The 64,943-nt window shown below is 30.2% G+C and overlaps 6 protein-coding genes and 2 long non-coding RNA genes across 15 annotated transcripts; 3 read left to right on the forward strand and 5 right to left on the reverse strand.

The window, feature by feature from the left end:
* Window positions 1–2,950: 2,950 nt before the first annotated feature.
* Window positions 2,951–7,255, reverse strand: LOC140980843 (uncharacterized). Of its 6 annotated transcripts, none has more exons than XM_073446911.1 (3): window positions 6,388–7,255; window positions 4,518–6,333; window positions 2,951–3,653 (listed from the first exon to the last, which is right to left on the reverse strand). In XM_073446911.1, the coding sequence occupies exons 1-3, from the start codon at window positions 6,974–6,976 to the stop codon at window positions 3,644–3,646; spliced, it is 2,415 nt and encodes an 804-aa protein (XP_073303012.1). In that variant the 5' UTR covers window positions 6,977–7,255; the 3' UTR covers window positions 2,951–3,643. The 6 variants fall into 6 exon arrangements, with proteins under 6 accessions (XP_073303012.1, XP_073303011.1, XP_073303010.1 ...); XM_073446910.1 differs by having other exon boundaries at window positions 6,367–7,255; XM_073446909.1 differs by having other exon boundaries at window positions 2,951–3,650; window positions 4,564–7,255.
* Window positions 7,256–21,979: 14,724 nt separating this feature from the next.
* On the reverse strand, window positions 21,980–23,117 carry LOC140980489 (uncharacterized). Its single transcript, XR_012175959.1, has 2 exons — window positions 22,606–23,117; window positions 21,980–22,512 (listed from the first exon to the last, which is right to left on the reverse strand). It is a non-coding gene; the product is annotated as an uncharacterized lncRNA (long non-coding RNA).
* Window positions 23,118–27,518: 4,401 nt separating this feature from the next.
* LOC140980808 (methylsterol monooxygenase 1-1-like) lies at window positions 27,519–31,460 on the reverse strand (the record flags this gene model as incomplete). The annotated part of the gene is made up of 5 exons (XM_073446859.1): window positions 27,519–27,933; window positions 28,068–28,100; window positions 28,203–28,350; window positions 30,537–30,859; window positions 31,161–31,460. Coding segments are annotated over 5 exons (885 nt in total), but the record flags the coding sequence as incomplete, so codon positions are not given.
* Window positions 28,358–30,034, forward strand: LOC140981769 (uncharacterized). Its single transcript, XR_012176133.1, has 2 exons — window positions 28,358–28,870; window positions 28,927–30,034. It is a non-coding gene; the product is annotated as an uncharacterized lncRNA (long non-coding RNA).
* Window positions 31,461–39,273: 7,813 nt separating the features above from the next.
* LOC140980274 (uncharacterized protein At4g22758) lies at window positions 39,274–42,355 on the forward strand. Its single transcript, XM_073446007.1, has 3 exons — window positions 39,274–39,732; window positions 39,816–40,014; window positions 42,043–42,355. Exons 1-3 carry the CDS (start codon window positions 39,409–39,411, stop codon window positions 42,312–42,314), a joined length of 795 nt encoding a protein of 264 aa, XP_073302108.1. The 5' UTR covers window positions 39,274–39,408; the 3' UTR covers window positions 42,315–42,355.
* A 3,892-nt stretch (window positions 42,356–46,247) lies between these two features.
* Window positions 46,248–48,842, forward strand: LOC140980236 (protein cornichon homolog 4-like). 3 transcript variants are annotated; one of them, XM_073445962.1, is made up of 5 exons: window positions 46,248–46,527; window positions 47,642–47,823; window positions 48,293–48,415; window positions 48,524–48,614; window positions 48,678–48,842. In XM_073445962.1, exons 1-4 carry the CDS (start codon window positions 46,456–46,458, stop codon window positions 48,564–48,566), a joined length of 420 nt encoding a protein of 139 aa, XP_073302063.1. In that variant the 5' UTR covers window positions 46,248–46,455; the 3' UTR covers window positions 48,567–48,614; window positions 48,678–48,842. The 3 variants fall into 3 exon arrangements, with proteins under 3 accessions (XP_073302063.1, XP_073302064.1, XP_073302062.1); XM_073445963.1 differs by having other exon boundaries at window positions 48,524–48,601; window positions 48,664–48,842; XM_073445961.1 differs by having other exon boundaries at window positions 48,524–48,842.
* Window positions 48,843–49,569: 727 nt separating this feature from the next.
* Window positions 49,570–50,789, reverse strand: LOC140980389 (germin-like protein subfamily 1 member 16). The gene is made up of 2 exons (XM_073446177.1): window positions 50,608–50,789; window positions 49,570–50,403 (listed from the first exon to the last, which is right to left on the reverse strand). The coding sequence occupies exons 1-2, from the start codon at window positions 50,726–50,728 to the stop codon at window positions 49,841–49,843; spliced, it is 684 nt and encodes a 227-aa protein (XP_073302278.1). The 5' UTR covers window positions 50,729–50,789; the 3' UTR covers window positions 49,570–49,840.
* Window positions 50,790–61,493: 10,704 nt separating this feature from the next.
* On the reverse strand, window positions 61,494–62,594 carry LOC140980414 (germin-like protein subfamily 1 member 13). Its single transcript, XM_073446216.1, has 2 exons — window positions 62,422–62,594; window positions 61,494–62,218 (listed from the first exon to the last, which is right to left on the reverse strand). The coding sequence occupies exons 1-2, from the start codon at window positions 62,540–62,542 to the stop codon at window positions 61,656–61,658; spliced, it is 684 nt and encodes a 227-aa protein (XP_073302317.1). The 5' UTR covers window positions 62,543–62,594; the 3' UTR covers window positions 61,494–61,655.
* Between the last annotated feature and the right edge of the window lie 2,349 nt (window positions 62,595–64,943).

The raw sequence follows: 64,943 nt of genomic DNA on the forward strand, positions 1-64,943 counted from the left end.
ATTTTTTTTTTTTTTTTTTTTTAAAAAAAAAAAGAAGAAGAAGAAGAAGAAAAAAAAAGGATAAATTGAATCCTTCAGAAATTAACGTGGGTTCAGCTTGGTGTTTCATGCTTAGTTACGACTTAGCTTTCACCAACAACGAACCAAATCATTTCAACCATACATTCTTTTCACAATTTCGGCATCATATAAATATTTGCACAAAATTAATTACTAATTCAATCTCTTAATCTTCTTGACATTACAAAATTAATTACTAATTCTATCTCTTAATCTTCTTGACATTACCTACAAGGACACAAGTCTCATGCATCGTTTCTCGTTTTCGCTCATCCATTGTTCCCATTGAATGATTAGATATCATCTTTTTTTCAATAAGATCGGTGCATTGATTGGTAAACATTGACATGTTCTAAAATAAAAATCATATCATTGATGTTTCTCATTGTCCAAAAAGAATAGTAGGTATCTTGTGAGACGGTCTGACAGATCTTTATCCATGAGACATGTCAATCATGTCAATATTTACAATAAAAAAAACTCTTGACATAAAAAAGTAATACTTTTTCATAGGTGATTCAAATAGAATATATGTCTCACATAGATTTTTTTGTTAAAAAAATAACATGAATATTATATAACAATGAATTTATGTAATTCTATTACCAAACTTGTATGGTTTTACCAAAAGTTATAGTTGGTAATAACCATGCAACTCCAATATTTTAAAACGTACAATATCTAAAATTTCACGTTTCGATTACTCTGGTAGCAAAAACAATTATTACATTCCAACTATCATATTCACAAATGTGTAGTATATTGATAGGAATTAAGAATTCTGTTGGTGTTATAAGTTTATTGATTTCTTTGGTTGTTAATTATATTTAAATTTTACCTTAAATGTGTATATATTATCTCGAATCATTAAATTCACAAAAAGTACAGAAATAAAAAAGATGTCCTTTTTGACATTCAAACTCGAGTAGGAGGCAAATATGAAGCAAAGAATTTGGTAAAGATAACATAAAGAAAGAAGACCTTTTTTTGTAATAATAATTTGCATGAAAAGAATATTACTGCACTACCTACTAGAGATATGAAATGAAATGATAAATAAAGCAATAAAACACGTGAAACAACAGTATGTAACATCGGCCTTGCACCCCAAATTTAAATAATTCACTAAAGAGTAGGTCTCATGTGAGACTGTCTCACAGATCTTAATCCGTGAGACGGGTCAATCCTACCCATATTCACAATAAAAAGTAATACGCTTAGCATAAAAAGTAATATTTTTTCATGGATGACCCAAATAAGAGATCCGTCTCACAAATACGACCCGTGAGACCGTCTCACACAAGTTTTTGCCTTCACTAAAAGCATACACAAATATATAATAAAATACACTCTATGCCTTTTTTTTACGTATTATTATAATGTAATGATTCGCAGATTAATTAATTCAGGAAATATATAAGAATATTATTATAAAAAAAATTGTAATAAGTTTAGAATTCAAAATTTGATGTATACATTTGGCCACCACGATAAACCCGACGTGGACTCAAATCAATGGATCTTACTTATACTTATCAATTTTTATTTATAATTCAATTGTATTTGATGTGAGTGAGTTCCAAATATTTAATTTTTATGCGTGTGTGGTTAATTAAAATAGAGAAATTAAACATATCATACAAGATTTATTTGGGAGACAACATACTGTTGAATCTTGCCTTGGCAAAATATGTTACAAACATAAATTTTTTTAAAAAAATTATGCCGTGAGACAGATCGAATTGATCCATACTTACACTGAAAAATAATATTTTTGACATAAANAGTTTGTACTAATAATGTGTAGTTGGTATTCTAAAAAAAATTTAAAAAAAGTGTAGTTGGTGAGGGGTCAATGTTAAATAAGTCTCTTTTTATGTTTTGACAAACCTCTTCCTGCCGACAACCATTTTGTCTCTCCACTAAAATAGGTAATTAAAATATGACATAAAGCCAAATTTAAAGGTAACATAATACTCTCTACTGCTATTTTTATTTCGCTTTACTCCAAAAAGTTGGTCACTATTTTTCTTTTTTCATCCAATTTGACATTTTAATTTTACTTATTTTTGTAAAATATAAGTAATATTTTCCAAATTTCATATATTTTAGAGACAACGTTAGCTACTATCGGTATTTTTAGTTACTAATAATATAGTATAGTTTAAATAAGGTGTGAATATTTTAATAGGGGCAAGAGGATGGCTATCGTCTTTTTCCTTAAAAAAAATATTATCATCCGAATTTGTGGGATTTTTGGGTAATTCCTTACACGTATTATATTATAAGATAAATTTGCGACAAGGTTACTTGTTAGACCACAATTTTCACCTAAGTTTACATGAAAACCGTAATAATTGAAAATGTCATATTTCTATGAGGGGTAATATGATGAAATAGTGAGTATATATGGCAATTTACTACCAGGTAAGAAAAGACTTTTACTTTAACTCAAATGATGATCGCTCAATTTCTAATGATTCCATCAATTTGTGCATATTTTAGTGAATACTTGTAGGCTTAAAGTTAACATTTGTGAGTTTATTTCAAAGAATTTCACCCACACAACACAAATGGTATTTGGATTTAAGAATCATTAAACTACTTGGTCGGCCATTATAATGTGATAATAACTTTTTCATACACGACATGATGTGAAACTTCGGGAGCGAAAGTTTGATATCAATTCAATCGACAATACAATTTTAAAAGGAAAAAAGTAGAATGTGAAGATAAAGAAAATTACAAATTTTCATTACGCCGATCCAATTGAAAAATGAGTGATTTGCATTTACCTCGCCTACATTTTATGCACTTGACACTCACCTCTCTTATCGAGTGTAAAAGTTATAATATGCAATGGAGGTAAATGGCAAAAACATAAAATCTAAGAGAAGTTCATGCAAATTACCCATTGAAAAATTATAGCAACTGGTAAATTCCATGGCTCTACAAATTTTCAGAGAATAAATCAAGAAACTTCTGATACAAAAATAGGATCAACATACAAACACAATGAAAACGTGCCGAGAGTACCAATATCACCCCCGGGGTTTGTACATGGCTACCGGGGAGCCAAAAAAGATCGGTTCATAACTGTCATCGATTCATCCATTTCTTGTATTGCGTCCTGCGTGCCCAAAATCAAATGAGTCCTCTAGCAAACTTTTCACAGAAATGATAATCCTCTGACTTTGCGTGAAGAATATCATCACCAACTTTTGAATGTTTAAAGGAGAAGCGACCTGATAAATTATAGTATGATTTGAATTTGAGGGCCATATTGAACTACCGAAATTTGGAAATAGACTTCAACTTTGTTCGTCGTGAGGCTAGACTTTTCAAGAACATGTGATCTGGGGGTAGGGACGAGACAGCACCAGCTTGAATTGCTGCTCCAGCTCTACACATAGGTTGTCTGAGTTCCCAGGTTGTTCATTAAGGTGACAAAGCTCTGGTTTCTCGGTCCACCTTTCGAAATATCCAAACAACCTCAAAGATGTTTTCTTGATCCATTATTGTCTCCTGATTTGATGGACTCCCATCTTCTCATGGAGGTCTTGCCAATTTAACAATGCCCGCGTCATATGCTTCTACCATCAAAAAATAAAAACTAATGTTATGGATCATTCTGCATTTAGAATTGGATGCCAATCAAAATGGAGAGAACCAAGATTATCTAAGAAATATAAATCATCCGCAACAAGTATTCGATCAATCTACCAAAGACATGGATTCGTTCACTTTTTCAAGATTCTATAGTCTGATATATAAGGGATCCGACGAAAAATATTTCATTTTGAGTTCCTACATACATCAGATGATTAATAGCTAACTTTTAGAGGGCAAGGTTTAAGAATAAATTGGCAGTCCAAGGATTGGCAAATATCTAAAGCACCATTCTTGTGAACAAGTAGGTATAATGATCAATGATCATAAAAAAAAATACCTAACCGAGTCGAGCCACCAAAAAAAAAAGTAAATTAGTAAATATTAAATGTTATGCACCCAAAGACCGAGCAGAGAACAGTCGGAGAAGACCTCAAAGTACTAGAGATACACATGACAACTATTTAAAGAGAGACGACGTTCATCAAATAAGAGCTCAAAATACTATAGGGGTGCACACAACAATATAAAGAGATGAACGTTGATCAAATCGTAAACACTTGATTTCATGAACTGATAGAAACTATCTAACTAGTCTAAAATGATTTGGAATAAAATAAGAAAATAAAAGAAGTCTTCTCAATGAGCTTTATCGTTTCATTTCTCTAAAGGAACAATAACGTTAAATGCTCTCACTTTACAACATCAATCATATGTTACAAACAAGCACCCACTCTCTATATCCACAATCATTCTAAATTCCAAAGTATTCCATAGACAAAAAGGGGAGAAATATAAACTGACCTACCAATTGAAATGCAAAAGGAAGAAAACAAAGGAAATCTTACGCAGAGGATGTATCAACAAAAATCTCATTGAGCACATCGTCCTCACCATTTTCCAAGGTAAAAAGGCCGCCAGTTTCCTTATCATCATCATCCGAATTTTCCCGTTTCTCCATCTTCGAATGAGCATATATAAAAACCAGCTTTTGAGCCCTATCCATTCCAACTCTTGAATGGGAATTAGCACTAATCCATCTCATTAAAGGCAAGTTGCATTTAAAACCGCACGAAGTCGCATGAAGGAAAATTAACCTAACTGCTACCTTTCCTAATGACTTGAACTCAGTCAAGTGTGTTTCCCACACAAGCCTGCTGCTTTGGGGGTTGGCAATCTTCATCTTACCAGTATTGGGATCCTTTTGCTTTAATTGCACTGCTTGAGCATAAACAGGATCAAGCCCTTCTGTTCTCCACTTCATAAGCTCCATCAGTGCAATGTGAGCTTCGTCCCTCGATACAAGACGAGTTATAAGTTTATCGACGTCCTTCTCTTGTTCAGGTGTCAAGAATTTAAAGGGTGGTAAGTATTTACCACTAGTGTCCCTGATCAGATAAAGTGGATCAAGAATGAAGGCAGCAGCCCAAGCAGGATGATAATTTTTTTTGAATCTTCTCTCGATTATTTTTTCCACAGGCCCTTCAAGAATGTGAAATTTAGAGCACCAATCCTTCAGTTTTAACCTAAGCTCTTGCCAGAGGGACAGGCATTGTCCAATCCGAGGTTTTTCAGTCTCGATATCTTGAGCCATGGTCTTAACTAATTTCACTAGAGAACGCACAGCTTCTAATTCATTCCAGAAATGTCGATTCCTCATCGTTTCTTCAATCTCTCTGGCAATTGGCTCCTCCATTAAAACCATCTTGTATGATTCATCCAACAACACTAACTCAAGAGCCCGAGCCGAGCTCAATATGTCCTCTACCATTGCCAATACAGGACCAAAATCTGATCTTTCATAACTTCGCAGTGGTACTCTTAACAAACTGGCATGTCTATATTCCTGCAGCTGATACTTCTGAAAACTATGCCGAATCTGAGACTTGTTGTTAACAAAATTTGCCAGTTTCAAGCAATTTTCAGTCACATTCTTGAATAATGGAAGCCCATTACCAAAATCCTTAATCAGTGCGTTCAAACCTTGATATTGACAACAAAGATTCACCATCCATTGATGCTGATTCTCTAAATTCCTCAATGCCTTAAACTTGTCTGAAACTACACCTACACAATGCTGCACGTTGTTCCCACAAATTTCAGTTATAATATCCCACAAAACCTCCTCTGCATATTTTGACACCGTGTAACCACTTGTAAAAACTGCCCGCCTAAACACACTAGTTCCATTAGGAAGATTCACAGCCAAATTTACTAAATTCACCAAACTCTCCTCCCTTGGGTGACTATAATAATCCTTTGACTTCCAGCCATCAGATGCAATCTGAAAGAACATGGCATCGCGAATCTTGGCCTCAGACTCGGCCTTAGCCTCCTCATACTTGGCATCTAATCTAGACCCAGCTAGTTCTTTCCTTGAAACTGCAGGCAATCCTACGTGATTCAGGAATGTCTTGAATTTTGGATGCTCAAGGCTTGAAAATGTAACTGACCCGCAACAATCATAAACCCAATCAACAAGAAGATCAAATGCAGAATCAACCTGTTCCTTGCTCAGAGTCGGTGCACGCGATGCTTTAGGGCTCTTGAGCCGTTTCACGCTGTCTTCCAACATAGCTAAAGCTCCCAAATCCTCTTTCCCACCTGACAAAACCAACTGTTGTTGCTGTTGATGACTGTACAACCCGCCGCCGGTGCCATCCCCTGTGCCGCTGACTCTGCCGCCGGGACTTGCACTAGCGGAGACGATGACAGCACTAGTGCTAGCAATTGGAACAGCAGGTGGGTAAGCTAAATCCATTGTAAATCTTGATGGGTCAACAACAGCCAACGGTGGAATAGTTACTTGGTGCGCGGCACCACCGGAATTCCCACTACCCCCTCCGCCGCCGAGACCGACGCCACGACTACCTCCGGAAGAACTGCGCTTCCTTTGGTTGTGGGACGGCTGGGATGACGACGGAACATTAGGAGTATGCGGCAAGCTAGCAACAGAAACAGAAGAAGACGGAGGCACTGAAGAAATGGGGTTTGGCGACGAAGCAAAATTCGGGCATGTGCCCCTTTTCAAGTGCTCGGACGCAGTTCTCGACGGGTTAGAAGCGGAGAACACGGCGTCGCACAACGAACACCTCAGCTTCACGGCCTTGGGAAAACCCGTATCAGGATTATGCACAAGAATCGGCTCAAGGTGTGCCCAGTACCACGCGCCTTTGCCCTTAATCGCCTTCGTCCGTACAGTCACCAACCCATCATATCTCTTGTGCACCGCCTTCGCAGATAATTCTTCAGACGAGACGGAAGTAGATTCCACTGCGGCGGAGGTTCCTGCGCTCGGTGCTGCCATGGTGAAAGGTACGTTGCAGCACTGTGCAACAAGTCAATGTCCTCTGATTATTCTTGACAAGTCAAAACTTTTGATGTCGAAAGAATTTTATGGTTTTTGAGTTGATGGTAATGGACTGACATGGGTGGTTTCGGGTGCATTCCGGTTGAGAACTTAACGGCGGCGAATCTTTGAGTGAAGTGGCGCCGCCAGGAGAGAGAATGTAGTTAGTGTAGAGAGAGAGAGAGATCAAGGAGTTTTTCGAAGAATATGAATGGAAGACGCGCTTGTCCTCTTCATGAATAGAAGAAGTTTTGGACATCATAGCATTTGAAATTCACGAGTAGAAGAAGTTTTAGACATCGTAAATTTTGCAATATTAATTCATTTTTCTTTTTTTATTTAAACAGAAACCTTTAAAATTATGAAAAAACAATTAATTTACTCTTAAAATTTTTTTTGTATAAATTTAGTTTATTCTCTACGTTCTCCAAATAAAATATAATTTTTATTCAGTTTTATGTATAAAAAAATTCTATATCGTAGATGTTGTATGAAAATATATATCGAATCATTTAAATTTTAATAATACACCTATATTAATTTCAAAACATTTTATATATGATTAAAATGATATTGGAATCATCTTTAGGATTGATAAATATATATTTATAGAAAAATTAAAACAAAGTAAATAACAATTATTATCATTATTAATTATTGATTGCTATTATTTTGCTGAATGAGACATATCTGTACACATAATTTTGATAACTCAATGGTACGTCGGTTGAAAAAGGGTGGTCAGATTACAAAATTTGATAAATGGGAAGTGAGCTGGGATTCCCAAATTAAAGTGCAAATTATAATTAATTTTTAACAATTTACTTATAAAATATAAGCAAAAACTTGTGTGAAACGGTCTCACGGGTCGTATTTTATGATACAGATCTCTTATTTGGGTCATCCATGAAAAAATATTATTTTGTATGCTAAGAATATTACTTTTTATTGTAAATATCGTAGGATTGACCCGTCTGATCTCACAGATAAAGATTCGTGAGATCGTCTTACAAGAGACCTACTCTAAAATATATTATAATTTCAAAATTTTCAACCAAATTAACCCACCAATCAGAACAAGTTCTCTAGGCAATTAATCGTTCCTTTACTTTTTTTTACAATCTCTTTATATGTCCCTAATTTTTTTTTTTATCATTTATTACAAGTGCAATTTTAATAATACTTAATCGGTAGTAAAATAATATTTTAGTGGTGAAATTGAATGATTTTAATATTATACACTTAGACATAATATTTCATAATCATCGAAAATAGTACTTTGGATGTGAAAAGTAATAATTTTCATGCGCTTGGTTGAATCAAGTCGAGTCATAGATCTATTTCACAAAATTGACGCGTGAGACGTTCTCACATGATTTTTTGTGACGTAAAAAAATATAGACATAACACATGTAAACTTAAATTATTATCAACCTATCGCTTATTCCTGCAAATATTTCGTAGCTGCATATCGTAACTCAATTCATAACTAATTACAACAAATACTGTATTTTTTAAAAAATAAAATAAAATAAACTCACGCTATTTGATGGCAAAGTTTTATTTGATACACATTTATTTTAATTCACGGGCTTTTTCTTTTTGTTGGGGTCCTTTTGCTGTTTGTTTTTTCTCCAACATTGAATTTTATTGGAAAACTTGTCAATATATATTAGGTATCTAATGCATGTAGAAATCATAGAATCCAAATAATTAACTAGTATAAATAATATAGCATAAATTTGATTTAAATAAAATGTCACATATTGACTACTAATTATTTTACACAGTATAATTTAATTTAATAAATTAAATTTATCGTCACGTTCCATAATTTTTCATGTGCAATCCAAGACAAATATGCAACCTAGGAAATATGATTGATCTCGCCAGTTTCGTTCGTAATTTTTTTGTAATAATTTTATAGTCCTAGTACAGCTGTGTTGACCAGACAAGAATATAAAAGTGGCCATAAATAATAATAATAATAATACTCCCCTTAAATCTACTTTCCAATCAATACTCAAATATTTAGACCAAACCCTTCAAAAATATTTTTCACCATTTCTTCGTTTAAATCTAGTGTATCGTGGATTATACTTTGAAAAAAATATGTTTAGAAGGTAATTTTTCTAATATTATTTTAATTTTATATACTTATGATAAACATTTGACTGTTTTTTTTTACTTAGATTTACATCTCATCGAATCGCTATCGACATAATTTTGTGACCGGATTCATCGACCAAAAACCTCAGCCATAGAAAAATCTATCCGAATGATCGAATTACTAGTTCGAAATTTTAAATCCATGTCTTCTTAAGATTGGAAAACATTTACATATCAATTGTACAAGTAAATGCAATTTTTCAGCGACTTTTTCTAGTAAGGTTACTTTTTTTGAAAATATCTACTTTTAACTATAAAAGTAGATGTCTTCTTTCCATGTATCTATTAAATTTATCAACATTATAGCATGTTTAATGGTAAGAAGATGTTGGTGTGATGAATTTGATAACTTAATTGCAGGTTGTCATCGGCGATGATAATTTCATCTAATAGTTATGTGAGAGTGAGATGATGTTGAGAATATAATGTTGAAATATTAATTTTTTATGTCATTAAATATATGAGTATTTAAACACAAAATAAAGTCGGATATAACTGAAATTTTTTTAAATTACACGTAATTAAAATTTAAAAGTTCACACATAATTTTAAAAGCATAATTAAAAAAATAACCTATATATATATAACGGTCAAATCATCCCAAGTTCGAAAATATGGACATGTTCTTAGCGTTTGACGATAAATTATTATTATTTATAGCGTGATACACAAATTAATTATTGTTGTGAAAAAGTAAAAATTTACGGTAAAAAGTAAAAATCTCAAACTCTTAAAATTATCACACTACACACTTTATAATATTTTTCTCTCAACTCAATTGTGATTTTCTTCACAAATGAGAGATCTATTTATAGAAAATTTTTACAAATAATCCAAAAATAAAATACATCATTACCTACATCATCACACACTAATTTTCAATATTCAACACCTAATTTTACCTAATTTTCAACATTCAACATTCACATTTTCAACACAAATATTTTTCACATTTTTAAATAATTTTTCAACATTCCCCCTTGTGATGATGATCATAATGATTGTATACATTACGTGTTTTTATACTGCCTCGTTAAAAACCTTACTAGGAAAAACCCATTGGGATAAAAACCATAGTAAGGGAAAAAGAGTGCAGTCACGTAAACTCCCCCTCATGTTGACACGAACAATTCTTCACAAATTTCGTAGATTGCGCATCCCAATATTATATATGTGCTTTCTGAATATTGTCGTAGGAAGTGCCTTTGTGAAGAGATCTGATGAGTTTTCACTTGATTGAATGTGACGAACATCAATACATTTATTCTTCTCAAGCTCCTTGGTGAATGCGAAGAACTTAGGAGGAATATGTTTAGTTCTGTCGCTTTTTATGTATCCTTCTTTCATTTGAGCAACACATGCAGCATTATCTTCATATAGTATCACAGGCTTCTCGTCGAATGATAATCCGCATGAGATTTGGATATGTTGAGTCATTGATTTTAACCACACACATTCACGGCTTGCTTCATGTAGTGCAATAATCTCGGCATGATTTGATGAAGTTGTTACAAGTGTTTGTTTCTGTGAACGCCAAGAAATTGCAGTGCCTCCACGAGTAAATACATATCCAGTTTGAGAACGTGCTTTGTGTGGATCAGATAAGTATCCAGCATCGGCATAACCAATTATACTTGGATTAGCATCTTTTGAATACAAAAGTCCCAAGTCTGTCGTTCCTCGTAGATAACGGAATATATGTTTAATTCCGTTCCAATGTCTCTTTGTTGGATATGTGCTAAATCTTGCCAATAAATTTACGGCAAAAGATATATCAGGCCTTGTACAATTTGTAAGATACATAAGGGCACCGATAGCACTTAGATATGGTACTTCTGGACCAAGAATATCTTCATCATCTTCACATGGACGGAATGGATCCTTTTCTATGTTTAATGATCTAACAACCATTGGAGTACTTAAAGGATTTGATTTGTCCATATTAAAACGTTTAAGGATCTTTTCTGTATAATTTGTCTGGTGAACAAATATTCCACATTCTTTTTGTTCAATTTGTAAACCCAGACAATACTTGGTTTTTCCAAGATCCTTCATTTCAAATTCTTCTTTCAAGTATGACACAACTTCTTGAATTTCCTTATTTGTTCCAATGATGTTTAAATCATCAACATATACAGCAATAATTACGCATCCGGATGTTGTTTTCTTAATGAAAACACAAGGGCATATTGAATTATTTACATATCCCTTTTTCATCAAGTGATCACTTAGCCTATTATACCACATTCTGCCGGATTGCTTCAACCCATATAATGATCTTAGTAATTTCACAGAATAACATTCTCTGGGTTTTGAACTTTGTGCTTCAGGCATCTTAAATCCTTCAGGGATTTTCATATATATATTACTATCAAGTGATCCATATAAGTAGGCTGTAACAACATCCATAAGACGCATTTCTAAATTTTCAGATACTGCCAAGCTAATCAAATACCGAAACGTAATTGCATCCATCACAGGAGAATACGTTTCTTCATAATCAATTCCAGGCCTTTGAGAAAAACCTTGTGCAACAAGTCGAGCTTTATATCTTACTATTTCATTTTTCTCATTTCGCTTTCGAATAAAAACCCATTTGTATCCAACAGGTTTTACACCTTCAGGTGTAAGGACTATAGGTCCAAAAACATTACGTTTATTTAGCGAATCCAATTCAACCTGGATGGCATCTTTCCATTTTATCCAATCCTGCCGATTTTTACATTCACCAAAAGATTTTGGTTCATGATCTTCATTATCATTTATGATGTCGATTGCCACATTATAAGAAAATATATCATCAATTTCTTCTATATCTTTTCGGTTCCATATTTTTCCAGTATTAATATAATTGATAGAGATTTCATGATTCTCGTCAGTTTGTGGTTCTGACAAAACATTTTCATCATCATGTGTTTCTTCAGGAACATCATTCTCTATTTTGTGATCATTATGTGTTTCTTCAGGAACATCATTCTCTATTTTGTGATCATTGTGTTTCTCTATGAATTTTCTTTTTCGAGGATTTTTATCCTTGGAACCAACTGGCCTTCCACGCTTCAGGCGTTTAATGACATCATGACTATCTTCAATTTGTTTCTTCGGAATTTCAATTCGAGCAGGGGCATTTGCAGCATGTATATATGATTTAGTTACCCCTTTTGTGTCTGCAAATGCATCTGGTATTTGATTTGCTATTCTTTGCAAGTGCACAATTTGCTGTACATCTTTTTCACATTGTTTTGTTCTTGGATCCAGATGTAACAATGATGATACATACCATGTAATTTCTTTTTCGGTATGTTTCTGTTCTCCCCCTAACATTGGGAAGATTTCCTCATTAAAATGACAATCAGCAAAACGTGCTGTGAACACGTCGCCTGTCTGTGGTTCAAGATATCGAATGATCGATGGACTATCATAACCAATATAAATTCCAATCTTTCTTTGAGGTCCCATTTTCTTTCGTTGAGGTGGTGCAATAGGCACATACACCATACATCCAAAAATTCTCAGATGAGAAATGTCTGGTTCTTTACCAAATGCAAGCTGCAATGGGGAGTATTTATGATATGCACTTGGTCTGATGCGAATTAATGAAGCAGCATGTAAAATTGCATGTCCCCATATAGAAATAGGGAGCTTTGTTTTCATAATCATTGGTCTAGCAATCATTTGCAGACGTTTAATCAATGATTCAGCCAATCCATTTTGAGTATGTACATGAGCAACAGGATGCTCAACAATGATTCCCATAGACATACAATAATCATTGAAAGTCTGGGAAGTAAATTCACCAGCATTATCAAGTCTAATTTTCTTGATTGTATAATCGGGAAATTGATTCCTCAATTTTATTATTTGAGCAAGTAATCTTGCAAATGCAACATTTCGAGTTGACAATAAACATACATGTGACCATCTGCTGGAGGCATCAATCAATACCATAAAGTATCTGAATGGTCCACATGGTGGATGGATTGGTCCACAAATATCACCCTGAATACGTTCAAGAAACATTGGTGATTCAGTTTGGATTTTGGCTGGTGATGGTCTTATAATAAGTTTTCCAAGAGAACATGCTTTACATTGAAACTTATTATTCTGAAAGATCTTCTGGTCTTTCAATGGATGACCATGTGTATTTTCTATAATTCTTCGCATCATTGTTGAACCAGGATGTCCTAATCGATCATGCCAATTGGTTAATATTGAAGAATTATCAATTACCATGTTTGATTCAATGGGACGTATATGTGTATAATGCAATCCAGTAGGGAGCATTGGTAGTTTTTCAATCACATATTTCTTTCCTGATTTATATGTGGTAAGACACATATATTTCTCATTCCCTTCATTCATTGTTTGAGTATCATACCCATGGGAATATATATCATTAAAACTCAACAAATTTCTTTTCGATTGTGGTGAATATAAAGCATCATTGATCAAAAATTTTGTACCATTAGGTAACAAAAATTGTGCTTTACCACATCCTTTAATCAAGTCTACAGGACCTGATATTGTATTCACCGTTGTTTTTGTTGGTTTTAGTTCCAAGAAATATCTTTTATCTCGGAGGATAGTGTGCGTTGTACCACTATCGGGTATGCAAACTTCAGCTTTGCTCATAGCATTTTCCATATTTGAACTTCAAAAAATATGCAATGAAAAAAAATTAATGACAATACATATTTAAATATAACACATATCATAATTGTACAATAAAACATTATCATATAAATACATGAAAAATAAATTATTGTACATTTATATTCTACCACTATATTGTTCATTTTCAGAGAAATCATTGAGAAAATCTGCAGCATCAATATTGTTCATTTCTATCCCACCAACATATTGATCATTTCCAGAGAAATCATTCATAAAATCAGCAGCATCAAAATGAGTTGAATCACTCAAACGGTCACTTCGCTCAGTGAAGTTGGTCTCCTTTTCTTTCCCCTTTATCGATTCTTTATAAAGTTTGCAAAGATGCTCAGGGGCTCGACAAATACGAGACCAATGTCCTGGAGTACCGCATCTGAAACAAGAACTTTCAAATCTTTTCGAGTGATTTTCATTAACACTCATGTTTTCTTGATGCCTTTTCTGTGGATGGTTTGGGACGTTATTTTGAGATGAGTTATAGAAATAACTATCTCGATTATTTTCAAAACCACGGCCGCGTCCACGACCACGACCACTTCCTCGTCCACGTCCACGTCCACGACCTCGACCTCGACCTCGACCTCGACCAAAACCTTGTCTTTGAATTTGATTTTGGTTTCCAGGTTTAAATTCATTTTTACTTACAGCATTTACTTCTGGAAATGCTGTTGATCCAGTGGGTCGGGACTGATGATTTCTCATTAATAGCTCGTTGTTCTTTTCCGCCACAAGAAGACAGGCGATGAGTTCAGAATATCTCGCAAATCCACGCACTCTATATTGTTGCTGTAGTGTTATATTTGATGCGTGAAACGTGGAAAATGTTTTTTCAAGCATTTCCGATTCTGTAACCTCATGTCCACAAAATTTTAACTGCGAGATTATTCTATACATCGCTGAATTGTAATCACTGACTTTTTTAAAGTCTTGGAATCTTAACATATTCCATTCATCACGGGCGGTCGGAAGTATAACTTCCCTTATATGTTCAAATCTCTCTTTTAATCCTTTCCACAGAGCCATGGGATCTTTTTCGATGAGATATTCACATTTTAAACCTTCATCAAGGTGTCGTCGTAAAAATATTATAGCTTTTGCTTTTTCTTGTGATGAAGATATACCATTTTCTTTAATGGTCTCGCTTAGACCCAATGACTCAAGATGCATTTCTACATCAAGAGTCCATGGCATATAGTTTTTCCCAGTAATATCAAGAGCGATGAATTCGAGCTTTGCCAAGTTTGCCATGGTGGTACTAAAAATTACGATGCATTTTATTAGTTAATGAATATTGCAATACAAAGTAATGGATAAACAACAAGTACAAGTATTCGTAAAAATAAAGAAAACACACGAGGAGGATATTCTCCGATAAATACAAGACTGGTGAGTATGATAACCAAAATAATTAAAAATAACCTCGTGAAAGCCATCTTCTTTTTTTCTTCGAAAATTTGATGAAGAATAATTTTTAGAGAAGAAGAGAAAGTTGGAGTGATTGAATGTATTTGTGAGATTGTATTTATAGAGCAAAAACTAGCCGTTTTGTTACCGTTTATTACCGTTGGTGTATAAGAAAATAAATGTATGTATTTGTATAATTTTATGGTAATAATATGGTGTATATAATATTAGTCATATTTAAATAATTATGTATATCATATCACATTATTATAATTAGGTGTCATAAGTTATTTGCTTTTATACTTGTCGTATCCCTTACCGGGAGTGTGGGATGTCGTCTTAACATCCTCCCAAGATTTATAACAAGTTTTTGAAAAAATTATTTTTATTATTTCTAATAATAACATTATATTATATATTAAATATATAAACAATAAATAAATAACAGTAAAATAAATATTATTACTTTTGTTACCTTTTTCTTCTGTTCGGAGCTTGGAAAAATATGGAGGACTTTTAGAGCTTCGTGCTGATAACGTGTTGTGAAAAAATAAAAATTTACGGTAAAAAGTAAAAATCTCAAACTCTTAAAATTATCACACTACACACTTTATAATATTTTTCTCTCAACTCAATTGTGATTTTCTTCTTACAAATAATCCAAAAATAAAATACATCATTACCTACATCATCACACACTAATTTTCAACATTCAACACCTAATTTTACCTAATTTTCAACATTCAACATTCACATTTTCAACACAAATATTTTTCACATTTTTAAATAATTTTTCAACAATGATTAATTTATACGTTTTAATAGTGTTATTTTGGTTGTGGTTTAGTCTAGTCTAGTCTCAGATTATGATTTTAAGAAAATTCAAGATATTTTATTTGTAAAATAGCCATAAATACTTGTTCCCCAGCAATCACAAGAATTGTGGAGAATTAGTGTACACAAGTTCCCGTTTCTAGAACCAGTCAGTATTTACATTGTCGAATATCAATTAATTACTACTTTAGATGGTATTAATTAATTATATAAGTTAGGTGAAAGGTTTTATTACATCAAGTCACGTGACTTATTTAGCAACTGATTAATTAGTTGATTTATTTCACTTTATTTTATTAACAAAACCTGTCTTATGGAGTCAAGCCATCTATATATGTGTGGGAATAACCTCTGAACTAAAGTATTAACATATGCATGACAACCCATTTCTTGGATTCCAAACGAGTAATCAACAGTTTCCATGTAACTGTGATAGTGAATTGATGCACTAATGTACGATGAGGACTTTGTCTTTTTATCGAACTTTCGAGCATTATGGATATCGTGTTTATGTATAAGAATATCTTTAGGACTCCCCGTGTTATGGGTTCAGAGTGTTAAATGTCCTTTAGTAATTGTATTAAATCATAGAATTTCGTATATATATATAGAATTAGATAATCTTATCCTTCATAATGTTAAATGTCCTTTAGTAATTGTATTAAATCATAGAATTTCGTATATATATATATAGAATTAGATAATCTTATCCAGATATGACAAGTTTTTCACGGGAAAAATACGAAATGAGGACGGGTGTCGCATTTTTTGAGTTCGAGTTCGGGTATTTTTTAAAATTCCCAAAATAATTCGAAGCGGGTATGAGAATGCTATCATTATTCGTCCCGAAAATAATGTTCATTATGTTATTATTAATATACTAATATTAATATTTTTTTGAAAATATAATAATAATTATTATTATTAATATTGACATTATCATTGATGATAATAGAAAATAATAATAAGTTCGGGTTCCTCGAATCCGTCCTCGTTCTGCTAATATTTTTGAAACGGAGATGAAGATTTGATCCTCACAAGTTCTCCATACCTGAAAAAGCGGGGATCGATGCGGAAATGGAATTTAGGGACGGATACGGGCCGGGTATGACAATCTCGCCCTATTGTCATTTTTAATCATCCCTCGTTGAGTTAATTTTTTGTGTTGAGTTAGGTTTGAGTATCAATCTTAACATGATATTAGAGCTCATACTTATCATTATATCTTGGACTGCCCTATTAACTACACAATAATTGTTGTTTGGGGTATTCAAATATGTGAGGAAAACAAGAAGAAAACAAAAATAATGGCTTGTAGAGGCAAGTGTTGAACACTTTTTCCTTAAGAAGAATTTGCCCTCACAATGTGCTAGAGTTTGTGGCAATCTTCTCCCAAGATACAACTACAACACTTGAATAATGAGCACTCAAATATTCAAGTTCTATCACAAAGAAATGAAGGAACTCTCTCTTGTTGAAGAAGGAAAAAGAAGAAGCAAAATGATGTAATGTATGTTTGATTTTCAATAATAAAATATTTAATGTTTTTCAAGTAAAAAGACATGAGCTTTCATTCATAAGGGTGTCCCTTGGCCATTGTAACTGACCACAATCATCAAACAATGCCAAGGAAATGAAAAAATGACTGAAAAATCAGAAGGGACACGAAACAGCACGAAGGGGCGTGTGCAGGCGCCTCTGTGCGCGCGCTGCCGAGGGCAGCGCCTGCCGAGCGCTCTCGGCAGCGCCTGCCGAGATCTCTTCGGCAGGCGCGCGCACATGCGCGCAGCATGAGGGGCAGGCGCGCGCACCCGCACGCACATGCGCGCTTGCTACTGTTCCGATTTTTTTTTCCTGTCGTCCCTTACATGTTCCGACTACTCGTTTGAAGTTCTTTCAAAATTCGATGAACTTGTTTCAAGTTTAATTCAGAACCACCGAACTTAATATTCGTTCATTAAGTTTCGTTTTTCGTTTCGAATTTTTCCAATCAAACACATTGATTTATTTGCTTAATTTTCATTCATTAAGCATCAAAATTTTCCAACAATAATGTCTTACAAACTTCACGCTCTAGTTGTTCATTCTTGTGCGTAATGAGTGTGTTAAATATTTCACATCGGCTGGATTAAGTCATTGAGAGTTGTATATATGAAATTAGACAATACTCTCTCTTTGAGCTAATTTTTGGGGTTAAGTTATATCCAATTATCAATTTTAATGGAGAGCAAACTAATCAAAGTATGATATATCTACACATCCAAGAAGTTTAAGAAAAAATTATCGTATTTGTTAAGCTATTGATGATAAGGTGATAATAATGTTTGAAATAATTATCTCAATTATCTGGTCTTATTTTTTTTAAAAAAATTTAAATAATAAATCTTAGTTCATATTATAATCGAAAATGTTTGAAACTTAAATCAAAACTATATCCAGACATTTTTGTTTTGGTTATGCGTTTAATTAAAATTGGAACAATCGGTTTTGGAAACCGTGGTCATTACTCTCTCTCTCTCTCTCTCTCTCGAGAGTATCTAATTGTACAAATATAATAATGTTTGTAATAATGTTTTTCTTAATATCTTGCTCAAAAACTGGATGTGGCCCCATGAAGTACGATGATTGTTCGACTACATTAAAAAAAAAATTATCTTCTTTATTTGTTTCATTTAATTTCACTTAAGACAAAAAAAAACCTCTATTTCTAAAAAAATTTATTGCAAGTAGATGAATTAAAATTATCTTATTTAATACACACACACACACACACACACACACTATATTTTTAGGCTATTACATAAATACATATATTGTCACTTCGAAATATATTAATGAAATGAAGATTAAATCAAAGTCATGTGGGTGAAGCTTGTAACAATTATTCGAGATTAAGAAACGAATGATATTTCTTTATAAGTAGGAAACATGAAAATAATATATNTATATATATTTCAAAGTTGACAAAAATATTAAAAGTCAAAAAAGATTTTTATCTATTATTAATGAAACAATTGATAAATCATTGTGTATTTTCAAAAGATCAAAATATTCAAACAAAATCATATGATCCAACACTCAAAATGATAATAGTGCAACAAAAGAAAATAAAAAATGAAGACGATGAAGATGAATCATAAAAAAAATATAAGAATATCGAGTTATTAATATCAATAGAAGAGAATTAAAATACAAGTACATGTTTTAAAACATATAGTATATGTTTGGTATAATAAAATTTAACTTGAATGTATATATGCTACTATATTTGTCATATTAACTTTGAAACAAAATAAATCAAAAAATTGATGTAACATTAATTTATTTACATAATTAATTTTTATCAAAACAATCTTCTTCGACGTGCAACATACTTATTTTTCTTATTAACAATAAATTTATGTACATGTTATGTGCATGTATAATTGATTTTTTAAATAAATAATTATTTGTTGTAACTAAGTTAATATTTAGACTACAAACCTTTTTTACTGAAATATTTGTACTTTTTGTTATAAAATTTGAAATTATTGCGTGAATAATGCACGAGACAAATTATCAGTTAAATCCCAATTCCTAAATGCACACCTTGTTGATAAAATTATATATTACTTCATTTTCCATTTTTTTCCTACTTAAATTATAAGAAATCAACGATGATCTTAGACGTGTCTGTCACACAAAATTGATGATTAAAATAACTCATAGGTACTTTCAGCTGGCAATCTCATTATGTTTTTAAAATCATTTTCTAGCAGCCATTTCATTCCTACGTGTAAATGTTTTAAAAATACAAGTCACAAGGCACCACGATTATATTATAATTTTGAAAAAGATCGTGGCAAGTGAAATAGAAGTTTTCATGCACATACATATAAATATACAGTCATACATTGAAAATAATGAGAAATATCATAAATTTATAAGATAAAAAGATATTTATATTGATATCATCGTAGACATATACGAGTTTTATTATATATATATATATATATATAAATAAAGAGGAGTTTTGATATGCTGCACACTTACCGTGCACATTTATGTGAGCATCGATGAGGTGTCACTCACCTATTGGATAGGGGTGGGTACGGTACGGTATACCGTACCGTAAATATCGGTATGGAATTTTTTCATACCGATACCGATATCGGAAATTCGGTATACCGCATATTCGGTATACCGAATTTTTGATATGAAAAAGTTTTTGTCGGTATACCGAACTTAAATTTTTTAAAAAAATAATAAAAAAAATATTTTCGGTATTTCAGTATAAATACCGAAAATAAAATAATTACGTACCGATACCGATACCGAAAATTTCGGTATCGGTATCATACCGATACCGATACCGAAATTTTCGGTATATCAATTTTTTCGGTAATTTCTGTATTTTTTCGGTACGGTATTTCGGTATTTCGATATTTCGGTATATTTTCTCAGCCCTACTATTGGATGTGTAATTTTTCTATATTTCATTACATCTAATAGGTGAGTGACATCTCATCGGTGCTCCATAAGTGTGCAGCATATCAAAAAAACTCTATAAAGAGATATATGTATATAATAATATCGAAGGTGGAAAGAACTTGAAAATGGCAACTTGACTTTTTGTAGACAACGGTTCCTCTTGGTACCCCCTATGCTGTAGGTAGACGTAATGATCCAACATGTACAGAATTAATGCTCCATGGATGACAATAATTGTCCATAATATGCTTAGAAAAAGAAACCTAAAATCTTAAGAAATAATGAGAAATGTAAATTCGCCCTTTTTCTCAACTTTTGAAATTACCTTGACTAAATACAATCTGTGGGTTTACGGATCGGGAATATGATCTAGTATAGTCTTAGTTGTTTAAGTATTTTTAAAATGACAAAAACTTGTGTAAGACGGTCTCACGGGTTGTATTTGTGATACAGATCTCTTATTTGGGTCATCCATGAAAAGTATTAATTTTTATGCTAAGAGTATTACTTTTTATTGTGGATATGAGTAGGGTTGAACGGTTTCACAGATTAAGATCCGTGAGACGGTCTCACATGAGATCCACTCTTTTAAAAATAGAATGTTTGGTTATAAAAACTGTTTAAAAAAATGTTTTTTAGAAGTTAAAATTTTTGGGCTTTTGATTTATGCTTCTATTTCTATTTTAAAAATTTTACTCAAATATCAAAACCGCTTCTGTTTTTTTTTAATATATATAAAATCACTATAAAAACTGAGCTTATTTAAGGGTTTATTTAAAAAAAAAAACTACATCTTTTATATCCAAATTGGCCGTAAAACACCACCTCCCAATAATAAAATTTAATATGTATTTTTTATATTTTCTTTCCTAACATATAACTAAAAGATCCGTTTTTCAAACTTTTATTCATCATATGAAATGAAGAAAAATTAATATTTTCAATTTTAATAAAACAAAGAGATTTGTTTGAGTCATACAGTAAAAAAGTAGAAAACAAACATAAAAATGCACCAAAAATGTTTTAAAAAATATCTACAATTTTTGAAATCACCAAGGGAAACTGATGACGTAATTGATCAAAATCAGTGTCGAATTGAGGTGAGAAACTACTTAAATTTCTACATTAGCTAGCTCATTGTTATGCAAAACTCCCAATAATTATATTTCTTATAATCAATGAGAGTTGAACCGATAATTTTGACTCTGATATCAATTGTATGATCGAGTATTTGCTATTTTGCTAAAAGTTATAGCTAGTGGTAACANCGATGCTAAATGCCAATAATATGTCATAATAATAAACATAGATCACAACGAAGGCATTTAACAATTTATAACAGTCAGCAATTCATAAACACAATCCATGTAACACAGAATGACAATCAAACATAATTTATGTTTTACCGTTGTATGTTACCGAGCTGTAACATACCTAAACCGACTCTAAAATCACAACAAGCTCAACTTTAATCTCCTCGACCTAACAATGATAAAAATAGGTTGAATAATTCACAATTCGCCAATAAAACTAAATTAATCCAACTTATTGATTTTTAATTATCAAAACTTAATTCCCAAATCAATTTCAACAATTCTGAAATTTCAACTAAATAACCGTAATTCTCCAAAATAATCACACGATTAGCTCGATACTAATTCACAAACTCTTCGATTTATACCTCAAAGCTCTCCAACGATCGAACCTACAATATAAACCCAATATATACGTCAATATAATGCATTAAAATCGACAAAGCGAAATTAAATCGAAGCGAGTAAAATTACACTTCGGGGCAGCCTACTTATGCACCGAAAAATCTGGAATTGGATCCAAAAATTACCAAGATCGAAGTATAAACTAGTCGCTAGCGGTCCAATGTTGCTACTCGCCGGAAAAGACACCGGAAAACACTATTCACGACCAAAAACCGAACTGAAAACTAGCTGGAAAATGCAGGAACAGCAAGGTAAGATTTAAGCTTCAATTCCTTGCTCAAAATACTCCAAAGAACCAAGAAAAACCAAGCAATAGCTCACCTGAAATCGAACAAGAAACTTGAACAGGAACAGCCACGAAACAGGGTTCGATTGGGGCTAAAACGAGCATCAAAAGTAGCGATTCATGGTTCAAAACGAAGCTACTGATGTAAGGAAGAAAACCCCTCAAACCGTTCGTGATTTGGACGCCGGACGGAGGAGATATCGCAACTTTCCCGCAGCTGCTACAAGTGTTGCGAAAATGGGGTTGAGGGAAATGGGTTTCTGATTTCTTCCTTTCTCTCTCCACAAGATAAATTGTGTGTATGTATATGTATATTTAGTTACTAAAAAATAGTAACACATGCTCAAAAATCCCGGTTTTGCATTAATCTTGCTCTCGTGTGTTATTTAAACTCTATATGTATTTTATATCGTTAAATTCTCCGATATTCTAAAATACATATTTTTAACACACTTCTTGAATTTATTTGGCATAATTAATTATTTTAATTTACAACTCAATAATTATTCTAATTATGCCATAATTACCGGATAATTAATTACAAGGCCTTACAGGTATGGAATTTTTTCATACCGATACCGATACCGGAAATTCGGTATACCGCATATTCGGTATACCGAATTTTTGATATGAAAAATTTCATACCGGATACCGTACAGACACCGAAAATTTTGTCGGTATACCGAAAATATTATCGGTATACCGAATTTGTCGGTATACCGAACTTAAATTTTTTAAAAAAATAATAAAAAAAATATTTTCGGTATTTCGGTATATATCGAAATACCGAAAATAAAATAATTACGTACCGATACCGATACCGAAAATTTCGGTACGGTACGGTACCGATACCGATACCGAAATTTTCGGTATATCAATTTTTTCGGTAATTTCGGTATTTTTTGGGTACGGTATTTCGGTATTTCGATATTTCGGTATATTTTCTCAGCCCTACTATTGGATGTGTAATTTTTCTATATTTCATTACATCTAATAGGTGAGTGACACCTCATCGGTGCTCCATAAGTGTGCACGATAAGTGTGTAGTATATCAAAAAAACTCTATAAAGAGATATATGTATATAATAATATCGAAGGTGGAAAGAACTTGAAAATGGCAACTTGACTTTTTGTAGACAACGGTTCCTCTTGGTACCCCCTATGCTGTAGGTAGACGTAATGATCCAACATGTACAGAATTAATGCTACATGGATGACAATAATTGTCCATAATATGCTTAGAAAAAGAAACCTAAAATCCTAAGAAATAATGAGAAATGTAAATTCGCCTTTTTTCTCAACTTTTGAAGTTACCTTGACTAAATACAATTCAAGGATTAAAATCTGTGGGTTTACAGATCGAGAATATGATCTAGTATAGTCTTAGTTGTATAAGTATTTTTAAAATGACAAAAACTTGTATGAGACTGTCTCACAGGTCGTATTTGTGAGACGTATCTCTTATTTGGGTCATCCATGAAAAGTATTAATTTTTATGCTAACAATATTTCTTTTTATTATGGATATGGGTAGGGTTGAACCGTCTAACAGATTAAGATCCATGAGACGGTCTAACATGAGACCCACTCTTTTAAAAATAGAATGTTTGGTTATAAAAACTGTTTTAAAAAAATGTTTTTTAGAAGTTAAAATTTTTGGCCTTTTGATTTATGCTTCTATTTCTATTTTAAACGTTTACTCAAATATCAAAACCGCTTCTGTTTTTTTTTTAATATATATAAAATCACTATAAAAACTGAGCTTATTTAAGGGTTTTTTTTAAAAAAAAAAACTACATCTTTTATATCCAAATTGGCCGTAAAACACCACCTCCCAATAATAAAATTTAATATGTATTTTTTATATTTTCTTTCTTAACATATAACTAAAAGATCCGTTTTTCAAACTTTTATTCATCATAAATGAAGAAAAATTAATATTTTGAATTTTAATAAAACAAAGAGATTTGTTTGAGTCATACAGTAAAAAAGTAGAAAACAAACATAAAAATGCACCAAAAATGTTTTAAAAAATATCTACAATTTTTGAAATCACCAAGGGAAACTGATGACATAATTGATCAAAATCATTGTCGAATGGAGGTGAGAAACTACTTAAATTTCTACATTAGCGCATTGTTATTCAAAACTCCCAATAATTACATTTCTTATAATCAATGAGAGTTGAACCGGTGATCTTGACTTTGATATCAATTGTATGACTGAATACTTGCTGTTTTACTAAAAATTATAGCTAGTGGTAACAGTACAACTCAAATATTTTAAATCGTACAACAGCTTAAGCGTCACGGTTAAATCGCTCTCACAACAAAGACAATTATTACAAGTAACAATTTAACATTATAATTTGGGTCTTCATAATAGGCAATGAGGAGTACAAATAATTGTGCAGCTGCAGCGTCGGAAAGCAAAGCCTTTTCAATTATAATAATTCATGCCCATATATTGTACTTATGTACTCAATAGTTACAATAACTATGGCAAATGATTGAAGTTCTAAGTGTAGCGTTTGGGTCTTTTCTAGTAATAATGGAAAACAGGCAATCAATACACATACAAATTGCTTTGATAATAAATGGTATTCAAGAATGAATAAAATTATTGGGCCTAGGGAATGAATTATTCTGGCATGTTGGTGACTTGTGTGCGTGTGTTTTCGGAAATTCATTCTTGGAGTTTTGGCAAATATGCATGATTTTATTGAGCATTTAAAATGAAGTTTGAGTTCGAGTTTTAATAATATATCGATCATAATTTTTTAATAATTCATCGTCAACCATATATAAAAAAAATTGTGAGTCAAGATAATCGATTATTCCTAAGATTCGAGTTTAGGCTACTTCACAAAATTTTGCATCAGAAATCATTACGTCAATTTATAAAATGTTTTACAGAACCAACATTTGTATAAAACTATAGTAATGGTAAATACCATAAATTAATAATTCTCTAAAATTACTAACATAACTCGAAAAATATAGTAAAATATGATTTAATTGTTGTTTGCTTTTTCATGAAATTTAATTATANATTAATTAATTAATATATTTCTAAATTCATAAAATTTAGTGGTCCCAATACTATTAATTTATATAATTATATTTTTGAAAATTATTTTAGGTTGTGCTTATTGATGTATTTCAAATTCATTTGTGCTTTGTTGGAAGGATTTAGATATATGGATTTCAAATCTATGGATTTTAAGTCCGTTTGATCGCTTGGATGAATTTATGCTCAATGAATTTCAAATATTTCTCTTGCTAATCTATCTAGAAGCAATGTTGATTATGATGAATGTGAAATACACTCAAGATAAATATAATTTCACATTCATGAGTCAAATCTCTTCTCAAATCAAATATTTTCATCCAAATCAAATCCTTCCATCGAAGCGCTTTAAGAATGTATGGATGAAAGGATTTGAAATCCGTCTATTTAAATGTATTTCATTGTTTAAATAATTTACACATAAGAAATTCAAATCATCTATTTAATTATATTAGTCACGATGAAAGGGGTACTACAAGAATATTCACATGTTGTCCATTTCAAATTCTTAGAATATTTGAGCCATTTCAAATCTATTGTTATATGTATAGTTATAGTGTAGATAAATAGAATATGAATTTGATTTTTCTTTATTTAAATTATTTAACAATGAAAATAAATTCTAAATTATGGATTTCAAATGACTGAATTCAAATGCAATCTTGCACTTGGAAGTAAAAATTTGATTTAAAGGGTGAGATTTGATTTGGGGAGGATTTGAGATATGTATTTCAAATGACACTTATCTTTTAAGATTATTATGTGCAACAATAAATGTATTTACAACAAGTGATAGTTAAGATTATTATGTGCAACAAGCCTCCACAGCAGTTGATTGAGTGGTTTACAATGTCATGAGTTTTCAAACTTTATCTCCCTATAAACCAAAGGTGCTCATGCATGACAAACAAAAGAAACATAGATCGTGTAACTATATGAAATTTGATTTCGAAGGCATTCTATACAAGCATATGTTAGCTTTTTTCGTATCAACCAAGTGTTTCTTAAATGATGGACATGAAATGCGAAGGATGGAGAAACTTATGCTATGGGTGAGGAAAATATCAGTGAAGGCCTAGAACGGTTTTTGATGTTAAGACTCTCGAGGTTATCCTTTAAAGTTTCAATATTTATTGATGATATGTCATTGAGTGATGAGATGACAAATTCTTGGATCAACAATTCGTAATATCTCGAGAAAATTTAAAGATATGAACAATACTTAAACATCAAAGGCCAGTTAAATTGATATAATTAGCACCACATTATTTGCATGACGAGTATGTGTCCATCATTTGTGTATTATATTTACAAACCAGTTAATTTGAATGAACATGTATCATTTGTACAAGCCAATTAACTTAATTAAATTTTTAAAAAAAATGATGATTTCTTGTGTACCAAATCGACTATAGATAATCGACATAACAATGATGTCAGCACAGATGAAGATTTTGCTTCTATAGCAATGTTTCATTTATTAAATTATAGTTTATTTTGATAAAGTGATGTTTGATATTTTGATTATATATATGTTGTCTATATTTTAAATTTCAATAAATATATTTTTTATTATTTATATACACATTTAATATCTTTACCATTTAAAGTATATCATTTAATATATCATATTATTATTTATATAATATAATAGTATCCCGGTCAAATTGGTTGTACTTCCATTTTAAACTAAACCATTCGATCACTGATCATGTTATGAAAACACTGGATTTGAGATTATGAATAGCAATCATTCATTCAAATTCTAAGACACAATTAACAATTAATGTTTCATATTGATTTTTTTTAAAGCATTTTGATCTTAATTTTAACGGAAACATTGACATATAAATAATCTGCTCTGCTGTCACTTATCTTTAAAACACACATGTTAAGACACTCAACGAAATAATTTTTAAAAAACATGTTCGAATCTATTGAATTTTAAGACAGCGTCCACATAGTATAGCAGCAAAGCATATATAGTAGCACTTCGACTAGAAAAACCGTCGTCCGATTCGACTTGTGCAAACTCAGGCAACAAAGTACCTGGAGTTTTTGTTACAACAGATTGGATTCATTTAGAAGATTTTGTTTGAACACAACTTCCCCCAACACAGTTCATGTCCCTGACAGCAACATTTAGCCTTCCCGCAGAACTAAAACATCTCCAAAACTTTGAGATAAGCATTCACCAAGTTTTTGAACCCACAATCAATCGAGTTTACAACCTTGAGCTGATTGGTTCTGCAAAATTTCGTTCTTCACGCCATTGCTTTTCAGTCCCTCCTGTACCTGCAAGACCAAAAGTAAATTCTCTTCACCAAGATCTACTAGTCATGTGTGCGTCGGATGACTGTCTTGTTTGGTAAAAAAAAAAGCTTTAAGACGCGAAAGGAACACGATTAAAACATGCCATGGTTATTTACCTGCTGGAGGACTTTCTTTTGGTAGCGGTATCCCTGTGATTTTATTTTTTTTTTAAAAACAGTCCTTCGTTAACAACTACATTTGGAAGCCAAAATAATCTTGTAGTAACAATGAAAAATTATTCAAATAATCACCTTGTCAGTGCCATAAATGTAATCACAATACGTAAACACTGATGCAAAATTACTCTGGCTTTGCCCGCCGACATAATGATGGTAATCGTGGTAATCCGCACCACCATAAAAAGGGATATATTTCGTCGGAGCCCAAGGGAAGTCGTACCTAAATTATTGTCAAAAACATATTAATCACAATGGAATTGATATCACTTCTTGTTAACAATTTGACTTGAATAAAATGAGTTTAGGGACAAAGAATGTAGAAGAAACATGTTGCATGACTGTGAGCAAATGAAACAAATATCAAAATTAATATCATCTCGGATACATGGATAGATGTTCTTTTCTTCATTGAAATGCAAGCTTTGCCCCTCGTACATGTATTTTATTAACAAATGTAAAATTTGCTACAATCAGAGTCATTGCGACTAATTAATTATCACATTATATAAACTGAACTATGTTTGAACTACAGTATTTAACCGTCAAACATTTTGGATTCTGCACACAATATTAACGGGGGGTGGGGGTGGGGTTGAATAATGGCTTGGCAGCTTAAATATGAGAAGTTTAAGTTTTCAGGAGATGAAGCCAAAATCAGATGGCAGAAAACTTTTAAGCTCAGACAACCGCTGCAAACTAAGTCATCCATGTTATACGTGATATAAAAAAATAGAAAACATGTAAGAAAAGAGTATCTAACATGAAACATGATATAAAAAAATACAAAACATGTAAGAAAAGAGTATCTAACATGAAACTGGAGAGGTACCACGATACACAGGACACACAATTTAAGACCAAGTTTAATGGACTCTTGTCGTCAAAATGCATTTCCTGCCGTTTTGGCATCTTCAGATTGCTGTTGATGGCGATATTAGTTCATGCATGTGGAAGACATGTTGAAAATTGTAGCTAGATCTCTATACATTTTTCAACATGTAGCTATATCTCTATACATTTTAGCTAGTGGATGATTGTAAATTCCTTTTTGACTATATTTTAGCCAACGTAACTCGTTCATTCTCACATTAATCTTCATTTACTATATATAAATACTTGTCACAGTACACTCTAGCTCATTTACAGTATTAAACAAAATCCATAGTCTTTTAACTGCTTCCAACAAACATTCTACGATAAGCACATAACAAATTACCAATGCCAGATTATGAAGTAAATCTGAACTAACCTCACTTTTTTGCTAGTCTTACATCAGTTTCACCTTTTTATTATTTCAAGTAAATGTTCTCTGTCCATTACATCTACAGTTCCATTTCCACCTTCTCCAACATAATTGATTGATTTATGGCTTTCATTGGTGCACTTTCAAAGCTAAGATCATGACACTATAGCCCAAATAAAAAATAATGATTGCATGAGTTTTTTCCGAATTCCTACTTTTAAATCATGAAAAATACACTCTGCTTGTATTGCCTTATTTGTCTCTATCTGCCTAGGAGTACTTAATGTCAATTTACATAAGGTAAAGGTTGCCATACTGATCCACTTATATATTCACACATCAATCACTGATCTAAGATTTCCGCACATAAAAATAACCATTTGTTGAAAATTAGGGAATAACATAACGAGTTTTTTTTATACACATTGAGCACTCTAAGTTCAACCTGCACATCAACTTTTCATGTGATCTGATAGAAAATCGGTAATCAGTGGATCCATTATAAGCCATGTGTGTATCGAAAAACTCGCACAACCCATTGGCACAAGTTGATGCACAAAAATACAGATGACTTGCTACCGTAAAATGGCTGATGTCTTAATGAATAAAAAGTTAGAATAAAACTGGAATACAGGGAAATTACGAAGCACGTTGGAGTAGCGGCCAACCAAACAACCCAGTGATATAGCTCCGGGTTTGCCAAAACATGCATCTTGGTTTTGAGTCAAGGCAAATGTGTGTGGGTGTTCTTTGACAAAAATTGGAGCAGTTAAGCCTAAAACTTATCAAATGATTCTGTTGGCAAATCAACTACTCAATTAAGAAAAAGGGGAAGAGCAGAGCACCAGACAAGAAAAGGAATACCAAACATTAAGTGCAAAGAGAGAGGAAAAACCATTTTTAATCCTTTTCCTCGTGCACAAAGTCAATCCACTATTATTGAACTCATCCGCCTATTCCACAAGCCACAAGCCCGTTCATTTTCCAGTGGATAAGTTCAAATACAGAGAAGTAAACAAATCTCAAAGAGTGCATAAATATCACTGTTTACCCATCATTTGATCAAATTATTTAAAGAAAGTAGATAAAAACAACATTAAATCAAGCAAAAGCCAAAAGGTTTCACGCTAAAGCATGAGCATCAAGCATGCAAAGCGCCTTACCCACTGTGAGTCTCAATGGCCTCTATCTGCCTCAAAGCAATCCATAACCAGAAGGTAATAATATGACCTGGGACCATGGCAGGCCCTAGAAAGGAGGGAATCCCGAGGATCAAAATCTCAGCCCAATGAGCATACGGCGCCGCAAACCCAATTGGAGCAGTGTACTCATGATGCACCTTGTGAATCTTATCATACCCCCATTTGGAATGCAGAAGTCTATGGACCCAATAGTTTGTGTAGTCCTCGACAATGAAATATACCAACAATTGTACTGCAATTTCCCACAAAGAAGGCAATGGCAAGCTTGTTCTTATCCCAATCATCTACATTCGTTAGTAGAAGATAACTAAGAATCAAAATAAATTCCTTGACCTGAGAACTGATATGCTTAATGCAAAAATATCGCAACTTTAATCAAAACCCAACAAAAATAATAACAAAGCCAGCATCAAACCGTATATTAAACACAACACATAGTTTTCTGACAGAAATAAGCATTCACGAATTTAATGATTGAGCATTTCACTAAATAAACAATCCCTTGCTCCAACAAGAGAAAAAGCCCAGTTTGACAAGGTAGTGGAAGAATGGTCTGCATTTCTTCAGTTATTAAAAAAAACATACCTTAATGGTAGGATATGAAACTAGTTGAAGAGGTCCAACCACAAGAAAGAACATACGCATGACGGATTTGTAGCAGCTTAGGGAATCGGAGAGAGCAATCTTAACTTTGGGCTGGATTTTGAAAGGCTCGATGGTGTTCTTGAAGAAATACTCGAGAAATAGGTAGTATAAGGGGAAGACTGAGAAAATGGCGAAGAGAAAGATGATGTTGTGGCAGTACAGGAAGTAGTCGGATTTGGCGGCAGTGTAGCTAAGCCAAAGGGACTCCGCCACCGTGAGCGATCTCCCCAAAGTNGAATTAATTAAGTTAAAGAGTTTAATTGCAGTTAATGTAATAAGCAAGAGTCAACTCCTTGTTTCTTAAAAAAAAAAGTCAGAGTCTTTGTTTTTTAAATACTTTTTCTCTCACTCTTATTTTTTTAATTGGCCCGAAGGAAGAGGCTGCTATTCTTGCGAATATTCAAATAGAAAAAGTTGAGGGGTGAAAGTAAATTCCCAGATATCGCAAATTGCAACAGAAGAAATTTCGGGTTTTGCAAATTAAAGGCAATACTCAATGGGTCCAAGGTTTTACCCAAACCCGCAATAGACTCGTCCCGTTTGGGGCGTTGGGCATATTAAATGGGTCATAGGATGGGTTTCGGGTTCAATTTTTCAGACCCGTCTGAATATGGGGTGAGTCACGGGTCCTATAATACCCGCCTCATACCCGGACCAAATATGTATATATAAATACTCTAGGGTTTTAGTTTTATTAATGTCCATTTGGAGATGTCAATATTTTTTTTGGAGAGATAATAACTCTCTTTTTTTTTTATGTAATTCATTATGTCTTGAAGATACTTTATTTGTCATTATTAAATGTGGTCGAAGATATGAATTAGTTTTTTATTATGTTGTATTTAGAGGCTTGTTTGTTTTATAATTTCAATCATGTAACAAAAAAATTAATGTTTTCATTTAAAAAACTTCGGGTCTCACGGGTCTAACCGGCCCCGCTTTGTATTCGGGGTGGGACGGGTCCGATGAATATTTAATTGGGGTGGGACGAATAATGGGTCAAAGATTTCTTCATGGGACGGGTCTTGGATCGAGCCATAACAATCCCATTGACATCTCTACACAAAATAAAGGCGGGTAATGGGTCAAAGGTTTCTTCATGGGACGGGTCTTGGATCTAGCCATACCCGTTCCATTGACATCTCTACACAAAATCAAGAACACAAATTCATAATAAGAAAACATTTATTTGCCCTACCTACCTACGTTTTTAAGATAAAGATGATTTTAATTTTATGATTATAATTTTTTTCTTGGTCATTACTTGCATACACACGACTTGTGACAAAGACGAGATAATCATATTTGTTTTATCTTACGTTTAACTCAAATTTTACAACATATTATATTTACAAATCATTATGTCGTCTCACGAACCTAACCGAGTCAAAAACAAAATTTTCTTTCCCAGGATACACAAATAAATAGATAAGAACTAAGATATTTTCGGAAATTCGATTTCTAAGAAATGAAAAATTATATGTTACAACTCTTATCCATGATATGAGTTAATTATGTTAATATTTACATTAATAAGTAATAATTTTGACAAAAAAAATAATATTTTTTCATGACTGACCCAAATAAAATATTTGTATCATAAAATTAACTCATAAGACGATCTCACCAAAGTTTTTTTTTGGTTATCTTGTGTCATATAAATAACATACAAAAAGCCAGGCTGTTTTCATAATTGTGATAGAAATAGATAGCAATGAGACTGAATTCAAGTTCCAAATGTTCACCCATTATTGAGGGTAGAGCTTGGTAAGTTATTTAATAAAATTTAAATCAAATTGCTTTGATTATAAATATTTTTGAAAATTGCGGTCATTCAAATAAAAATGAATATGGGATTTTGAATGATTTCGGATGGTTAGATGGTTTTTAAAGTTACAAAAAAATTACCATAATAAAAATCTATTGAGCAACGTTGCTAAATCAAATGTAGTTTTTTCAATAAAAATATGATTTTAATTTATAATAGTGTGATCAAAATTAAGCATAATAAAAATAACAATATTTAAAATATAAGTTGTACATGAGATTTACATTTGTGTCTATGAAAGAAGAAATCACTCAATATAGTAAGTATATAAAATACAAAGCTGACTTGAGCTAATAAATAAATTGGGATAAATTGAACCAAAATGATTGTAACACAATTTTTACATTTTATATAATTAGTAATCATTTATTTATATACTTAATAAATACCCACGAAATATTAAATATATATCAATATAATTGTAAAATAATTAAATAAATGGTGTATCGATGTAATTTCTTAAAAATTGTCATCGAACCATATAATACGGAGCAGTCTAAGATTTATTTTTTAATCCTGATTTTTCTAATAAATTTACAAAAATCGGTTCGATGCAATTTGGTTTGGACTATTCAGGCGGTTTAGAGAAAAATGCAGAAATACCAAAATGATGTTCGAGTTGTTGGATTAGGTGAACACTTGACCGATACTTAAGAGTTCGATTTTTCTTTATCAACATATTCTCACACGAGCTTATTATATATAATTTGACTAATATAATTTATTTAACTAATATGATTTATATATTATTTTGTTAATTCGATAGTTTGCCAGATATACATCCAAAAAAAGTAACGGTCGATTAACATGTAATGAAAAAATATTATAATACTCATACCATAACAATAATATTCTTTGATGCATACTGACTAAACATGTACTCTCACAAAAATTAATATTATAATACTCATAGGTACCGTTTGGTTCATGGTATGAGATATATAATATGAGGATAAGTAATATTTTGTAATAATAAAATAAATAGAAAATGATAGTTAATATAGTGTTTGATTTAATTGATTTGATTGATTAAATTTGAGATAATATGATATTACCATTTTGTTCTTGTTGAAAATATTAATAGAATATTAATAATATTATTTATTAAGGGTAATATCGTAATTTTATATTATTGATTTGATTGATGTAAGATAAATTATCACGAATTTGATTGATGTGAAATAAATAATTAATAATTTGATTGATCGAGATAAATAATCTTTTACAAAACAAGTGATATGATAGAACTATTTATAATAATACTTAGAAGTACTTGAACCAAACGGTACCATACAGTTTAGATGACAACAATAATATTCAATATACAGCAAGTGGGTGGACAATTTCATTAAATAATTCAAATATTATTGATCAATCATCAAGTATATTATATTATACAAAAGGCCGAATTCCAAAAAACAGTGGATCATATTTTAATTTGCACATTTCATTTTATTTTATTTATTATATAATACCTTTTACGTGAAAAAGTAAATTATTTCCTTTCATATACAAATTCATCCAATTTATACTTCTAAGTATGTTTGTTACTAGTAACTAGTATTCTTTTAGTTGGATTAAGTATATATAAGTGAGATTAGCACTGTGATATGTTAACCTTTTAAGAAATTTTTGTGTGTCAAGTTGCTCACATTGTGTCGCTTGATCTGGTTGGTTAGATGATTTATAAAATCGTGAAATCGGACCTTAACGTGCAGTACTGTATCTATTGGAGTCATAGTCATTGGTAGGGAAAATGTAACACTGATATATGAGAGATACGAGACAACATCAGTATATGCATATCTCCGAACACATAGACTTAACAACACGACTCATTAATACTCAAGTAGGTGCACTATGCGCTTCCATGAGTATATGAAAATAAAGTTGAGTCTTGACTAACAACTAGAATTTTTTGCATGTTGGTAAGCGTTTGATCCTAATAATCGGAGAGATGTCACATGCTCAAGTTTCCAAAAAAACATATTTATATATTTCTCGAGAGAGAATATTGGGTTAAGCGTGCATGAGTGACAATAGTTCTCATGTGTCAAAATGTTGACGTCGCGTTGCTTTATCTGATTGGTTAGGTGGATCGTAAAAGAATGATGTCATATCTTAATGGATAATACTGTTTTTGCTGGGGATATGGCATGTGATATGAAAATGGTAAGATTGATATATAAGATATATGAGACAATACCAATAAATAGACACATATCTCCGAACTCATGAGCACATCTCCATCCATTACCACATGAATAAGTGCATTCTTCACTGTCACGAGTATACGTAAATAAAGTTGCGTATTGACCAATAGCTAGTGATAAGCGTTCGTTCTTAACACTTTAGCACATTATTTTTTCTATAAAAGATAACGATTATATATATTATTAATAAAACTTTTTATATATAAAAATTTATGGTGTTTTTATTATATTTTTGGATGAAGAGTGATAATGTCGTCTAACTTTTGATCGGATTATGATAAATTTGAGATAATTTTATATGTAATTAAAATACGCATGATAGTTTTTTAAAAAATATAAATTATTAAATAAAATAATTATATATTTTGATATTAAAATATAAAAAAACATATCACGACACCAACAAAATTAGCTATAGACGATAAATAGCATATATTTGATTCAAGTTTATTTAAACACTCTATCACTATGTTTTAATTTTAACAGAGTATATTTTATTTTAAAAAACTTAAAAATTTAAAACATCATTCACCATTGTAAAACTAAGATTATGTTCATTTTAATAAAGTATTTTCTAAAATGAGTTATTCTTTAGATACTTTGGCTATGTTAGAATGCATTATATGATTTGTTGAGAGTTATTTGGATCAGGTCGGAGCCGGGATTCAAAATTACTTGGGGCTGGCTCCGTCCCATGATGTATTTAATAAAATAAATAATTAACTAAAAAATTTAAAATAAAAAATATGTAAACATTGATTTCATGAAAACATAAAACAATAGTATTTAATATTTAATATCTTAAAAAACATGGAGCTAAAACACTACTGAAGTTGTGTTTCGATTCTTCTTAGAATAAAACTCATTAATTATTAAATCGTTATCAATTTTTTCAACCAAATCTCGTTCGATGTAGATTACCATAGAATCTCTGAAAAACTCTGCTTCCATCTTGTTACGAAGAGCTGTTTTAACAAGTTTCATTGCTGAAAATGCTCGTTCCGTTGTTAATGTAGAAACGGGGAGAGTTAAAACAAGACGAATCAACCTGTCAATTAAATAAATATATCCATATTCGATAACTAATTAAACGACGTAGATAAAAATATATAAATCAAATGTCAATCAAATCGTAGGTTCCTGACTCATTTGTCTCAAATAATCTTCGACATAATTCTCATTGGTTCCGTCTACACCATAAAATATCACTTTAGTTTAACTTATTATGGCTAGCTGAATCAAATCAACATTACCAACACTAAATGATTGTTACTTTAATCCAATAAACCTCGAACAATTATAATTATTCCAAAACAATTCCGAAGTTAACATTTGACAATCTTAAGGCATAATACATTTAAATATAAAATTTTTACAGCCTTATAAGTTCGAAAATCTCATTTACATAATTATGAATTTTTCAAAAATTCCTACAAAATTTCATAAATTCGCATTTATATTTTCTATAGCATGTAAGCATCCAAATAATAAATAATCAACACTAAAAATTGACAATCTCCAATATAAAATCGGGAATTCAAAAAAACCAAAAAATTATCAATACCATCAATCGACTCAAATATAGTACCTACAATCAACAATTTAATATATATCAATTATCGGAATTCAAAAAAACCAAAATACCCAAATTTCGACACTAAAATATGAAATTACCTTTAAAATTCGAAATCTAACTAAGAACAACAAGAACGAGCTATAGAAAGTCTAACACTAATATTTTCTCATGATTTTCGGTGAAAACGGCGACCGATGGACGACGACTGATTTCAAGACGACAATGAACCTTCGAAAATTTGGTACTAAAAGAAAGATTATGCCGTGTGCTTTTCGAATCTACAATCGATTTTGAAAACTGACGACCGATGATGAAATTACGACCATTTGAAGTAATGAAAATTGTGATATCTTGAGAGAGAAAAATAGATATGACGCAGCAGACAATTGAAACAGAGTAAAAAAACAAATTGGACCTTGGAGCTAATCAATAAAATTTTTAAAATAAAACATATTAATTTTTTTTAAAAAAAAATTAGGTTGTAGCTCCACCAATGATTTGGATCAAAATGTATTCAAGATAGTTTCATAATTTCAAAAACAATATGCAACCGTGTGTATAACATTATTCGCGAAATATAGGGGTGGAAAGAAAATGTGAGAGAGAATACAAGCAGCATTTCTCTCTCCTTCTCTCTCTCTCTTTTTTTTTTTTTTTTTTTTATTTAAAAAAAGTAATAGTAAAATGAACATTTCAAATTTTTTATAGTCTGTATTGAGTTTAACATGATACGGTATTTTGGAATTTTTTTAAAAAATAATTTTAGTTAATTATGTTGAAATATTTAAAAGTATTTTTTAAAAGATAAAATTATATGATATAATGACATTGTTCTTGTTTTTTGTTTTTAAAGATTATAAATTAGTTTTAGAAATCCAAACGAAACATAGCTTTAAAAGATATTAAATATTTTGATGTTTTTTTCTTCCAAACTACCATTCAATTAATATTTGATTGAAAAGCTTTTATTTGTGATGGATAATTATACGTTTTAGAATAAGTAATCAAACTATATTAAAATTAATTTATGGAATTATAACTAGTATATTTAAGAAAAATAATGGGCTCAACGCTCATATAATGGCATAAAGCCCAAAAATTGTTCATGCACCTTCAAGCCCATAATCTATGTTAAGAAATCTATTACCTTAATTTTCAAGATGCATTCTCAATTTTTACTCCAAAAACTCAATAGTTTTTTTTAGTATATTCTTGAGGTAATCGTGAACTTAGTGTCAGAAGGCTTTTGCCGAATATTGTTACGTTTTTAACGTTGTTTGTGACGCAAATGACGATCCCAAATATTTGATTATCAGGAGAATAGAAGGATCAGTTGTCCTTCTGGATTGACTAGTTACTCGGATCCACTATATTCAGATTACATTATTTGTACATTGCATCAGTTTGGTTGGGAAAAAAACTTCAAAATTACATTTCCCAATTTATTAGCACATTGTATTTCTCAATTTAAATATAAATATTTAAATTATAGTAAAATTAGTTTAAATTAAACCAATTAATAAATTTTATATTTATGATCGATTTTATTAACTATATATTTACTTCACTATTTTTTATTTTATAATTTTAAAGTGAAATTATACTACTATTAATACAAATTTTTACAAAATTTAATCCAAAAATTTTTTTACCACTTAAACTTTTGGTAATTTGGATAACAAAAACTTAAATCGTTTTTTTTTTTGGGCCAAAAAAATCATGATTAAGTTTAGGAAAAAAGATGTGTCTGTATACGTTTCACAAGTGTAAAAAATATTATTTTTTATCTCAAAAATATTATTTTTCATTGTACATATGAATTGAGTCAATCGGTCTCACGAATATTTATCCATGAGACCATCTCACAAAAGTCTTATTCAAAATAGTTTGTATTTCTTTTTTTTAATATATAGTAGATTACTTAACCACGTCTAAGCATGTGAAAGATAATAAATGCGGGATAACTTGGATGATAGGACATGGTGAATTCCTACTAAGAGGTTAGGGTTCAATGTCTCCCTACATATGTCGTCCTAACTTTGAGCATGTCACGTAAAATTTATCCAATATATTTTACCAGATCAGCATAATGCATAATTTGTAAATTCTAACGTTGATCATTTGAGTTTACACAAAACACATAAAAAAACAACACCACCAGTTATAAAGATATTATTTGAGTTTACACAAAACACATAAAAAAACACCACCACCAGTTATAAAGATATAATGATAATAATAATAATAATAATAATAATAGTAAATGCAAAATGGATACACTGATATTTACCCTTTTGAATTCGTTTGAATTAGAATAACTTAAAATAAATTGAACGTCGCACTCGATCCGGGACTCTTCGGGTTCAAATATTTACCATTTGCGGTTGACAATTCCAAATACCAACAGGGTACGCGTGATGTTAACTGAATTGCACGCGACAGCCAACCCCCCAAGAAATCAACCAACTACCTCTTTCAACAAGCAACTTCCTTTGTCACTTTCATTCCCTACCCTATACACACACCACCACCCTTTTCCCCTCTGCACCTCACACTTATTCCAATTCATATATGCGCCATAAAGTTATGCGGAGAAGGATTCCGGCGAACCGAAGGGCAAACGCTAATGATCCCGGCAAACCAACATCATCTCCTTCTCCGACAGTTCGTCGGAGGATCAAGCCTGCTGCTCATGGTAGGAAGTTTCTGGAGCCGTCCAAAGATGTGAATATTCTGAGGAGAAGCAAGTCGGCGCCGTCTCTGCTCAAAGGATTTGGAACGGAGGCTGTGGAGAAGGTCTCGGCCGAAGAGGACGAGGGTGTTCTGTATCGGCCTCAAACATGGGCGGATATATTCACTTCACCGGAGATATCGACTCCTCGGAAATGCTACCAGGTCATTTAGATTATGTAATAACATGTTTGAAATGAAAAGATCAAACTAATTAATCGTGATGGTGGTGTCCAATTAATCTCCAGAAAGATGCTAAGGTTGTGGTGAAGGTGACTGTGGAGGGAAGTGCTGGTCCGATTCAGACATTAGTGAAGTTGGGATCCAACGTTGAGGAAACCATAAATCTCGTGATAACAAAGTACAACGAAGAAGGACGAACCCCTCCTCTGGATAAGCATTCAGCTTCAACTTGCCAATTGCATCAATCTTATTTTAGTCTTCAGAGTAAGTTTTCATATTTCTTTATAAATTAGTAATTAAGACTTTATTAATACATCCTATTGATTCATTTAACAACAATTAATTCCTCTGGATAATAGGATATACTATACTAGTCTAGTTGTCTGAAATTTCAATGATCGGCTTCTTTGAGATAATCGAACTGATTGATTGGACATCAATTTTAGAATAGATTAGAAGTGGACAACATTTGTTTTGACTTATCTTCCAAAAGCATAACGCATCGCATAAAGTAACGTACAAGTGTCGTTGGCAGCTATGGATGTGTCTATTCTACATCGGAAAAATATATTCTCCTGTTTTGGTTTAGTATAAGATGATTAACTGATCATCTTATTTGGAAAAAAATATGAAATCAATCAATATTTTTTATTTTACATATGAAATGATCGACCACACAAATACATTGAGAAAAGAACTTTTGGTGTAATATAGACTCACGGGGGCAACTATGATACACCCACAAGTACATGTGTGTGAGTCTATTCACTATTTAATGTATCAGGGCCTAGTGGGCATCCGTGTGTCAAAGTTTCAGAATTTTTTGGAAATTTATTGCCTAAATGGTGTGTCATTTTTAGTCGCTGTTGGTGTCGAAAGAAATTTTGGTCATGTTTGTTGTTGATATAAGTAGGCTTGTTTTTAGATCTCAACAGTATAGTTGTATTTGTGTCTATTTTTTTTATCAGATCACGAAATTTTCCTCAGTACGTGATTCACACAAAAATGTTTCTGCATTCCATAAGCTCACACGTGTTTTTTCATATGAAATTCGGTACAAAATATTGAAAATAATAAATGATATTTGAGTACTAAATGTTTTAAATCTGATACAAAAGATTAAATTTTGATTATAAAATTGAAACAACTATATTATATCAAAACTTACTATACTTGTTTGTGTACCTCAAATATCATGTGTTAATATCATATCTGAAATAGTTGATACTGAAGTATCATATATTAGTACAACATTTTTAATATTTTGTATCGATTCATCCGAAAAAGACATGCATCATTAATATCATAGATTTGAAATATTTTGTACTCGAACATCATACATTAGCGTCATATTTTAATGTTTTATATGAATTTTCATCCGAGAAAAGACGTAATTAATAAAACTATTTGTTATAGATGTTTGATTATTGAAAAATCATATATTATTACATATTTAAAATTTTTTGTATTCAAATATCATATACTAATAACATATTTTTAATGTTTTGTACTGAATTTTATCCATAAAAACAATTGGGGTTACGAGAGTGTAGAAACATTTCTAGTGTGAATCTGAAATTGCAATTTTTTTATAAGACAGATATTAAATACAAATATATCTATATCGTTGGAAATTTATTGATAATTTACTTCGGTTATACTTCGAAATTATAGATATATTGTTATATTTAAAAATAATTTATGTTTGATTTTTATGTGTTTAAGAAATTTTTTATTTGATATGCCATTTTTGTAAGTTTTTGTCGGATAAGTGATGTCACGCGATAATGTAAAATAGTCTTTTAATATTTTAAAATATACTGTTTTCACTTGATAGATAAACGTGTACTTGTGGGTGTTGACTGATATAATAAAAATAATAAAAATAATAATAATAAGACAAAAACTAGTGTGAGACGATCTCACGAGTTGTATTTTATGAGACGGATATATCTCTTATTTAGGTCATGCATGAAAAAAATATTACTTTTTATGCTAAGAGTATTATTTTTTATTGTGAATATTGGTAGGGTCGACCCGTCTCACAGATAAAGATTTGTGAGACCGTGTCACAAGAGACCTACTCCAATAATAATAGGGTATTTTGAAAAACAGGATATTATTGGTAATCATGTTTGGTAGATTTCAAAATGAGATAGAAATTATATTTTCTTGAATTTATATCATATAATATGTTTTGTATTTTAATTATTTTTTTGGGTTCAAATCATAATAAAATTCCTTCTCCTTAATTCACAGGTTAATATATTTATTTTCGATGAGTTTGCGCAGGTTTGAGCAAGTCGGATTTGATTGGCGACATTGGCAGCAGAAGCTTTTATCTTAGAAAACATAGCAGTGATCAACTCCACAACGCTAACGGGGAAGAAATCGCTACAAATTCTTCGTATCGAGTCGACGTTAAAATGAGTTCGAGCTGCAATCAGTCGCCCGTCTCCGCCTCATCTTTTGCTTCATTCTTTTTCTACCGTGACATCAAGAAAATCTTTCTAAGAACTCGAAAATTTTGTAATTTTTTCGGATGCATACCTTGTATGACATAATTATATATAATTGTACGTAAATGTGAATATTTATGTGTGCATCCCGGCTGTGTCTTATTTTATTTGTCTTGCTTCCTCTAAAAAATGGAAATTAAAGCAATTTGTCGGCCAAGTCCTCGTTTTTTTGCTGAAATACAGACTCCAAAATTTATTTTGTCAATTTGGTCGGCAAATGTAATTGGCTGTGGCAGTTACCCCACTTTTTATTCCAACATAGTCTATGTTTATTTTTATTGGTAAAAATTAAAAAACAAAGATGGTGATGGGGAACTCTGACTGGAAACATTAGCCACTATTTTTATGGGACACCGTGAGGTCTTTTTTTTTAAAATATATATAATAAAAGGAAAGCCTCGAAAGGTCTGGAAAAAATAAAATAATGAAATGACAACATCAACTTTGGACGGGGAAACAGGCAATTTATATTAAATACGTAAATTCGGATGAGTTGAGTTGAAAAATAATATTTTTCAAAAATTACTTAATTCAAACTTAACTCGAATATGAGTCAATTCGAAAATTTTCAACCCGAACTCCAACTCGAATCAACCCGATTTTGATTTTTTTTAAAAAAATTTTGTTTTAAAGAAAATTAAATAAATTTAAAAAATAATATTTTAATTTAAACACATAATAGCAAAATATCAATCATATATATGATTTAAATTTGAAAGTCTATTTGTAGAAAAATAAAATATATTTACTAAATCAAATAAATAATTATTTAAAAAATAAAAAATGTTCAAAATAAATATTAAATTATGAAAATTTATGATATAAATATATAATAAATATTTTTTCAGAGATAAAATATATAAAAATGTAGATAATATTTGTTAATTATATTTTTAAAAAAATTAAAAATTTTAGATTAACTCGAGCCAACCTGAACCCAACTCAACCTAACCCGATCTTTTTTTTTTTCAGATCAGCTATCGGGTCCAACTCGATCTGTCCCGAACCTGAAAATCCCAAACTCAAATCTGATTTTTTTCGAGTTGGACCGTGTCGGATTAGTAAGTCGTGTCTGATTTTGACAATTTTAATTTAAACTGGATTTTGCGCGACAAGAGTCAGGTAGCGTGGCAGCAAAAAACCCAGTTAGAGTTAAGGAGTGACGAAACGAAATCTGAGCATAAATGGGCATGTTCTTTGTGATTCGTTTGACTCCAAGTCATATTTATGTGGTTGGATAAATTGATCAATTTTGAAAAGTGTAAAATTTTTCAAACAATCTATAAATCACGTTAGTCACGATACTCAAAAAGTTTTTGTAGCAAATGTGACATTAAGAAAGGGATTGATGAGTATTACTGTAATATTTTTTTTTTATTTTTTATCTCAGTTAAATTTTTTAAACATCAGTTTGTCTTTTACGTGTTTATTTAATGTTCTTTTCGGAGAAGCAAAAACAGATTCTAATCGTGTCTTCTTAGTAGACATCTTGTTAAACGTTTTCACGGATATTTATTCGTGAAACGAGTTAATTATGTTCATTATTTACGATAAAAATAATATTTTTTTTTAATATTTTTCATGATTGATCCATTTAGAAGATTCGTCTCATAAAATTGACTCACAAGAGTTTTTGTGCTCTTTAGTTGCTTCCACTCCAGACAACGTGATCTTCTCGAATTTTTAACATGTCGAGTATGAATATGTTTATAAAATGAATCTTTCTTGGTTGATAAAAGAAATGTAGTTAGTTTCAAAATTTATCATCCTCAAAAATATAATTTAAAAGTTTAATCATCCACAAATATCGAAATTGAGATTTTTTTTTTCCAAAAATCGAAATTACCGATGTCTGATTTTAGTTGAGACCAATGAGACTAAGACTAAAAAATCAATGTCACGTGATATTTCACTCTAAAAATAAGTCTTTATTGTCCAACTACTCGTTAAATGATTATTACAAAATAAAAAATACAAATGACTTTTTCATAAATATGAACATGAAGGCTTCAAGAAGACTTCCTATTTAACTTGCAAATCTTTAATCAAGAAATATTGGATCTTCAATCAGAAATATAATATTCGATTTTTTTTGAAAATATTTATTCATATTACGGTGAATTTATTGTTACTTTTACAAAAATCATAAAGTCGGCACGGATTCACGCGTAGTCAACAAAACAAGCCAAGATAAAATAATTGCTATCACATGCTGTTTTTTAGGTCATCGGATAGCTCCCTAGATATCTTTATCATATATTTATATAAATATATAAAAGGAGTCGATTTGATTCATACTTAAAATGAATATTAATATTTTTGATATAAAAAATAATATTTTTTTATGTTTCGGTCAAATAAAATTTTCATATCACAAAATTAACCCGTGGAATAATCTCATAAAATTTTTTGCATTTAATTATTTGCCCAAAACATTGAGATAAAACTGCTACCATATAAAGCATTTTCACATTATATAATAATAAATTGGAACTCGAAACACATCACTCTGCTCTACTGTTTAATAAAATTTGAAGTTGTTTAAAAATCTAAAAATAGGGAAATGAATGCATAAAATCAATTTAAAAAAAATGCTCTTTTATTAATAATAATAATAATACATAAATAGATAGCATTTCAACTTCAACAATCCAATGAGCATTTGAGTTCGGATAAATTTTTTTCATTTCTTATATCAAAACAAAGAAGGAAAAAACGATGCGAATTATATGATCGTTTTACTAAAAATTATAGTTGGTGATAATAATTTGATTATAATATTTTAAATCGTACAAAACCTCAAACACTATGTTTCGATTATTATTCTGATTAAGTTCAGCTCATCAAAATAAAGCCCAAATAATTGAAATATATTGTGTCAGGTCACCTACACCAGCTACAACGTTTAAACAATCAAAATTATTGAGAGTCAAATTTGATGATGCTTCTATAAGTTATCGTGGCAGTTTATATATTTATTTACTTATATAAATTAAATTAAAATAAATTATTTTTTTATTAGTTTAGTTTAATATATATCGATGATCTCCATGATACACATAGTAGCATAATTTAATTTTTTATTCAAAGATAGTTAATAGGACCATAGATTGATTATGAAACAATAAATATTTACTCAATATAATTTTATTTGTAAATGAAAAATTCCAAATAATATAATAACAATTTTTTCTTACCACAATACATTCTAGGTTATTAAAATAAAAACATTATCGGCAAAAATATTTTAACCGAGGTAAAAAAATATTTTCTAATTAGATATTCTCCTAGTACCATAATTAACTCGTAATTTTTAAAATCAAGCATATATATGACTACTATGGAATTTAAATTAAATTAAGCCGAATTTATGAAAATACTTTATCGCCAGATCATAAATAAATAATTTTAAAAACTTTAAATAATAAAATGTATAACTTCAGGGAAAAAGTATAATAATAATAATAATAATAATAATAATAATAATAATAATAATAATAATATTTTCCCCAGAAATTGTACCGTTAAATGCAGAAATAGAATTTAAGTTGCATGCACAATTAGTTCTTTTTTGATGGGATGATTTAATTATCTCCTAGACCACACAAAGACAAATCGATAAAATATCAGTAAATTTTTTTCGGACAAGCTTGTTGCATGTTATGATCTACTTGACTAACATGATTTGAAAGATAATGCCGGCAGATTCTCATAAATTTTTTTTGGCAAATCTTGGTCCAATGATTTTATGCTAAAAAGATTGAATAACATTCTGATTTTTTTGTTTTAAAAAATGAATTTGGATATTTTATCCTTACCCATTTTATCTCTTTCATATTTAAATTTGGGGGACTTATATTTACTCACACAAATATCTTATTATAGTTTAATTTTTTGAGATGAATCTTAATTCGATCTTATTTATAAATATATTATATTTTATATTTAAATATGATCGTGTTTAACGAGTCTTTGGGGTCTCTCGGAATTCCGAATTGTGCTCGCTCCTATTTCTTGTGTTGTGTCTCCTCCGCTTAGGGTAAGTAATCGGAAGTCCAGATCAACACCTATTCTTTTCTTTCGAGTAAAGCACCAGGGCACTCTACGCACCTGGCGCTAGATTTACCCATCTCCCTCTATACTGCGCTTGCATTCTGGAAAATTGAACAAGGAAGACATAGAGGATATGGGGGATGTGTGGGCATGGCTTCTGTTCTTCTTCATAGTTATTGGTCTACTCGTTATGCTCGTTTTCCAGGTCTCTTTATCCAAAGTTCTATCTTTTTTTTTTTGTGTGGTTTTTTGTGTTCTATTTGGCTTTAATGGGTTGGGTTGATGAATCATCATCAGAAAGTTTTCTCGTGATGTGATTGTGGATTTAATCCTATCAATTGGTCCTCTGGCGCTGTAATTGTGAGTGTACCGCGCTTTTTTTTTTTCGATTTCTTGGATGAAGTAATAATTTTATTTTTATTCCGATTTATGAATAAATTTTGGAAGGAATTTTTTCGCTCAGTTACCTGTTTTTATTGCTAATTCCTGAGATTCTAGGTTGGTTTGTTTTTTTTTCTGGTAAAGCAATTATTTTTTATGCTGAACTTGTGCTTGGGTGTTATTTTAACCTGTTGTCTTTTTTATGCCATTGGAAGATTATATGTTGAATCTGCTGAATTGCCAATAGGGATTTTGTTGGAATATCTGGTTCCTTATATTTTTCCTCTTAACTATTCGTGAATTAGTTTATGGATATTGACTTATGGGTGTGGTTCAATGGTTGGAAGTAAAATTTCCAGTTGTTAATCCATGAAACGTTTTATCTTGATTGAATATTGGTCATGCTGCCATGCAGTTATTAAATAATTCCATGGCGTCGTGGGTTTTTTTCTTGCATGAAACATGTATGTACTTTAAGTTCTAGGCCAACTTCTTTAAGGCTGAATTTATATTGTTTGTTAGCTTCAAATGCTAATCTATAATCTTGAGAGTAGAAGTAAATTTTGATGGTGACTCTTATCTGAAGAGTGGCATACAGAACTGCGGTCTATAATAATGTTTAGTGATCATTTTTTTACTCCAATTCGAATTGTACAAGAAATGGAAACCGATAACTTTACTGGAATTGAGTTCTCTGTAAAGTTTCCGAGGTTTTTTTTACTGCTTGAGCTTATGATAAGGGGGAGAGAACTCGGAGTTTGATCTTTTACAACTGAATGTTATTCGGAAAAATGCTTCAATTCATGCTTCAGTCCCCTGCTGTATTTGCTTGGTTGTGGTAACAACCTGCTGATGGAACTTATTGAATTGATTCAGTTTTTAGGTGAAATGTATTTGTATATGCTATCTTACCTTTTTTTTATTTTATATCTATTCAGCTCATGTGCTTGGCCGATCTAGAGTTTGATTATATCAATCCATATGACTCTGCTTCTCGAATAAACTCAGTGGTTTTACCAGAATTTATCACACAAGGAGTTTTATGTGCCCTCTTTCTCATAACAGGACATTGGGTTATGTCATTTCTCTGTCTTCCATACCTCTACTACAATGTGCGATTGTAAGATCACCTGGCCTTTGCTTGAAATTCTATTTGCTTGAATTTTGGTCTTTCTTCCCTTTTAGACCACCCCACCTTCCTCCCCCGACAACCCTCTTGAATCATTTTAGTCCATAGTCTACTCAAAAGAGATAAAGATTCATGTTATGAAAGAGAAAGTTAACGTCAATGACCTCAGGCAGTGATAAACAATATGGTTTGACTTTTGTGCTTACCAGAGTCTGAACAAGAACGATGTCTTGCCGGTCATTATGATCACTTCTAATAAAACTGATATTGTGGCAACTCAAAGAAGAATTGTTGTACCAATCTTCAGAACTTTGAACTAGCAACTTCTCCATCGTCAAAGATAGTTTGTTTTTTGTTTAACAGAGTTTATACAAGATTGACTGAGCTTTTAAGGTTTTAGCATAGTTCGTCAAATGATGGATTGGGCCACTCTTTTTGAGTTGTTATTTTATTTTTTCAGGTATCTTCGAAGGCAGCATCTAGTAGATGTAACCGAAATCTTTAACTTGCTAGGATGGGAAAAGAAGCAACGGCTTTTCAAGCTTGGTTACGTAATACTTCTTCTCTTCATGTGTTTGTTCTGGTAAGTAAAACGGTGCAGCATCTCTAATCATCGTTAAAAGTCGGTTTTTTGATCTCTCTCGAGCCTTGTTGAGATTATTGAATTTATCATAATATCCTCAATGTGTAGGATGATTTACAATGCATTAGAAGACGACGAGCAGTCACTATAAATTTTCCGAATCACGCCACGGCTAAAATGTAAGCAGTCAAATGGGAACCGAGCCGTCACTATAAATTTTCCGATTCACGCCACGGCTAAAATGTAAGCACTCAAATTGTTACTACATCGATGGATTGATATTTTATTTTGTTAACATGCAATTGAATTAGTTTGTTAGTTGAATACAAGATGTATTTAATCCTCTTTTTTTCTGGCATTTCAGTCTTGCTTTTATTTGGCACCTGTAATATTATTCGAATATTTCGTTTTCCAACTTTCACTTCTGCATGATGTGTTTAACACGGGCGAAACCATTATTTCATAGTCGAGTAAGCTAAAATTAAATATAAACAATAATTTTTATGTGAAAAATTGATTAATAAAAAATATCATAAATGATAAAAACATATACATAGTAAAGTAAAAGCAATGAAACCAGATCAAATGTTCCTATTAAGAATATTTGGATCATTCAATCGTAAACAAAAATAGTAAGTTGTGAATTTTGAGTACCAAAAATCAAATTGTATGTTCTTTTAATACATCAACTTTACCTCAATTCCATCGTATTCTTAAATATTTGAATCAACTTTAATAGATAATAGGCAACTCCAAATAATTAATTTGACTTTTTTATTACAAAATTTCATTTTTGATCCATGTAAGATACTCAAAACTGGTAAAAAAAAACTTTAAATTTTACGAAAAATTAGAAAATCATGGAAAATTTTGTAGCTGAAACATTTTAACTATAATATATTTTTCCGGCAAAAAAGCAACGAAAACACAGTTTTAAAAAAAAAACTTAAAAATAACAAATAGATTTTAAATTTTATTTGGATCACCTGTAGAACTTTCGAGCTAAATATATAATGAGATAGACTTTCTTAAATATATATAAATTTTTTTTTCAAATATTTATAACTATATATTGTAACTACTCACAATATAACCAATTAAAAGAAAGAGACAATTTTCCTAGAAAGTGCAAAAACTTTTAACATAAAATAGAATAATCTGAACACAGAGTCATCGATTTATTGCCAAATGGATAAGTACATCAAATGACCATAATTCACACTCTTTATTGTACTAATTTAACAACAAGAAAAGAAAAACAATGGAGCTTCAGCATGTGGTCTGGTTTAATTTTCTTGCCTAAATGATTTAAGGAGAACATCAAAGCACCATAATAGTTCATGAAGCTCTTTATTATAATGATAAAACAAGTAGAAAATGAGAAAAAAACAATATAGCTTTGTCATAATTTGATTTGGTTTTGTTTTAGTTGTTTGTCCAAAACTGTTCTTGAAGATATTTTATAACGTTCTTGTCAACCTGGAACGCCTTCGTAAGAACATCGATGGAAATAGGTGGTTCAGAGCCAAAAACAGCATTTGCAATGGTGATGACTCCAGGATTCTGACTACTTAACCCGGCAAATGCAACAGCCTTGATTTTTCCGATATTGAACTGAAAATGAATGAGACCTTCAGGGAATACAAACACATCTCCTGGATACAATGTCTTGGTAAAAAGCTTGTTCTTCTGGTCGGGATTTGCAGGATTCGAAGTCACAAACCCAACGGATAGAGTTCCTTCAATTACGACAAGAATTTCAGTGGCACGAGGATGCGTGTGAGGAGGGTTGAGCCCATATGGTGCATAATCAACTCGAACCAAAGAAATGCCCAAAGTGTTGAGTCCAGGTATTTGGTTTACATTAACAGGAGTTACCCTAGAGCCTACTTGATTTGATGTATTTCCGGGTTTGTTCAGACCACCAAAATAGAAATCATCTGCAGAAACCATATTTGGGTTCTTGCAAATCTTTCCATTCACAAACACTGCAATAATACATATAATTTTGCATGAAATTGCAAAATATGCAAGGATAAACCGAATTATGACTAGTTAAGAATGCAAATAAAATGGTATAAAGTTTCAAATCAGTTGATCAAAATAACTTTATAAAAGTAAACATCATAACTTCGATATAGCTAAAAAAACGAGATTAACTTATTCGCGAGAATATGCATAAAATTAATTACCAGAAGCCTTTGCATCCTCGACCGCAACACAAAAGTCCTGAAGAGGACTAGGATCAGAAGCAGACGCAAATAAACATATCAAAGTTACTACAAAAAAGCCTAGAAAGAAACGAAAGCCCATCTTAAATATTTTGCTGCTGAGATATTTGAGCTTGGGATGTGGTTCAAATCCATAAAACGTAAGTGTATTTATACTTTGAAATATTTGAACAAGTCGGAAAATTTCCTTAATAAACAAAATGTTTGAACTTGTCCAAATTTATTTACCCGACGAGTTGGATAAATTAATAGCTCGCGCTGTGACTACACAAAGGTAGAAAGACCAAGACATTTGAAAATCGACCACGTCAATCAAATCTTAAATAACGTTTCTGATTTCAAATCCACAATATAAATTTGTCACAATTGTTTGGATATTTTGAACTCCATCAATTTAAAATATATTCTCTTTTATTTAAGCTTCATCAAGAGTGAATATAATGAATTATATATTTTCACATCATAAAGCCATTAATTTATCGGCAAAGTTTTTCTATATATCAAATATAAATAACTTCATATAAAGTCTACTCAAAGGACACAATAAATAAATACACACACACACACACACTACTATTATTAATTAATATATATAAATATAACGACCTACTCTATTACCAGTAATTAAATATAACTAGTACCAAAAATATATTTAAGTAGGAAATATATATATTCAGTAGGTGACTAAATTAATTGTTTATTAGGGTTAGTTAATAGTTGTCTTTGAAATATATTGCAAACCAAAAAATATTTATTTAATTCCAAAGGATACACATATATTGAAAATTTATATTTCTTGAATTTGGAGTACGGTTCTTCCTCTATAAGCGTATGAAAAGTGATGCGAAGATGTTTTTGTGTTCTTCTTCACTTGGTGAATATATAAAAATATTATCGATAAACACCATCACAAATTTGTCAAGTGTTGGCTTAAACACTCTGTTCATGAAGTCCATGAATACTGTCGGAGCATTTTTCAAGCCAAACTACATTACTATGAACTCTTAATTGTTGTAAATTGTTTTCAAGATCGAGTTTCGAGAAGTCTGCATCTCATTTGAGTTGATAAAAAAATGTCATCTATCCTCATAAGGGGATACTTATTCTTGATTATGGTCTTATTCAATTTTCTATAAATGATACACAATATTATATTCTCGTCTTTTTTCTTAAAAACAAGATGGGTGCTCCCCGAGAAGTTGCATTCGATCTGATTTGTTTCTTATCCAACAATTCATGGAATTGTTCCTTCAGTTCTTTGAGTTCTGCTGCAGTCATTTGGTTGGGTGCCTTAGAAATTGGTGCGACACTGGGTACCAAATTAATCCCAAACTCCACTTTGCGATATGGAATTGTTACGATCAGATTTTCCAGAAAAAATTCGAAAATTTCTGCACTACTGGAATATCTTCTAGTTTGAGTTTGACTAATTCTTCTACCTTATTACCATGGCTAGGTAAAAAATTTCACCGTCTCTCATGGCTTTCATGTCTAGGAAACTGATAGGAGAGATTTATGTTCCTTGAATTTGCCATGATAAACTATTTTTCCTTGTTTCAAAGCCCGAAGTTTGACTTTCTTTCTCCTAAAATCTACCAATGCATGGTTCTTGATTAACTAATCCATTCTTAGAATAACATAATATTCTACCATATCGACATGTATATATTTAGCTTCAAATGTATGCATATTGACACAGATTGTACAGTTGTGGTGTACCATATATGTATATCAATAGTCTTACTAGTAGGTGTTGTTACTATAAATGGTTCAAACACTTCTTTGGGTATAAGCCGTAACTTCTTAGTGAACCTTTTTTTTATATATATAAATGAATGAGTGACACCACAATAAAACAACACATAAACATACAATTTGTTGATTAGAATGGTACCCATCACAACATCGTTTGAGTTGTATGTCTCTTCTTGTATTATGGCAAAAACAAGAGCATTGAGCTTAATCTCCTCCGGTTTGTTCTGAGTAACTCTAGTGTTTGATCATGTTTTCGTATTCTTGGGCCTAGGGCAATCAATAATTCGATGCCCCAATTTTTCACAATTGAAACATGCACCCGTCTTCTTGCGAATTTTGATATTCAGATGTTGAAGTTGATTTTGTATCAATAATAAAGGGTATGCACATTAAATTTGGGATGTTAAGTGATAAATTTAACGGAAAATTGGCCTTCAGTCCCCAGCCGTCGTTTTTTTTTTGTGTTCAGTCACTGGGTACTTTTTTAATACCACATTTCCACATGAATTGTACCACATTTCCACATAAAGTATACCACAATTTGTATGACATAGTACCACAATTTTGTGGGTAGGAAGTGAACCCAAAGAAATGTTTTGATTGGGGATTTTTCACCAACTTCCCCTAAATTTAAATATGTAGTATTTTGTTATATCTTATGAAGGTAAGAAACAATATATATTAAGAAATTTAAATTATTTTGGAAAAAAATAGGTCATTACCTTATGTAAATAAAGTAAGTGATAAGATATTGGTGGGTACGTATTGAGGAAAGTGTAGTATACATAATAAGTTCCGACTCTTCTTATAGTTAAAAAAAAGGTACGATTTGAGGAGAAAGACATCCAACAAAACTCGTTTACGGGCTTGTTCAGACCACTAAAATAGAAATTATCCTTCGAAACCATATTAGGGTTTTCGCAAATCTTCTCATTCACAAAAACTGCATCAAATACATAATTTTTAATGAACTTAAGGAAACGAATAAACTAATGATTAATAATGTATATAACACGGTTTAAAATTTCAAGTAAACTGTCGGTGTATTAAAATATTATATTTTCTATAATCTATACATATTATAAAAGTGTGAATCAAGGTCAAAGTTTTTATATTGTGTATTGTCAAATTTGTCCTTAGTTTGTACATACAGGAGAAATTTAGTGAGGATATTTTTGTAAAATCAGTTATTATGATCAGGACAAAATTGTCAAACTATATTTATGCTAGATAATGATCAAGTTGCCAAGAAATATGAAACTCTAAAATTATTTGATATTTATTTTCTTGTACATGAATTGAACAAACTTTTTTCACAAAAAATATTAATTTGAAAAGATTGAAATACCAAAATATATTGGTTTTGTTTGCTTATAGATGAGGTGAGAAGAATTTTTCACAAAAAACTTAATTTGTAGATTTTTTTCACAAAAAAGTTAATTTGTAGAAGATTAAAATACCAAAATTCTTTGGTTTTAATTGCTTGTAAATAAAGTGAAAATATTTTTTTTCACAAAAAACTTAATTTGTATATTTTTTTTAAAAATTGCTATGATCATCTATTTTAAATATTAAATGAAATAGTTATATAATATGTGAGACAATGAAATTAATTGTTTAACAATTATGCGTTAAATTTATATATTATGAGAACTGATTTTGGAACTGAAGTCAAGAAAAATTAGTTCTGATTTTGGTTTCAGTGTTCCTGAAAATAATGATCGAGTTAAAAAGTGTTATTAAAACCTTTAAATTTCTTATTATTTATAGCTAAAATATTTGAATTTTTCTAAGATATTCATATTTTATGATATTATTAATATATTAACACTCATAATTGAATTCTACTAAATAATTTATTAAACGCTTTATTTTCAATTCTTAGTTTAAAAACCAAAAAATATGTTAGTATTAAACTTCATATTATTATATTATTATATACTTATCATGTTATTCTACGTATTGCATATATAATTAATTTTTTCATATTTCTTCTTGTGATACTATAATTTATTGCTTAATTAGAAAATGCACTAAAAATATAATTATAAATTTGCATTAAAATAATAAAATATGATATAGAGAGAAAATTAAAAAGATAAAACATTTAAAGGTAGTATAAATATGAATTAGTTGAGAAAATTAATTAGGAGTTACATTTTATTCTTGAAATGATATAAATTACTACAATCAATGTAATTGTAATGATAATTCATTAGCAATTTGTTAGAATTTTACATATATATCCTTATTGAATTTTTGGATTTTTATAAATAAAGTATAGATTATCATGGGTCCTTCATATATATAATTTTTTGAAGTTTTTTTTAAAAAATCTATATACTTAGTTTGTACATACTGGAGAAATTTAGTGAGGATATTTTTGTAAAATCAGTTATTATGAACATGACAAAATTTCCAAACTACATTTATGCTAGATAATGATCAAGTTGCCAAGAAAAATAAAACTCTAAAATTATTTGATTTTTATTTTCTTGTAGATGAATTGAACAAACTTTTTTCACAAAAAATATTAATTTGAAAAGATTGAAATACCAAAATATATTGGTTTTATTTGTTTATAGATGAACTGAGAAGAATTTTTCACAAAAAACTTAATTTGTAGATTTTTTTCACAAAAAGTTAATTTTTAAAAGATTAAAATACCAAAATTCTTTGGTTTTAATTGCTTGTAAATAAAGTGAAAATATTTTTTTCACAAAAAACTTAATTTGTATAAGGATATGATATTAAATATCTTTTATTTTACATTAAGTAAGATTAATTATTTTAAGACGAATAATTAAACTAATGAAGCCAAATAATTATACTAATTTTCTTTTTGTTTTACCAAGGTTGGTGTTATTAAAAAAGTTCGACATTTAATTGCATCTACAAAATGATAAAAGAATTATTAGATATAAATATAGATAATCCTAATAAATATTTAGTGGGTATTTATTATATCTATATTTCTTTATCAAAAAGAAAGTCGACTAATATTTTTCTAAGCCTTGGTTTATTACTAAAATTTAACGATATAAGATTGCATAAACATCAAAAACAAAGTCGACATAACAATTACTTTATGAGATATTCTTGCAATTAACGAAGGAGTATTTTTATAAGAGATATATACTGACAAAACATTTACAGCTTTTTGTAAACTTAAAAGATATATCTTTGAATGTAAAATTTTAAAATTATGATAAATAAATTTTTATAAAAATTATTCATTAGCATTACTCACTACTTCTCCATAGACAATATCAAAATTATTTGGTTTTTATTTACTTGTAGATGAAGTGAACAAATATTTTTCACAAAAATATTTGTTTGAATGTGATTTATTTTATTTTGTAGATTTATAATCTTTTGAATGATTTTATCTATGCAAGAAGTTTATCTTTAATTTGGTGATGATGTTTTTGTAAAATCAATTATTATGATGATGTCAAAATTGTCAATCTATGTATGTTAGGTAAGGATCAAGTTGCCAAGAAGACTGAAACTCCAAAATTCTTTGGTTTTTATTTTCTTGTAGATGAATTGAACATATTTTTTTCCACAAAATATTAATTTGAGAATATTGAAATACAAAAATTCATTGGTTTTATTTGTTTATAGATGAAGTGAAAATAATTTTTTCCCAAAACAATTAGTTTGTAAAATATTGAAATACCAAAATTCTTTTGTTTTATTTGGTTGAAAATATAGTGAATTTTTTTCACAAAAAAAAAAATTTTGTGCAAGGACGTGATGTTAAATATCCTTTATTTTACATTAATTAAGATTATTTAATTTAAAACGACGAATTAAAATAATGATGCCAAATAATTAAATAATGTGGGTTGGTGTCATGAAGAAGGTTCCACAGTTAATTACATTTCACAAAAATGATACGAAGCATTATCGAATATAGAAGAAAGATGACCTTATAAATATTTCGTGAGTGTTTATTCTATCTATATTTCTTTATAAAAAAAATCCAACTAATTTTTTTCAAAGCCTTAGTTTATTTTTAAAATTTAACAATATATGATTGAATACATATAGTTTTACTAATTTTAACTATTTTTCGTCTTTGTAAAGGTCAGAAACTATAACAATTACTTATTTGATGATCTTCAATTGACGAAAATGTATTTTTATAAAAGATGGATATAAACAAATCAATTATAGCTTTATGTAATCTGAAATGACATATTTTTGAAGGTAAATTTTTAAAATTATTATGAATAAATCTTTACAAAAATTTATATTATTCATTAGCATTACTCAATATTTCTCCTTATGATTGATAATAAGAAAGGTCAAAATTATTTGGTTTTTATTTGCTTATAGATGAAGTGAACATATATTTTTCACAAAATATTAAATTGAATATGATTTGTTTTATTTTGTAAATCTATGATCTTTTGAATGAGTTTATATATGCAAGAAGTTTCTCAAGAAAAAAATTAATATATAAAAATTTAATACTTCCAATAATATAGTATGAAATATAAAAAATATATGTTGATCATAATTTTGAATTTTTGTATTTAAATAATATATTGCATAAATCTGTTATATCACTAAGAGTTGAACAATTTTTGATAAAATAATATCATATTAATTAAATCATATTTTTCAGTTGTCTAGAAGATGAAATAACCAAAATTCATTGGTTTTATTTGCTTGTAGATTAAGTTAAAAGATTTTTTTACAAAAAAAAAACATAATTTGTAGAAGACGACTGGAATAACAAAATTCTTTGGTTTTATTTGCTTGTAGATTAAACGAAAAAAAATTTCCAAAAAAAACTTAATTTGTGTGGAGACCTGTAGATGCATCAAATAGAGAAGAATATACATTTCTTCTCAAAATGGACAAAACGATTTAAATAATTTATAATTGAACACATTCAAAATATAAGAAAAAATTTCAACAACGAAATATTGAATGCAAAAAGATATCAGTAGATTCCGAACAACAAGAAATTAAAAAGAAAAAAGACGATAATCAATTGTCTCAATGGTAAAAATATTGAAATATAAGTAATAGAAGACGATAACAACACAAGAATGAATATTGAGGATAATTAAATTATTGCATAGAAAGATTTTCAGCAACAAAATTATTATAAAAAAAAATTTTTCCAACAAAAGAATCAAAAAATACAGATATGAAAATGCAAATGATTGATGTCGACAGCACCATAAGATTTGCTAATGAAGATGATGAGAATATTGTTTTTTTCACAAAGAAGAAAAAGCTGATGACAAAAAAAATCGTAAAAGCAATAAAAATTGAAAATATAAAGGAAGAAAACATTTGACGCAATAATTTAATTTAAGATTTAGAATATATTATCTATATTGTATTTTTATTTTTCATAAATCAGTAGCACGTGGTAAAATAAGTGGTCAACGCTATGTATTATAATTTTTTCTTCTCTCAAATTTAATTTTAATTATTATTATGATATCAATTCTATATTATATTTTCTCCAATGTCTAATTTATACAAAATTATAAGATTTATTACTAATATGTTTTTCAACAATTATTAATTTATTTAGATTGCGCTTGGATGAATTGATTTCAAATTCATGGATTAGAATTATAATTTTATTGTTAACAATGAAACAATAGATCAAATATTGAATCTACACATGACTTATTCACGTAATATTATTTATATAAAGTAGAATGAATTTCAAATTACATCATTATTGGGTGGACTTGAAATATATCATAATTAACATGAAATACTACTATATATACATGAAATGAGTGGATTTGAAGTTTACGATATTACTTCACTAAATAACAAAAATACATTTGAATGTATTGAAATCCTTCAATTCAAGAATAACCTTAGATTTATAACACATAAAATTTTTAAACAAATATATTTTGCACTCATTTTATTTAATACTTGTTGTACAAATTATATTACATTGAATTTCCTACGGATAATGTTAAAAGAACAACCAATATATCGTACTGCGATATTTACAACAATTATATCGTGAGATTTTGTTATTGTCTAATGAGATTTTATATTTAATTTATCATGAGATTTTGATAAATAAAATTGTATTGATTTTTTTGTGTTGTAAGAATTATTGTACAAATTTGGTTGTACATGTAGCATTACTCATTTTCTATTGACTAAAATAACATGAAAATCATTAATATATAATTTTCTGTAAATTAATCTCTTCTGATCTCATTTCTTTAACAATAATTATTGACAATAGAAATATATTTTTACGTGCGTCGCACGTGTCTTTACCTATTATATTAAAAAAGTGCATATAATTAATTACCATAAGCTTGTGCATCATTAACCGCAACACAGAAGTCTTGAAGAGAACTAAGAGTAGATGCATATGACAAGGAATTAATCAAAGTCAGCAAAAGGAATTAATCAAAGTAGCATAAAAAGAGCTATAAAGACTCGAACGCCATTTTTAAGATTTCTAGAACATGCAGTACGTTATCACACTTCGGTTTCTGCAATAACTTTGTTTACAAATTTTCTAGGAAAATCTGAAAATTTTTTATTGCTAATTAATAAAAACCCAACTCCATGAAATTTTATTTGTTTATATTCCATAAAAAAATATATATTTGGTTTCAAATTTAAATTCTCAGGCTATATATTTATCTCACTAGATTCAATATCTTATCTAAGGCTACAATGATTACTTCATGAAATGAATTTGTTATATTGAGTTGTAGATATATAATAACTAATTATAAGTATAAATCAAATATGCTGCTTTTGTGTTTTGTAATAAATAAAAATAAAATTATTATTTTTCTAAAACTACATATTATCAAGTGAATATTTTTTCTTATTATATATAATTGATTAGTCTTTTATTTTACAATAAAATGGATAAATATTCATATTATATGAAAAACAGATCAAATATTTTATTTTTGATAATATGAAGAGACATAAACATAAACTAAATTTTAAAAATTATACCCTACGTAACGAAAATATTGTAACAAGATAACTTCGAGATTTTTCACCAAAGGCAAATGCCTAGTTTGCAATATCACACAGATTTGTATTGATTTCGTTGATCGTCTCATCCTCTTTCATCTAGAGGTCCTCAAATATGGTGGCAAAGATTTGCAACTTTTAGATTTTGGCAGTCGCAGTGCTTCCATAAGCTGTCTCCAGAATATTCAAAGCATCCATGGCTGATTCACAAATATATATAATTTTGAATATCGGTTCGCTGTAAATATAGCATTTAGCACATTTGCATTTGCATTTCCTCGGTGCTTTATTTGTCTTCAGTTTTAGGACAAGTCTCTCTTCCTTCCCTATCTTGATCCATTGGAGGTGTACAACCAGTCAAAATTGATCACCAAGCCTTTTCATCAATTGATTTAATGGTCGTTCTCATCCTAGCCTTCTAGTATGAGTCATGATTATCATCCACAAGCAGGGGCTTGGCGATAGAACCGCCTTCTCGTCCAAGATCAATGCCATGACTGCAAATATTTATCACACTAAAAAATCAGGATCTTACTAAGATTAATGAAAATACTGAACATCTCTGCTACCAATTGAAATGTAGTGTTAGTGACTTGATTTTTTTTTATCATTGTTTATTATATGTGTGAATAATAAGATAAAGAACACAGACACCGGGATTTTAACGTGGTTCGGCCAAAAGTCCTACGTCTATTGGGCTAGGCCCAGAACTCCTTTCGAAACAACCCCCTCTCTCGAGGAATGAATCACGAGCCTTCAATATGTGTGTTTACCATGAGCAAACTAAACTCTCAAAGCATAATGAATATTGTGGTACTGTCAAAATCTTGTTGCAGCGGTTGTCGCGATACACAATGAACATTAGGTGTTTTCTCCTTCAAAGTCGTATCAAACAAGTGATACCTCAAAAAAATATTGACATTAACCTACTTATAATTTTACGAAATCTTCATCACCAAATCAAACAAATCTCGCAAGCATCTTATCATTATCAATATAATTAACGAGTTTGGGGAATTAGTAACACAAACCTAAGACACTTTTTCATTACTTATTCATCAATTTTATCTAAACTAACACATATATCATTTTCCAAAATATGAGATAAGATAATCAAGATAAACAATATAAAACCTATAAAGATATGGTAAGAAATATCTCGCAATAAGACATATATGGAAATAAAAATTTTAATTGCTTATACTCAAGTGAAAACAAGGTACTTGAACTTCAAACAACAATATGTGATGAATATATGACCATGTGTGCGACTGTACTTGGGTTAGTCCCAAATAACATCAAATAAGCTAAATGGGTACGACTTTTATCTGTTTGTAGTAAAAGACATACGTCATTTCATGAATAAACAAATCTTGTCGTCAGTCCAAAATATGTTCCTTAATGCATCAACCACTAACACATTTATTATTTACGAAAAATTACAATATTTTTGCTTATTTATGATTTTGATGCACTATAGCTCATATGGTGCAGCAAAGACGGTGCTTCGGGTATAGTTGAAGTTATTTTCTATATAATTACTCGTTGAATTCCAATATGATGAATAGAAAGGAATGAGTTTAAGTATTGGTGGTGCAGATAATCTGAATATTTTTTTTTATGCTTTATGATTTTACTTTTATCGCCCGAAGCAACAAGTGATCGGCACACATCATTGACTCGATTTTGTGCTCCATCCTACCTCCCAAACTTGGACTAAACTTTATTATCCTACAATTCATCCTACCAAACAATGGGAACATATTTTGAATAAATAAAAATATAAATTTAACTACTAATAACGATACCGATTAAAGTAAATGAGAAGGATAAAGCCTGTATACAGGCAACGGTGGTAAGTACACAGCTAGACTATATAATGGTTCAACGGCAGGCACGTGATTGTGTTTCTAATAGGAGAATTTTGAAACCAAACTCTACAATTGTAGTTCCAATTAATGGACTTGGTTTTTAGACGTTTCGGTTCAAAATTAGAATTGACTAACTTTATATTTGTGATAGAACAATTGTATATCACAATTGTAGTTCCAACACATTTTACTTTTTTTCAAAGAAAACTGTAAATATAAATTGCAAAAACTTATTATTAATTTCTTTATTAGCCAAAATGATTAAAGAGAACACATCAATGAATAACATATATAATCATTCATGCTCCTTATTCTAGTACTAAAACAAGTAGGAAAGAAAAACAATGGAGCTTTGTCTTAATTTGGTTTGGTTCTGTTTTAGTTGTTTGTCCAAAACTGTCCTTGAAGATATTTTATAACGTTTTTGTCAACCTGAAACGCCTTCGTAAGAACATCGATGGAAATTGGTGGTTCAGAGCCGAAAACAGCATTTGCAATGGTGATGACTCCAGGATTCTGACTACTTAACCCGGCAAATGCAACAGCCTTGATTTTTCCGATATTGAACTGAAAATGAATGAGACCTTCAGGGAATACAAACACATCTCCTGGATACAATGTCTTGGTAAAAAGCTTGTTCTTCTGGTCGGGATTTGCAGGATTGGAAGTCACAAACCCAACGAATAGAGTTCCTTCAGTTACGACAAGAATTTCAGTGGCACGAGGATGCGTGTGAGGAGGGTTGAGCCCATATGGTGCATAATCAACTCGAACCAAAGAAATGCCCAAAGTGTTGAGTCCGGGTATTTGGTTTACATTAACCGGAGTAACCCTTGAGCCTACTAGATTTGATGTGTTTCCGGGCTTGTTCAGACCACTGAAATAAAAATCATCTGCAGAAACCATATTTGGGTTCTTGCAAATCTTTCCATTCACAAACACTGCAATAATACATATAATTTTACATTAAATTTGCAAAATATGCACGGATAAACCGAATTCTGACTAGTTAATAATGCAAATAAAATATAAATAGATTCGAACCAGTTGATCAAAATAACCCCATAAAAGCAAACATTATAACTTCGATATAGCTAAAAAATGAGATTAACTTATTCGTGAGAACGTTCATAAAATTAATTACCAGAAGCCTTTGCATCCTCGACCGCGACACAAAAGTCTTGAAGAGGACTAGGATCAGATGCATACGCCAATGAACATATCAAAGTTACTAACAAAAAGCCTAGAAAGAAACGAATGGCCATCTTAATTAATATTGAAGCTAGCTAGATATATGTTAGGAATGGATTAATGCAATAGATTAGTAGTGCCGCTGAGCTTGAGAAGTGGTTTCAAATGCACGAATTGTTGAGGTATTTATAGTTGAAATATTTGAACAAGTCGATTAATTTCCTTAATAAAAATAGGTTTGAAATTGTCCTGTTTTATTTAACTATAAAGTTGGATAACTTACCCAGTCTTAATTTGATCACTTTTGACTATGATTAATTAATTAATTTACATACACAGGTAGCATTGATCTATTAATTGTTTCGTTATTAAAATCTTATATCTAATCATAAGCAGCGACGCAAAAAAAGGTAGAAAACCAAGAATTATATATTTAGATATCGACCAAGTCAGTCAAATAGTAATTAATTGATTTATGTTTAATTAGTATATTTCGTTCTTCATGTTCTTAGAATATGTCTTTTAACAGTTTACTTGTTCCAAGTATATGTGCGTGTGTGCATATATATTTACCATAGTTCTTTAATTTCATAAAAAAACAATTTATTAATTCGCTGTTTATTTAAAAATATATTTGCATATAATTAATTTTTATTAATCATCCTTTTTATAACAAGTGGTTATCGTGTTATAAAAAATAAATTTAATTTTAAATAAATATTTATAATTTTTAGGTTACCGAACATATATAATTTATTTTTACCATATGGGTATAATATATATCAATCCAGGAAAATCGTAGAGCCAAGAGAGCATTGAAAGCTTTTTTAAAAACCTACATAATTCCAGGAACCTAATTAAGCAGAGTTTCTGTACAAAACATTGAAAGACTCATAATTTGTATTGCACGTTTTTCAAATCTCCATGATTGCATTTGGATTGATATATAAATTTTAAATTCATGAATTTCTGATATATTTTTGTTAGTTTTACATAAGTAAGATTATAAACTCCAAATCAACTTTTTGCATGTTACCGTTTTACGTTAATTAACATATATTTCAAGTTCATCTAATAATAGAAACATTTGATATTCATTATATTTTAAATAACTAACGTGCAAATAAGTAAAATATAGATTTAATATTACATTTATTGTTAATTTCACTGTTAACAATAAAACTTTATGTTTCGTTTCCAAATATGTCTGCTTCGACGCTTTCTCCTCAAAATACTATCATATCGATCGGTCCAATGTTGGTAACCATGATATGCATGTCTCCCGACCCGTTCCCAAATCAGCATAATCTATACATATTATAAAAGTGTGAACCAAGGTCAAAGTTTTTCTATTGTGTATTGTCAACTTTGTCCTTAGTTTGTACATACATAAGAAATTTAGTGAGGATATTTTTGTAAAATCAGTTATTATGATCAGGCCAAAATTGTCAAATTATATTTATGCTAGATAATGATCAAATTGCCAAGAAAGCTGAAATTCTAAAATTATTTGATTTTTATTTTCTTGTAGATGAATTGAACAAACTTTTTTCACAAAAAAATATTAATTTGAAAAAATTGAAATACCAAAATATATTGGTTTTATTTGCTTATAGATGAAGTGAAAAGAATTTTTCACAAAAAAGTTGATTTGTAGAAGATTAAATACCAAAATTCTTTGGTTTTATTTGCATGTAAATAAAGTGAAAATATTTTTTTTCACAAAAAAATTAATTTGCATAATGATATGATGTTAAATATCTTTTATTTTACATTAATTAAGATTAATTATTTTAAAATGAATAATTAAACTAATGAAGCCAAATAATTAAACTAATTTTCTTTTTGTTTTACCAAGGTTGGTGTCATGAAGAAAGTTCGACCTTTAATTACATTTACAAAATGATACAAGAATTATCAATTATCAAATATAAATATAGATAATCCTAATAAATATTTATTTATTTTATCTATATTTATTTATCAAAAAGAAAGTCGACTAATATTTTTCAAAACTTTGATTTATTACTAAAATTTAACGATATAAGATTGCATAAATAAATTTGTTTTAATTTTATCTATTTCTTACTATCTTTGAATGTAAATTTTTAAAATTATGATAAATAAATTTTTATAAAAATTATTCATTAGCATTACTCACTACTTCTCCATAGACAATGTCAAAATTATTTGGTTTTTATTTACTTGTAGATGAAGTGAACAAATGTTTTTCACAAAAATATTTGTTTGAATGTGATTTATTTTATTTTGTAGATTTATAATTTTTTGAATGATTTTATATATGCAAGAAGTTTATCTTTAATTTGGTGATGATGTTTTTGTAAAATCAATTATTATGATGATGTCAAAATTGTCAATCTATGTATGTTAGGTAAGGATCAAGTTGCCAAGAAGACTGAAACTCCAAAATTCTTTGGTTTTTATTTTCTTGTAGATGAATTGAACATATTTTTT

This window comes from Primulina huaijiensis, chromosome 7 (assembly GCF_012295235.1).
Source record: "Primulina huaijiensis isolate GDHJ02 chromosome 7, ASM1229523v2, whole genome shotgun sequence".
Classification (NCBI taxonomy): domain Eukaryota; kingdom Viridiplantae; phylum Streptophyta; class Magnoliopsida; order Lamiales; family Gesneriaceae; genus Primulina; species Primulina huaijiensis.

Coding starts and splice junctions, on each gene's coding strand:
- LOC140980236 (XM_073445961.1), top strand. CDS start 46,456: ATGGGGGATGTGTGGGCATGGCTTCTGTTCTTCTTCATAGTTATTGGT. Junction 46,528..47,641: donor TCGTTATGCTCGTTTTCCAG/GTCTCTTTATCC, acceptor ATATCTATTCAG/CTCATGTGCTTGGCCGATCT. Junction 48,416..48,523: donor CTCTTCATGTGTTTGTTCTG/GTAAGTAAAACG, acceptor CTCAATGTGTAG/GATGATTTACAATGCATTAG.
- LOC140980414 (XM_073446216.1), bottom strand. CDS start 62,542: ATGGCCATTCGTTTCTTTCTAGGCTTTTTGTTAGTAACTTTGATATGT. Junction 62,219..62,421: donor CGAGGATGCAAAGGCTTCTG/GTAATTAATTTT, acceptor GTATTATTGCAG/TGTTTGTGAATGGAAAGATT.
- LOC140980389 (XM_073446177.1), bottom strand. CDS start 50,728: ATGGGCTTTCGTTTCTTTCTAGGCTTTTTTGTAGTAACTTTGATATGT. Junction 50,404..50,607: donor CGAGGATGCAAAGGCTTCTG/GTAATTAATTTT, acceptor GTATTATTGCAG/TGTTTGTGAATGGAAAGATT.
- LOC140980843 (XM_073446906.1), bottom strand. CDS start 6,976: ATGGCAGCACCGAGCGCAGGAACCTCCGCCGCAGTGGAATCTACTTCC.
- LOC140980274 (XM_073446007.1), top strand. CDS start 39,409: ATGCGCCATAAAGTTATGCGGAGAAGGATTCCGGCGAACCGAAGGGCA. Junction 39,733..39,815: donor CTCCTCGGAAATGCTACCAG/GTCATTTAGATT, acceptor ATTAATCTCCAG/AAAGATGCTAAGGTTGTGGT. Junction 40,015..42,042: donor ATCTTATTTTAGTCTTCAGA/GTAAGTTTTCAT, acceptor GAGTTTGCGCAG/GTTTGAGCAAGTCGGATTTG.